Source organism: Hyaena hyaena, unplaced genomic scaffold, assembly GCF_003009895.1.
Source record: "Hyaena hyaena isolate Hyena2069 unplaced genomic scaffold, ASM300989v1 scaffold_319, whole genome shotgun sequence".
NCBI classification, from domain to species: Eukaryota; Metazoa; Chordata; class Mammalia; order Carnivora; family Hyaenidae; genus Hyaena; species Hyaena hyaena.
The window spans coordinates 701,045-772,437 of record NW_024080951.1 but is presented as its reverse complement, the minus strand read 5'-3'; the positions used below and the strand labels follow the sequence as shown (position 1 = coordinate 772,437).

Sequence of the window (71,393 nt, the reverse complement as noted above, 5' to 3'; positions counted from 1 at the left end):
CGTCTACTTCCAAGGTTACTGTAAGGAAGTTAATGAATCATTGATACGGAAATGACCTACCAACGTTAAAGCTCCGAGTGAAATGGGAAAAGAAAATGTGGAAAAAAGTAAAGGTAAAAGGTATTTAAAAGAAAAAAAAAAGAGTTCCGAAATTAAGTTACTGGCCATTCTAGAATGAAAACTTCTAGCACGCAACCTGCATTCAGGGAATAGTAGCAAAGATGGGGGTAAGGCTGGTGTTCTGTTTTACTGTGTCGTTATTTCTCAAGTGGAAGGTGCATCTCGGGAGCAGAGGGGAGGCGAGCAGAGGCAGAAGGCGTTGCGTGGTGGCCAGGCTGACTGCAAGCCAGGGCCAGTCTCAAGTTTCACCTCGCACCTCGCACCTGCACCCGCTTGGTACTGCAGTTCGCTTTGAAACCAGCTCCTTCTGCTCTGTTGTGTTTTTCCATCTTTTTGATCACTTTGCAAAATGTAGGCTCCTTTGTATATCCATGCTCTTTTTTGCGCTCTTCTGTAGTTTGTGGGCTTCCTCCCCTCTACCTGTGACCTCCGCTGCTCCTCTCCAGTGCAGTTTCCCTTTTACCCTTTGTGACCTTCACCAAACCCACTTCATCTACTTCTTTATTCCGATCGCAGAATTCCTTCTGCCTTCCTGAAGCTTGGTCCTTGTGGCATAGAGCCAGCAGCCCCCGGTAGATGCCACTCATTTTACTACGTGCCAGGGCTGGAGAAACGATTGGCATGGTACCCAAGTTCCTAAATCAATGACCAGTCAATCTTTGTCTTCAGTAAAAGGACCCTCACTGGGGGGGTCAGTCCTGAAAGCAGGACTTCTTCATCTGACCACCATCTTTGTTAGTTACTAATCTCCCACACACTCCTGAGACCCTGAGACCTGAGACCCTCTCAGGGTCTTGGGATTTCTGCTCGTGGGATGTACTCTTCTCTCTTTCTCTCTCTCTCTTTCCCAGTTCTGGCATTGTCTTGCATGTCTTCAATGTCAAAAGACATAATCCTGGACTCATAGCTCCTCCGGGGACTTTCTTCCCTCCATTTTGGCAATGGCTAAATCCTAGAAATTGTCATCACCGAGAACTCACTCCATGCTTCTAGAATGAATCTCCCCTCTTGTGGCTACCACTCGCTCTCTTTTCATTCCCTCATTGCTGGATTCTGACCATTCCTAGCCTCCTGCCTCATGGAGACCATTAGTTGCTCAATTCTTCATTTTCCTTCCAAGTTTTTAGCTCCTTACTCCCTTCATTTCTTTCTCTATGCTACTGTGCAGCCATCACAGTCCATCATTTTAACTCCTCTGCTTGCGAGGAAACATTTCAGTCCTCTTATTCTTTCACCCTTCCATATCCCTGGCAAAACTTTACTTCTCCCTCACTCGGAGGACTGAACACTGGCAGAGAATGCAAACTGAATGGGTTATGGCCATCACAAACATCGTCTCCAACCTCAGTGGTGCTCTCCATTTTGTCTCAGCATTCTCTGCTCCTTTTGTTACTTTTCTCTCCTGTTTTTCTTTCCTCAGACCCAGCCCTCATCATCCCTCTAATCACACTGAGCAGATGATCTCACCTCCTACTTTGCAGATAAAATAGAAGCCACAGAAACTCCCTCCTCTTCCCACTTGTTTTCCGTGGAAGGCAGCACGTGTTTTTGTTGCCTGACTTTCCCTACCCATCCTTCTCATGAGAGCACCTTGTAAGGGGCCAGGAGACAAAATGGTACCTTACAAGGTGGCAATCACAGTGCCAAATGAATGAGCTTTCAAGCTGCTCAGGTCAGAAATTTCAGACACTGATGGAAGACTTGTGGAGGGGCCGGTCTTAAACTGGGGGATTACAGAGAGGATGGTCATTTCAGGCAGAGAGAGAGATTGGAGCAAATAGAGACAGAGTGGCAATATGCATGACGTTCCTGAAGATAAACCATTTCTTTTTTTAAAAAAAGCTAATTAATTTATTAATATAGTGAGAGTGGAGGAGGGGCAGAGAGAGAGAGGAGAGAGAGAGAGAATCCCAAGCAGGCTCTGCACAGAGCCGGACACAGGGCTCGATCCTCCAAACCCTGAGATCACAACCTGAGCTGAAATCAAGAGTCGGACATTCAACCGAATGAGCCACGCAGGCGCCCCAAGAAACCATTTCTTCAAAGAGCTTGGCCAGGGGAAGAAAGATGGCCCCAGAGGGGAAGACAGAGCACAGCCACCACCACCCCCTCCCCACACTGAGCAATCCTCCCTGACCCCAAACCCAGTTCTTGCTTCCCTACTCTTGGCTTCCTCCCAGTTCTTCCATGCATTCATCTCACAAATATTTATTTTCCATCTACTCCACGACAGGCACCATAAAAGATTCTACAGCTTCCACGTGAGCAAAATAGATGCAGTCTGGCCCCTGTAGAATTTTACAAGTGGAAAGACTTATAGAGCATGTACTCTGTGTCCCATGTTGTACAAGCACTTTACATGCAAAGTCCTGTTTATCTTCCCAACCCTAAGTGGTTGGAACATTTGTTATTCCCATTTTTATAGAAAAAAGAAAAAAAAATCAAGGCTTAGAAAGGTTATATAATTCTATAAAACGTTTACATTAACAGTAGGTGGTGGTAGGGGCGCCTGGGCGGCTCATTTGGTTACACGTCTGACTCCAGCTTTCAGCTCAGGTCATGATCTCACGGCTCATTGGTTCGGGCCCCATGTTGGGCTCTGTGCTGACAACGTGGAGCCTGCTTCAGATTCTCTTCTTCCCTCTCTCTGTGCCCCTCTCCTGCTCGCACTCTCTCCCTCTCAAAAAATCAATGTTAAAAAAATATTTTAAAAAGCAGAAAACAAAAATAGTAGATGGTGGAAATGATACTTGGGGGCGCCTGAGTGGCTCAGTCAGTTAAGCATCCGGCTCTTGGTTTCCGCTCAGGTCATAATCTCAGGAATTGTGGGATCTAGCCCTGTGTTGGGCTCTGTGTTGACAATGCAGAGCCTGCTTGGGATTCTCTTTCTCCCTCTCTCTCTAACGTCCCCCCATCTGAAAATAAAGGAAATTATATTTGAACCTGGGTGATCTGCCAGAAGTCCAAGCTCTCATTCTTCATACCACGGTGTTGTAATTGTCTGTTTACCCTACAGCCTGTGTGTTGGTTGAGGATAGGAACTTTTAACATTTTTAAATACCCAGAATATTTACTTATTTCTGGAACAGAGTGGATAATTAATACATCTTTTTCTTTTTGCTTTCAAAAATCAATACTGTGGTATAATAACATATACTATTTACATATAACATAATGTAACATGTTTACATATAATAACATTCCTATACTTTAAGCATACACAATAACTTCTGCAAGTGTATACACCTGTGAGACCCCCACCTCAGACAACATGTAAATATTTCCTTCTCCCCAGAAAGTTCCTCTTTCCCCTTTGCAATCAATCTCTCTCCCACCCCAGGCAACTAGCAACCTGATAGCTACCACCACAGATTCCTTTCACCCGCTAGAGTTTCATATTTACAAAACCATATTGTACATTTTATTCTGTGCTGGCTTCTTCACACAATATATTGTCCTTAGATTCATGCACGCGGGGTGTGTCAAGAGTTCACTCCTTCATCGCTGGGGATGACTCCATTGTATGAACTCATATACTCTAAACAAATTGTATTATAAATAAAGCTACTGTAAACATTTGAAGACAGGCCTTTTGGTGAACTTTTTCTTCTTTGTTTTTAAGAGCTCTTCCTTACTTTTTTTCTGGTTTAGTTGAGGTATACATGACAAAATTGTAAGATTTAAAGCGTATAGAGTGATCATTTGATTTGTAAACGGCTTGCACCCGTCAAGTTAATGAACACATCCAGCATCCCGCATATTTCATATTTTTTGTTTTTGTGTCTGGTGGGAACACCCAGAGGTTTCCCCTCCTGGCAAATACCAATTATACAACACAGTGTTTTCAACTGTGGTCAATGACTGTTTTCATCTTTCTGGAATATATACTTAGCTATAGAATTGCTGGGCCACAGGATAATTTGCACAGTTAACAGTGAGAAAGTATCAGAATGGTTCCCAAACTGACTGCAACATTTCACCTTCCCACCAACAATGCAGTGAGGCTCCCAGTTTACTCTCCATCATTGCCAACACTTGGTATTGCTGGGCATTTTCCTCTTTTAACTTTCATCCCGAAAGAATGTTAGGCTTCCAGAAAAGGTGCAAAGTAGTACAGAGATTCCCTCTGTGTTCCTCACTCGGCTTCCCCTCATGTTAACAGCTTGTACAGACACCGTGCAATTCTTACAAATTTGGAAACTAACATTGGTACGATACCATTCACTAAGTTACAGACCCCGAGAGGAGGCTGGGAAGATGCAGAGTAGGGGGACCCTGAGCTCATCCCGCCCCACGGTTTCAACTAGATATTGTCCGCATCCACGTCAACGCAGCAGAGAGCGGTCAGAAGACTGGAAGAACCACCACCACAACTCAATGCAGAGACAAAGCTGCAGCTAAAAGGTCAGAAAGGTGGAGAGAGGCTGCCCGCAGGAGGAGGGACCTGCTCCCAGACAGAGAAGACAGAGAAGAAAAGCCCTTGCACCAGGGAGCTCACACTGGGAAAACGAATCCCCATACACCTGACTTTAAAAACCAGAGGGGCTGAATATCCTGAGTTGGGCTTGGGCTTGGACCCCCGGAGCTTTTAAAGTCAGCTGACTCAGCACTGGGCACCAGGGGGTGAGGGATAGCTCAGTTCTGCCCTTAAAGAGACAGCAGCCTATGTGGAAACACAACGTGAAAACGGTAGTTTACACAATGCCAGGGGCAAACAGGGGTCAGATCTGTTCATACTGATTTCAGAGCATGTTGGGGAGGTCTCTCAAAATGAGGGAGCTGCAGGGAGGTGCGTTTTTCCTCCCTCTGCCCCAGCATAAACATAGAGACACCTATAGGAGATGGTGTTGCACAGATAACTGCTACCTAACCCGCTGGCGGTGCACCACACCGAGTTCTCCTGAGGACTCGCCCACTCCAAGCCTGCTATCCCTGGCCTTGGGCTCACAGCAAATTCTGTTGACGCTGTGCAAGCGCCCCACCCAGCCAACCTGTACACAGCTGTCACCACCCGCTGCCCACTTCTGACAGGCCACACCCAGCCACCATCATGTGTGCTGCCCAGTCATCTGCTCCCAGCCGCAGTGGAGCACTGCACCAAGGCACCAAGCACACGGCTGCCACCATGCACCACACCCACCACCAAGCAAGGCCCAGCCACCACAGCACTTCAAGGGATGGAGCACAGGACTCGTGGCCTAGTGCAAATTTTGCCAGATTCGCTGCCCTGCTCCCAAGTTCCCCAAGGGGCATGTCCCCGGCCCTAAAGGTGCCCTACCTGGGTCCCCACTAACACCACAGAGAGCAAGCACAGCCCACAAGAGGCAGAGAGTCCGCGCGGATGACGGCGCTGAAAGGAAAACTGACTCAGACAAAACAGCAGGGTGTAAGAAACACACCTAAGATACTCTCCTGAAGGGCCAAGTTCTGGTGAACAGGGGTCACTGGACTCAGGCGACTCCAGGGCCTCTTCATAAAATCACTACTTTCAAGAGCAGAAGACACAGCTGACTTTCTTAACATGGAGAAACAGACACGGAAAGGCAGAAAAATTATGAGGAGACAGAGAAATGTATCCCAAATGAAAAACAGGACAAGGCCATGGCCAGAGAATCTAAGTGAAATAGATATAAGTAAAATGCCTAATAGAGAATCTAAAGTTATGATCATAAAGATACTCACTGGACTAGAGAGAAAAGTGGAAGACATGAGTGAGGCCCTTAACACAGTGATAAGGAGTAACGTAACAGAGATACAGGGCACAATCAATGAACGAGAAACACACTTGATGGAATGAACATCAGGAAGGAAGAAGCAGAGGAATGAATTAACGACCTAGAAGACAGAGTGATGGAAAGTAATTAAGCTGAACAAATGAGAGAGAACAAAATTATGCAAAACAAGAATAGACTTAGGGAACTCAATGATTCCATCAAACATAATAACATTCGTATTATAGGAGTCCTAGGAGAAGAAGAGAGAGAAGGGGGGGGCAGAAAATTTATTTAAATAAATAATAACTGAAAAATTCCCTAATCTGGGAAAGGAAACAGATATCAGATCCAGGAGGCACGGAGAACCCCCAACAGAATCAACTAAAGCAGACCAACACCAAAACACACTGTACTTAAATTTGCAAAATATAGTGATAAAGAGAAAATTTTTAAAGCAGCAAGACAAAAGATGTTATTAACTCAGAAGGGAAAACCTATAAGGCTAGCAGATTTTTCAACAGACTTTGCAAGCCAGAGGGAGTCACATGATATAATCGAAGTGCTGAATGGGAAAAATCCATAGCCCAAAATACTCTATCCAGCAAGGCTGTCATTCAGAATAGAAGGAAAGATAAAGAGTTTACCAGACAAACAAAAAACTAAAGAAGTTCTTGACCATGAAACCAGCTCTACAAGAAATATTAAAAGGGACTCTTTGAGTGGATAGGAGAGAGACAAGAGACAAAGAAGTACACTTTGTAATAATAAAGGGGAGAATCCAACAAGAATATCTAACAATTGTAAATGTTTGTGCACCCAAGATAGAAGAACCAAAATACATTAAACAGTTAATAAATGCAGCACCTGACTGGCTTAGTCAGTAGAGTGTCCAACTCTTGATTTTGGCTCATGTCATGATCCCAGTGTTTTGGGATGGAGCCCTGCATCAGGATCTGTGCTCAGTGTGAAGCCTGCTTAAGATTCTCTCTCTCTCCCTCCCTCTCTCTCTCTCTCTCTCTCCCTCTGTCTCCCTCTCTCTTATCTTTTCCCCTGCTCATGCTCACTCTCTTTCTCTCTCTCTCAAAAAATTTTTAATTAAAATAATTAAAAATTTATAAAAAAATTATTAAAAAAATTTATAAAAAACAGTTAATAACAAACATAGAGGAACTAATCTATAATAATGCAATAATCATAGGGGACTGTAACATCCTTCTATATCAATGAACTGATCTCTAGACAGAACTTCAACCAGGAAACAATGATTTTGAATGACACACTGGAACAGTTGGAGTTAACAAATATAATCAGAACATTCCTAAAACATCAGAATACACATTCTTTTCAAGTTCACATGGAACATTCTCCAGAATGGATCACATATTAGCCCACAAAACAAACCTCAACAAATTCAAGAATATTGAAATCAAAACATGCATATTTCCTAACCACAATGTTATGAAAGAAGTCAACCACAGGAAAAAAATCTGAGAAGACTGAAGATACACAGAGGTGAAATAACATGCTACTAAACAATAAATGGGTCAACCAGGAAATCAAAGAGGAAACAAAAAAAATGGAGACAAATGAAAATGAAAACACAGCAATCCAGGGGCACCTGCATGGTCAGTTGGTTAAGGATCTGACTCTTGATTTCGGCTCAGGTCATGATCTCACAGTGTATGAGATTGAGCCTTGTGTCAGGCTCTGTGCTGATAGTGTGGAGCCTAGTTGGGATTTTCTCTCTCCTCTCTCTCTTTCTGACCCTCTGCTGCTCTAAACAAACAAACAAATAAATAAATACACCTTTAAAAAAAAAAGTAAAGAAAACAAAAGGATCCAACACCTCTGGGATGCAGCAAAAGCAGTTCTAAGAGGGAAGTTTATAGCAATACAGGTCTACCTCAAGAAGTAAGAAAAATCTGAAATGAATAACCCAATATTGCACCTTTTTCTTCTCTTGCTTAAACCTGCTTCTCCACTGGCTACTTCCCTGCAATATACAATGATGCTCAGTTCTCTCCCATCTTAAGCATACAACGTGTCCACACCCACACCCACTCCCCGCTCTCATCCTATATCCCCAACAGTGGCTCCCTTTTCTCCATGGGCTAGCTGGATGTTCTGGGCTTATTGTCTCTACTTCTCCAACTTGCTCTTCTATTTTTTTTAAAATTATTTATTAAATGTTTATTTATTCTTGCGAGAGAGAGAAAGAGAGACTGAGCATGAGCGTGGGAGGGGCAGAGAGAGGGAGACACGGAATCAGAAGCAGGCTCCAGGCTCTATGCTGACAGCACAGAGCCCATTGTGGGGCTCAAACTCATGAACCAGAGGGATCACGACCTGAGCTGAAGTCAGACGCTTAACCAGCTGAGCCACCCAGGTGTCCTCCACCTTGATTTTCTTAACTACAGTAATTCCTGGGCCCTGTCCAACTGCACTGGATAAGGTTTCCAACAACTCCTGATGGTCACACTTCACCCCTTCTCCCTGACTGTCCTTCTACAGCATCCAAAACTCTTGGGACCAGCTTTGGTTCAGCACTATCCCTAGTCCAATCAGTCATTGGGTCATGGCCATAGTTCTGCTCCTTCTAGAATCTCTAAGAATGTGTGCTGTTCTGTTGTGCTTTGTTTCAAAGGTGGTGCTCAGAACAATCATAATCGAAGTCTAATAGATGGCCTTTGCCTTCCATTGAATAAAAAGAACCTGAGAAGTCTTCTTTATATATGGAAAATCCTAGAATCCCAGTAGAACAAAATTAGCCCTGAGAGAAGTCATTTCCTTGTCTAGGGCACCTCATGCAAGTCCTTGTGCTGAGAACCAGCTTCCTCACATTGAAAGCAATAACAATACTTATTGCATAAACATGGGCAGTTGACCACGGTTCTAAAAATATTTCTCACTCAACAAATTTTTCTTGCCTTGAGAAAGTGTAATCACTGCAATTATTTATTAATCAAACAATCAAAGGTATTTACGGTACAGATATCATGTGAAAAAACTGTGCTGAGCTCTATCAAGGAGACAAAAGAACTAAGAGACAGGGGTTCTGCCTAAGAGTGAACACCCTCATAGTAAGACAAAGAGTCTGTGGTTGACCTTGAACAATGCTGGGATAAGGGCATCAATCCCCTGTGCAGATGCAAATCCACAATTCTGATTCTCCCAAAACTTACCTACTAATGGCCGACTCCTGATCAGAAGCCTTACCAATAACATAAACAATCGATTAATACATATATTCTATGTCCTATGGGTTACATGCTGTATTCTTATCACGAAGTAAGCTAGACAAAAGAAAATGTTATTAAGAAAATCATAAGGGAGAGAAAACACATTTACAGGATTGTACCGTATAGAAAAAAATCTGTAAGTGGACCTACGAAGTTCAAGCCCACGTTGTTCAAGGGTCCACTGTACTCATAAAAATAATGATACTGGGAGGTATAGGACCTGGAGGCTTAAACAGATCACGCGTGTAGCATGGATTCGGAGAGAGGGGACATGGAGTTTTGCGGGTTTAGCCAGTTTAAAAAGGTGACCCGACGGGCAGCTTTGATGGGGTCTCGCAATACAGGAAAGTTTAAGCTGAAGCGGCGTGTGACAAGGAGGAAACTCAACTATTCTACAATCCAGGGAAGGTACTAATACAGCAAACTCAGAAGTGTGTGGAGTGAGCGTTTACAGACTTCCTTTGAAGTCCTGGCCCTAGTGTTCCAGGGGATTGAGGGGCGTGGTGGGAATCTCAGTGTGCCCAGATTTGGATTTTCTCTCTGAGTAGGTAGCTTCTTGAACAGGTAAACCACTGACCTTCAGCATAAAGCCACTCTCTGTTGGAAAGCTTCCCGGAGAACACTTGGGGTCCCTTGTGCAAACAGAATAGTTTCCGATGTGTGATGTGCTGAGCTATCAAAGAGCTTGCTGGCCAGGTCCTGTCACATGATTGGGGGGTGGGGGGCACTGACGATTGATGATAACCAGCACCCAGGCTGGACCACTCCAAGAGGCAGAAAAGATATTGTTCAACCTATCTCTCTCTCTCTCTTCTGGCATTAGGGCCATAACCTCCCACACTGTGGTCTGACACATGAAATAACCAAGCCTGGGGGAGCCCATCCCACTCTGCTCAGACACATGACCTGTTTTGGACAGTGATGAAGCCCTCAGTGAACAGTGCGGTGACCACAGCTCAGGTCAGCAGGACCTCAGAGGCAGGGGGTGGTGGGGGACAGTGGTGGAGGAAAGTACACAGCTCAGGGTGGGGACCACCATCCCAGTGTGCATGGCAGGGGCAGAGCAGTGGATGCCATTTCAATACTCTCTCTAGTGCCTGGGTGGCTCAGTAGGTTAAGCATCCAACTTTGGCTCAGGTCATGATCTCACGGTTCGTGGGTTTGAGCCCCGCGTCGGGCCCTGCACTAACAGCTCAGAGCCTGGAGCCTGCTTCAGGCTCTCTCGCTGCCCCTCCCCTGCTCGCACTCTGTCTCTCAAAAATAAATAAACATTAAAAAAAGAGAATACTCTCTAAAATTGCTCTTTTAATTAAAAATAATTTCTTTAAGCTTCAGCTTCTCCCTCTTCTATTTGATCTCTTTCTCTTGCTTTCAGGAGAGCCCCCATCTTCCTTTCCTTTCCCTCCTTATTTCCTGCACCCAGAGGGGGCATTTGAATAAGAGGTGAGCAGGGATCAATTGTTTTAACACCCACAGGTAAAGTGTGACTGGAGGCATGGTTAAGAGACAGAGATGAGAGCAGGGCAATTGTGAGCATCGCTCAGGCCAAGCAGCCTGTCACAGGCCGGCGTGGGCAGGAGGACCTGAAGGGGAGACATCTGTCGCTCGCGGCTCGAGTCAGGGCCTGGAGCTCACTGTTTCTAGAGGCAGCTCATTCCATTGGTGGTCAAGTCCGGATTAGAATGTTCTCTCTTACAGTGATTTCTAAGCCTACACTCCATATCTTCTACCCGTTAGTCCTAGCTCTGCCCTCTGAAGACACACAAAATAAATTCATATTTATTCATATTTTTTCTCTGCACACATGAGATCTATCAGATCTAGCAGATGATCTAGCAGATCATCCTAAATCTTCTTTCCTCAGGGCAAATGCCTGGATTCCTCCTGACACCTCTCCAGGCTGAGTTTCCAGATCCATCGCCAGTCACGTGTATCTCATCTGGGTAGGGGCCACGTCACTGAGGTTCCTTATACTAAGAAACTGTCCCAGATCCCTGGACTATCCCCACAGTGTCCCAACACTCTCTGGAGGTGAAGGATGTCTACTTCTTGAAGGACTCACATCAGGGATACAGCCGGAAGCTCATTGGCTGGTGGGATAGCTTCAGCCCCTCTTAAGACCATGTTCCTACTGTCAACCAAAATGCTAACATTTTCCAAAAAAATATTTATTTATTTGTTTTTCAGAGAGAGAGAACTCATAGGAGAAGGGCAGAGAGAAAGAGGGAGAGAGAATCCCAAGCAGGCTACACACGTCTGTGCAGAGACCAATGTGCAGTTCGATCTCACAGATCTTGAGATCAAGACCTGAGCTGAAATTAAGAGGAAGACACTTAAACGACAGAATCACCCAGGCGCCCCAATGCTAACATTTTTTAAAATTATGGTAGAAGATACATAACATAAAATTTACTATTTTAGCCAGTTTTTAAGTGTGCAGTTCAGTGGCATTAAGCACATTTCTATTACTGTGCATGCACCACTGTCCATCTCCAGTATATTTTCGCCTTGTAAAACTAAAACTCTGTTCCTACTAAACACTAACTCCCCGGGCCCCCTTCCCAGCCCCTGGCAAACACAAGTCCTACTTTCTGCCTCTGTGAATTTGACTACTCTAGGTATCTTACAGTGGAATCATACAGTTTTCATCCTTCTGTGATTGGCTTATTTCACTTAACGTTAGTGTTCTCAAGTTCATTTATACTGTAGCATGTATCAGAATTTCATTTTTTTTTTTTTTTTTTAAAGACTGAAACCTATTCCATTGTGAGTTTCTACTACATTTTGCTTATCCATTCATCTGTTGATGGACACTGGGGCACTTCCACCCCTTGACTGTTATGAATAATGTTGTGAACATGGGTGCACAAATGCCTCTTTGAGTTCCTGCTTTCAGTTGGTTTGGGTATAAACCCAGAAAAGGAATCACAAATGCAAACATTGTGTACTTGTTGCTGATTGGCTGGGTTTCCCTAATGCTGTGTTTGTGAATTTCACTTTTTGAAAGGGAAACACTTTCCTAGGGACTACCATGTCTTCAAATTGTTCTCACTGTGTCAGCCTGTTGAGAGAATAAAACCTACTTATAAGAACCGCTTGCCATTTATGCCTAATTATCATACAGCACAATGGTGACCATTTACATCGTTAGCTCCATGTCAGATTAACTTGCAAGACTCTGCCTCGCGCAAGTTTGTTTCTCACAAAGCTTGGTCACTTGTCTCCAAATTATGCTAATTAACGTGAACACCAATGCACAAAGTACCCCACTGCCTCTCTCGCCTGCTGCACCCCTGCACCCCCTTCCCATCCCATGCTTCTTCCCTCTTGTGAATCTCTACCCTTTCCTCTGAGTTTTCTTCCATATTCCTTTTTGTTTGTTTGTTTTCCTGAGAAATGTTTGGAATGTCCTCTGCCAGGGTGAGGTGGAGGTAGGGTGGCAGAAATGTCAGGTCCAGCTCCTACGGTCACAGGAGGGAAGTGGCTAATGGACAAAAGTCCTAGTCTTGATCAACATTGCTGAGATTGCTAGCGTCCCTGAAAACAGGTGAACAGTGCATCCAGAGCAGTGGGCCCAGAGCAGGAAGGAAGATGCCAACCTCTGTTCTCATGATTTGGGTCAACTCTGAGAGCCAAAACCATAGAACTACCCCAACTCCTCAGTCCACTGCCATCTCCAGGCTCCACTCCACACATCTTGCCCTGTGCAGCAAGACCTGGCCCCCACCAGACCGCTCACATGGTATTTCTGATCTCTATCGATAGTCTGAGGGTAAAATATGATTTGAAAGTATTTGGTATCCCTGGCCTAGTTGTAATATGGAGCTAGGGTAGAGACTAAGTCAGAGAAGTGAAATACGGGAGACATTGACAAGTTCATCTGAAGAAAACTTCTAACGATGATTTGTAAAGTTCCGCATAATCCAGATGCATGCTGTTCCAGGTATGTGTCAGGGCATAAGAAGTGATCTCCAAACTTAAAGGCTAAAAATAGCAACATGTTATTGTATCTCGTGAGTTAGGCCAGGTTCAGCTAGGAGAGTCTTAAATATATAAAATATATGTATTTTGTCTTGTAAAATAGAACTGCATCTGCCTAACAGATCAATTACATAGAAAAAAAACATTTCCAAGGGCGCCTGGGTGGCTGTCGGTTAAGTGTCCAACTTCGGCTCAGGTCATGATCTCACGGTTCATGGGTTCGAGCCCCGCATCGGGCACAGCTCATTCAGAGCCTGGAGGCTGCTTCGGATTCTGTGTCTCCCTCTCTCTCTGACCCTCCCCTGCTCACGCTCTCTCTCTCTCTCTCTCTCTCAGAAATGAATAAAACATTAAAAATTTTTTTAAAAACCTTTTCACAGAAAATCTGAAAACCATAAAAATGTACAAGAAATAAAAGTCACTTATGGACTCCACTATCACCCACAGATGTTGGGGGCTAGTTTACGTATTTGAGATTCTATACATAAGACTGTACATATTCAATACCTACAATTGCTGATGCTTTAGTAGTCTTCAAACACGTCTTTTTTAATGTTTATTTTGAGAGAGAGAGTAAACATGCACGCAAGAGAGTGGGGAAGGGGCAGAGAGAGAGAGAGAGAAAGAGAGAGAGAGAAAATCCCTAGCAGGCTCCACACTGTCAGCAGAGCCTGATGTGAACCTCCATCTCATGAACCATGAGATCATGACCTGAGCCGAAATCAAGAGTTGGAGGCTTAACCGATTGGGCCACCCAGGCACTCTGAAACACATCTTTAATAGCTATATGATAACAATGCTATAGAGATACCATAATTTATTTATTGCTCTATTTGGAACATTTCAGTTATTCTTGATTCTTAATTAGTTCATAATATATACACATGTATTGCATATATATAATATGCATATACACATATACATATATATTTATGAAAGCCTTGTCTTTAAATCTCTGCCTCTCTAATTATTTTTTCTTAGGACAGATCATGGAGTCAGAGTACACAAAATCTTCAAGGCTCTAGAAGCATTTACCGAATTGCCTTTCCAGAAGGGTGTGCCAATTTTTACTCTCACCCACTGTCACCTTAACAAAAAAGGGGCTCACTGACCCTGTCACCTTAAAAAGAGCACTCTAAGGCTCAGTTTCTTCTGCTTGTTGACATAATGGGATCTTTCTTCCCTCTTCATGTTTTAAAGAGCGAGAGTTCAGAAATGTGACTTTTCCAAAACTCTCTTCTATGCTCAGATTCTTTTGGGAGGAGGTGAGTGGGTGGAAAGAGACTTCTATGATCCAAGGTACCTTCCAACCCTGAGGTTGTGATATTTTCACCATCCGCATTGGCACCAGATGGCTGGAGCCTTGGGGCAAGAGGGCCGACGAAGGAAAGAATTCCAGCGCTCGCTATTTGGGAATGCAGCCTTTGATTAACAAAAACTTGGTGGCAAGCAAGAGGAGCTGGGGCCGGAGGCTTGGACCCGCAGCGCACTGCCGCACGCACCACGCGCACACGCTGTCACACCCCGCCCGCGGCCCCCTCGGGTTTGGCTACAGAAGGGGGGAGGACGCAGGGGGCGGCCACGGGTCCGCACGACAGCGCCCCCCTCCCCGCCAGCCGGAGCGCGCGAAGGGCGGGGGCTCCCGGGCCGCGCGCCCAGCCCGGGCGCTCCAGCCAAGTTTGCCTCGCGGTCCCGGCCGACTCGCGGGTTACCTGAGCCGCCAACCACGTCAGCGCCACATCATCGGGGCCTTTTACTTTGCGAGGGAACAGGTAAAGAAGGAAGAAAAACCTCCCCCGGGCGAGCCAATCGCAAGCAGACGGCTCTGCCTGGGAGCTCGGAGTTGCGCGCGTGCGGGAGTGGGCGGCGGGCCGGAGGCGGGGCCAGCGAGGTCCGGAGGCGGGGCCTGGGCTGTCCGGGGCGGGGCGTGGGCGGGGCCGCGCGGCGGCGGGGCGGCGGGCCGCGCTGGGGCCGGTCTGCGGCGTGGGCCTCGGCTGTGGCGGCTGTGGCGGCTGTGGCGGCGGCGGCGGCGGCGGGGGAAGATGCTGCAGTCCCTGGCCGGCAGCTCGTGCGTGCGCCTGGTGGAGCGGCACCGCTCGGCCTGGTGCTTCGGCTTCCTGGTGCTCGGCTACCTGCTCTACCTGGTCTTCGGCGCCGTGGTCTTCTCGTCGGTGGAGCTGCCCTACGAGGACCTGCTGCGCCAGGAGCTGCGCAAGCTGAAGCGGCGCTTCCTGGAGGAGCACGAGTGCCTTTCGGAGCAGCAGCTCGAGCAATTCCTGGGCCGCGTGCTGGAGGCCAGCAACTACGGCGTGTCGGTGCTCAGCAACGCCTCGGGCAACTGGAACTGGGACTTCACCTCCGCGCTCTTCTTCGCCAGCACCGTGCTCTCCACCACAGGTAGAGGCCGGCCGCCGCGGCCGCCGTGTCCCCACGCCCCCGCGCCCCCCTCCCCGGCCCGCCGCCCGCGCCCCGGCGCCCCGGCCCCTCCCCGGCCCCTCCCGTGGCGCGCACACCCGGCGGAGCCGGAAGCCGGCGCGGTGGCCGCGGAACACGCCTTGGGTGTTGCCTCCCCGTAACTCTTGGGAAGTGGTCCCCGAAGCCTTCGGCCCGGGTGGCTGCGGGGGGGGGGGGGGCTTCGCGGGCTGCGTTCTGCTTGTCGCGGTACCCTGCACCCGGCTGTCCGGTGGGAATCTGGAGCATCCCGGCAGCCGCGCGGGCAGGCGAGGGGATGCTGGAAACTGCCCGCTGCCTCAGTGCGCGCACCTTCCTCCTGACCCCGTCCCGCAGGGCCGAGGCCGCGCGCCAGGGTCACCTTCCAGACGGTGCCCTCTCTTTCGGTGATGCATACATTTCTCGGCCCTTTGCTCTTTGTGTGTGGGGGGGAGGCTGTGGGAGTAGCCGAGTGACATCACTCTGCTCTTCGCAGGTGACCTCCGAGCGGACAGGCGGATCCGGTTTCTTTTCAGAGTAGGAGGAGGGGTGAGGGAAGGGAGCGTCCGACCGCCTAGGATCCGGCAAAATGGGGGCACCTTGATTCAGCAGTTTTTTTCAACTTTAGGTGTGCGAGGCCACCCCTAAACTTCGCAGCGACTCTTCCCCTCCCCGCACTCCTCACCCAGCAGGACGCTCACGCATGGAGAAGCGTCCTCGGGTGGAAGCCGAGGCCGGCGAGTGCCCCAGGGCGCCCTTGCTGTGCCGGATTCGGTGAATGAAGGCGGCGTTTTCCCAGCGGCTAAGTGGGGCACACACACCGGGTTGGAGATATTTACACATTGATGTTGGAACCCTGGAAAGTCTCTCAAAGGATGTTCAGCGAAGTCCCCTTTTTATCCACGAGACCAAATCTTTGAACAGTCCATCTTGGCGCGCACAAGGTCACACACTTCCTAATTCCCCGTGTAGTCCTGGGACCTGGGCCTCCAGTGGGTCGGGGCCGGCAGTACTGGACACGCCCCCGCCCCCTCCTCCGTAGCAGGTGAATCAACTTCTCATTGCGACAACTGTTCCGTCACCCCACCCCCCTCGGACACCTCCCAGGGTTTGTTTATAATCCCCTTGGGGCTAAACCCATTTGATTGTTTTCATAATAAGTGATACCGAGTAATAATACACTTTCCACCTCGTTCCTGTAAAACAATGCTTTAGAAGACGGAGGTGAATTACTAAACTGTAGTAAACCGAATTCTAGCTTGTATTGTGATAATGTTAAAAACCGTGTTAAACTTAGCCCTAACCAAGATGAATCCTCTTCCTTTTCAACTTTGCCAACATCATTCTTCAGCTTTATTTCCCCAAGTGCCGCTTCCGTCGTCTTTAGCTGGGTCCCTTCCTGGGAACATTTAGAAGTCCCCGCGCTTTTCCTTTGAAGGACATTTTTTTGTTCTGAATTGAGACTCATTCATTCGCTGCAGAACTATTTCCACTGGGCTGCAGCAAGTCTACAGCTGGGTCACAGTGTTGAGTAAACATTCTGTAAAGTTTCTCTCTTTGAGTGCCTTCTAAGTAATGGTATTTTAAGAACGGAACAGGGAAAGAACAATGTTGTGAGGGAAAGAACGTGTTTGCTTTTACTGGGTAGGATTTTCTCAGACTGGCACAGCTCCTGTAGAATCTCATCATAAGCAGATAATTAAATCTCAAAAAGTATGAATTTACATCTCAAATAGTTATTTCCTAGATTTCGTCTCTTCCTCCCCCCTTTTTTTTAATTAGGAAAAATACAGTTCCTGTTTTTAAAAAAAGGTTCGGATAGATGTCTTATTATTGGTATTCAGATTATATTGTAGTTCCTAAGAAAGTCTGTTTTCACGCAAAACAAGAGTTCATTTAGGAAATCCGGTGCAAGGGGCGCTTAAGGATACACTAGATGAAAAAGGTGCCTCTCAAGTGTGTAAAATTAGCAAATCAATGAACTCTTGTCCTTGAGAGAATTGGCTTTATTAATGCAGATAGAGTTCCAGCAAACTTCAGAATTCCCTAAATCAAAGATAACTCTTCTGGTTTTGTGTTGACCCGGTATCTGACACACTTTGTTCCGTGTGGTAGCAAAACAGCGATCTCAGACAATGTGGAGTCAGGGTTTGTGCTTCTCCTTCGGGTAGATACGAGGCATGCTGTGGTTGTGGTCTGTGGGCTTAACTCTTCTCGCCCCTGTCGATGGCGAATCCCTGAGCTAACTGTCGCCTACCCAGTGAGGACAGTCAGTCCTGGCTTGTCTAGAATGGTACCGCGGGGGTTACAAAGTTTCCATTCTGGCTAGTCATCTCTGAAATACAGGACCCTGGATGTGCCTGCGGTAGAATCTTCGCATCTCACCAAGTCCAAGTTCAGTCAAGTCTTCATGGTTTCTTTGCAGGAAGACTTAGGTTGTAATTCAGGGGTGATCTTCAGTCTCTGCTCTGCCAAGGACTCTGGAAATTATTTCAAACCACTGAACGTCTCTTTACTTTTCCTTGATTAAAAAACCGTATAGCAACACCTGCGTAGGATCCGCAGTGAATGGAAGGGGAAAGTACACTTTTACCTTTTCAGAGGGAAAAGCGGTAGAAAAATAAAAGGAGGCGTTGTAGACTGAGGCATTTCCCATATAACTTTTATACTGTGATTTTTTTTTCTTTTTTCTTTTTTAATTTTAATGTTTATTTATTTTTGAGAGACAGAAACAGTGAGTGAGCAGGGGAGAGGGAGAGAGAGAGGGAGACACAGCATCTGAAGCAAGCTCCAGGCTCTCAGCTGTCAGCACAGAGTCTGTTGCTGGGTTCAAATTCAACGAACCATGGGATCATGACCGGAGCTGAAGTCGGACGCTTAACCTACTGAGCCACCCAGGTGCCCCTGTGATTTTTTTTGTCAAGGAGTAAGGAACACTTGGGAAGTTAGAAATAAGAATAATTAAGAACATGTCAGTTTACTGTAAGTTTCCTTCTTTATTCATCCGGCAAGGTTATATATCATGCTGACGTTTGGTAAAAATGCAGTTTGTGTGCATGAGCTGTAAGGCTGGTACTTTTTTATTTTGCTGTGTTGTAAATAGGGGTCTGAATGATAGCTCAGTCCCTGTTGCCGTCAGTCGTAAGCATGGTGCCTTGCATCGTGATGCTGCCTTATCCCCGTTTATGAAGCGAGGTTTTGAAACTTTTATTTAAAGTGCTCAGAAAAGGGGGGCACCTGGGTGGTAGCTCAGTCAGTTAAGCATCTAACTTTTGGTTTCGGCTCAGGTCATGATTTTGTGGTTCGTGGGTTCGAGCCCCACCTCTGGCTCTGCTCTGATAGCACAGAGCCTCCTTGGGATTCTCTCTCTCCCTCTCTTTCTGCCCCTCTCACACTTGCACTCTCTCTCTCAATATAAAAAAAGAAACTTTATTTAAAAAAGTTTTTTTAAGTTTATTTTTGAGAGAGGCAGAGTAAGCGAGTGGGGGAGGGGCAGAGAGAGAGAGGGAGGGAGAGAATCCCAAGCTGGCTCCACACTGTCAGCACAGGGCCCCATGTGGGGCACAAACCCACAAACCTCAGGATCATGACCTGAGCCGAAACCAAGACTCAGATGCTTAACTGTCTGAGCCACCCAGGTGCCCCTAAGTAAATAAACCTAAAAAAAATAAATAAAGGGGCGCCTGGGTGGCTCAGTCGGTAGAGCGTCCGACTTTGGCTCAGGTCATGATCTCGCAGTTTGTGGGTTCGAGCCCCGCATCAGGGTGTTGACAGCTCAGAGCCTGGAGCCTGCTTCAGGTTCTGTGTCTCCCTCCCTCTCTCTGTTCCTCCCCCACTCATGCTCTGTCTCTCTCTCAAAAATAAATAAAAACATGAAAAAAAATAAAAAAGAAAGTAATGTTGAAGTAAAAATCAAGTAAGAAATCAAGTAAAAACAAGTAATGTTTCCTGACACATTAAGGTTTTACAAGAACCACATTTCAGCATCCATAGAGACTTGGATTAGGTGTACAGTCATTTGTTTCTATGTCATTTAGGGCCGCTTTCCCGCTGCAATGACGGAGTTGAGTAGTGGTGACACGAACCATGTGGCCACAGAATCTGAACTATTTACAGCTTGGCCGTTTGCATAAAGAGTCCACCGAACTCTGCTTTGGAATAAGCCTTAAAAGGAACTCTAAGCCAGAGGAATGCTAAGGGTCGTACTTCCTTTTGGAAACCTTTCCAGAAGACAGTTTAGCATCCGAGACTTCTCTGCGTTGTGGTAGGCAGCCTTTAAATTAGCTGGCTAAATTTTTCAGGGGTATGCAGCATTTAAATTAGTAGCTACCATCCCCACCATTTCCAAAGCAAATGATTGTTTATTGTAGGATGTCACTAGATTTTGGTCAAATCTGTGACATGACTGTCCCCCCCCCTTTTTTTTTGTATTTGGAATGGTGACGAAGCCACCACTTATATTGGAATTGCCTTATCTAACATGCTTGGTCAATACTGTATTATTTCTGGAACAGAAATGCCAATGAGGAAAGGAATTCCACCAGAAACAAACAAGCAAACTACCAACCTGGAAGAGAGATCTGAAATCCCACGTACTGAAATCCGTGCTCTTTATGCACAGGAGAGCCTTTGGTCTTGATTTGGGGCCTTTATGTTTAATTCTAACAAATTTAACAAACTCCAACTGGCTTTGGAGCCCCTGGCAGATTAAAGAAGGAAACGCACGGCTGTAAGCAAGCCTAAGCCAAAGGTCACGAAAAGACAACCATTTTAAACATCGGAAAAATAAAGTGATACTATTAAAAACAAACTTTTATTGAACATTTTATGTGTACCCCTATCGCAAGGAGCTCATGAGGCGTAGGGTGCTTCATCCTCACTTTAAAAGAGGCTGAAACTAAAATTGAGGTCGAGGGACCTTACCTAGGTCACAAAACTAGTAGCGATGTGGCCTTGATTTGAGTCCAGATGTATCTGGGTTAAGAGCTTGATGTTTGCATAGTGTCTAGGCAGACAGGGTTGTTAAGGGCTGAATGTGTCTCCAGAATTCGAATGGTGAAGTCCTCACCCTTGTACTTCAAAATGTGACTATGTTTTTGGAAATAGAGCCTTTAAGGAACTGACTAATGGGGCACCTGGATGGCTCAGACCATTGAGCATCTGACTTCAGCCTGGGTCACGATTTCACAGTTCACGAGCTCGAGCCCCAGGTCGGGTTTGGCACTGACAGCACAGAGCCTGCTTTGGACCCTCTGTCTGTCTCCCTCTCTCTCTACCCCTCCTCTGGTCATACTCTCTCTTTCAAAAATAAATAACATTTTAAAGATATAAAAAAATAAGAAGTGATTTAAGTTAAAATGAGGACACAATGAGAAGGTGCCATCTGCAAGGCAAAGAGAGAGAGACCCTGGAAGGCACCGAGCCTGCCAGTACCTTGATCTTGAACTTCTAGCCCCCAGAACCATGAGAAAATGAATTTCTGTTACTGAACCCACCTGGTCTGTGGTACTTTTTTATGGGAGCTCTAGTAAGCTAATACTGAAGCACTGTTTTGGTTTTTGTGAGTGGTACGAAAACAAAGAAACAAAACAAATATAAGAACACGAGAAACAGAATCTTTATATCTTTGCCATGTATGCCAAGCCAACAGCTCCATCTGCATGAATAAGACGCCATTATTGTAGAACGCAGTGTAATAATCGATATCTCTGATCAAGAGTGATGCTTCAACATGCCTCTGTTTAAGAAGGCAGAGAAATGTGTAATAAATCCTAGAAACATTTCCACCCACTAATGGTCAAAAAGAGTATGTATTAATATTTACTAATACTCATGCGTAAGCCCATCCCTGTCTCTAAAACATCATTCTCTAGCATTTTGAAGGTTCCCCCCCCAACTATAAATTTGCTATTATCTATGCCTGTTTTATGGCACTTGGAACATACTGTTGCCATTATAAATGATAATCACTTGAAAGAGATTATGCGTTTGCTTTTATGACAGAACTGTAAGTCTTGTCAAGAATGTAATTTTCTCTTGTACCAGTAACCCAGTGGGAAATCTGGTGCCTTTCACGACAAGTCATTTTATGGCCCTGCTCCTTGGACTGCTGTGGGTGGGGAGACCATCTGTTGTCTCTTGCGCAGAAAAGTTGGAGCACGTGAACTTGCTAGTGCTTCTTTGTTTTGCCCCATACAGCGCGATTTCTTGTGGTTCGACTTCCCACAGAGCTGGTGTCCAGGACAGAGAGATCCTCTATGGCATTCCCTTTCTTTGGCATAGAATTGCACTGTGCTTGATTTTATTCTCAAGAAGCCTCATTCGATCCCAACTGTAGCCAAATCCATGAACTACTGAAGTCCTTCTCTTCTTTGCTGAGTGTGCTATGATCACCTTGTGTTTTACCGGTGGGAGCTAAGGATTGTCTTCTTCTCAAAAAGCAGGCAATGTTGGGGGGTGTCCTAGACTTCGTGATGCTTCTGTCTCCCAGACCCAGTTTGTGCTCTGACTTCTTTGTTCATTCCAGGTAGATTCCTGCCTGTGGAGTTGGTGGTCACGCCCCCTCAGTGCAGGGCTGTGTCCCTGACCCAAGGTCAAAGTGAAGAACAGGGTGGAGGGGGCTTTAGAGGCACAGAGGAAGTAGAATCGGAAGGGACCTAGATTCTCTCCCTTTGCGTGAAGCAGTCTTGTATTTTCTGGTTGTACTCATGTTTCCATTCTGTAATCTGTAATATAAGAACAGAATCGGTTCTTATATTAAAGAGATTAACTGGGCTGTGTTTGACATTGGCCGCGTTTCCTCATTGCCTACTATCTGCTTGATTCCCCTATCAGATTCTGACTGCATTGGGTGCTCTGGCTCAGGCTGACTTACTTTAGTTTGTGAGTCGAGAACCCGCACTTGTAAGCCTTTGTAGATTTAGTTATTGGTACCTGGTGATGAGGTTTAGGCAGAAAGCTCCCCAGGGACTCGGTGACCCAGGTAATGTAAAGTCAATATTAGCGTGGTTTGTGGGTGCCGAGCAGAGAAAACAAAAACACACAATTTAAAAAAAAATGCGAGTTTTTATTTCTCTGATCGTGGTCAGTGGATTGCATATTAGGAATAGGAATCGAGGGACACCTGGGTGGCTCCGTCTGTCTGACTTTGGCTCAGGTCATGATCTTGGGGTTCCTGAGTTTGACCCCTGCATGGGACTCTCTGCTGTCAGCACAAAGCCCACTTCGGATGCTCTGTCCCCACCCCCCCTGCCCTTTCCCTGCCTGTGTACTCTCAAAAATAAATAAAATAAAACATTTAAAAAATGAGAAATAAGAATTGAAATATAGACTTGTCGAATCACTGTGTTGTACCCCTGAAGGTAATGCGACATTGCGTGTTAATTATACTTCAGTTGGAAAAAAAAAAAAGCATTGGAGGAGGGCTAATTAGCTCATCCCCTGTTCATGCTTAGGCAGCATGGGGACCCACATTCAGCTATTTATTCAAGGTGGTGCCTTCACCCCCCACTCCACTCAGCTTCATGGAAGCCTCTTGAGGTTTATTCAAGCTCTGGTTTGCAGCACAGCCTTGAAGGAGACCTTTAGTCTAAGGTGCACTGAGGAGGGGAGGCAGAGAGGCGCCGTTGTCCCAGAGAAGAGATCTACCCTGGGGCATTCTGAGCTGGGCGCACACGGGGCATGCCGGGGGAGGGCGGGGAGCGTCGGATGGGCTGCACAGAAGCGGGCCACACTCCCTGTCTTCCCAGGTTCGTGTCCCACTTGTTCCCGCTCTTTCTCCTCCGCCCACTGGTTCTCCGCATCTTGTATACCGCCAGGTATGGGAATGCCCCATTCTTCTGGGACACATAGCACTTACCGCCCTGGACTGAAATTCCTTATTTTCACGTCTGTCTTCCTGCCAGGGTGGCCTTGAGAAGGAGCGCCATCTTGGCCTCATTCTGCTGCGTCCCTAGCGCTCAATAGGTCCTCATTAAATGCAAAGGAAGGCACGTCTCTTCCCGGGTCTGAGTCTTTTTCCTCTTCTGGAAAGAGAGGAGATTTCTAAAGATGTTACTCATTTTCAAGAGACCTCATGTATCATTTCGTTACCTTGATAAGGAAACAGAGGCCCAAGTTGCTTAAATGATCTCCTACAGTTACTTACATAAAAGGTGATATCCGCGTGCCTCGCGTATCCTCAGTGCACTGTGGAAGGCTCTAAGTGATCTAAAGCGACGAGAAAGGCATGCATTCTTGAGCAAATATTTATTGAGCACTTAAGTTCACCAGGTACTGCTCCAGCCACTGGGAGATCCTGCCTTCCTGGATGTCTGTCTGGTAGGAGGAAGGAGATCCTATAAATAAGATGATTAAGTGGGAGATAATGGAAAATATGTATTGGTCCCTGCCCCAGGTTCCGGGCACAGAGGCCCTTAAAGCTCGGTAAATTCCTGAGTAGAACACGAGGAGAATCTTCTCTTCCGTGTGCTCTCGGGTGGGGGCTGGTCAGCAGAAAGACCTAGCCATGATTAGGAGCTTGGGATTTTCAGCCCCACCCCCAACACCCAGAGAGGGGAGAAGCTAGAAATGGAGTTAACGATCTGCCATGCCACCGTGAGGAAGCCTCCATAAATATCCCAGTAGCACGGAATTCTGAGAGCTTCTAGGTTGGTGAACACGTGCACATCAGGAGGGGGGTGCGCCCCAAGTCCACAGGGACAGAAGCTCCTGCCTTGGGACCCTCCCAACTTGCCCAGTGCATCTCTCCGTCTGTCTGTTCCTGAGTCATATCCTTTTATGATGAGCCGGTGACCTAGTGAACGAACTGTGTTCCTGAGCTCTGTGAGCCCTTCTAGCAAATTAATGGACCCTGAGGAAGGGATCGTGGGAACTCTTATTTATAGCCAATAAGACAGAAGTAGAACTGACAGCCTGGACTTGACTTTGTAAGTGAGGACAGCCTTGCAGGGCTGAGCCCTTCACCTGTAGGGATCTGATGCCGTCTCCAAGTAGATAGTGTCACAGTTGGGCCGACTTGCAGGAAGCCAGCTGCCATCACAGAAAATCGCTGTCGTGGAGAAAAAAAAACGTCCACGCATATGGCGACCAGAGGTGTCAGATGTGTTACGTTTTGTGTGAAGAGGCACAGGAGACACACTGAGAGGTGTAAACACACAGCACCCTGTGTGGGGATAGACTGCTAAGGAGCTGCATCCTAGAGCAGTGGGAAGCCAAGGAGATAGGGAGACTTGGGGGGGGAGGGCTGGAGGGGGAGGGGTCCAGGACTGTGGTCTCTGGTAAGGAAGTCACAAAAGGCCTCACTGAGTAAATGGCATTTGATACAAGAATCAGAGGAGGTGGGAGTGCATCATTCAGCTATCTGGGGATGTTCTAGAACAAAGTCCCGGTATCGGAGGTGCTTCGAGAAAGGCATCATGGCTGGCGGGAGACAGCGGGGGACCGGGTCAAGGAGAAGGAAAGCAGGCAAGTGGCCTTGAGAAATAGCATGACCGTAGGTAGAGAAGAGAAAGGAGGTATTACAGGTGGAGCATGTGAATTCTCTCAGCCAAGTTGCCATTTGATACATTCATTGAACAATAGTTTAAATACTTCAACTCCCCGGCTAAGAAACAGTCTCTAAGCTGTAATATTATTTTCTAATTTAATAGTATATAAGGCCGTATGGAAAACTGGGGGGTGGCGCAGGAAGATTCGCTTCATATTTTCTTAAAAAGTTAACAGCAGGATATTTAGTATTTGACATAATTGTTCAATTTAAAATTTGCAATCTGTATAGTCCAGAGAACAACAATAAATCTATCTCTTCTTCAGTGCCATTATTAGGAGCAGCTAACATTCAATAAGTTGCCAAGAAATCAGTGTAGGTCTTTCCTGTTTTTCAAAAGCAAATAAGAAAAACATACAATTTTTTTTTTCCCACGAGGGATCGATCTCAGAACTTTAGGAGGTCGATCACCTTCAAATAAGGGTGTTTACAGTTTGTGACAGATGGTGAAATTATCATGTGACTCGGAAAGCTGAGTAATTTTCATTTCTTCTGCTTGTTTTTAAGTTTGCCATAATTACCATTTGAAATGATGCCATTTGAATAACACGGCTCCCAGCTACTCGTGGATGATCTAAGGTGCGCCTTTCTGTCTCCAAATACGAATTCTCGGTGTCCCCCTGAGCCTGTGACTTAACAGGAGCCACAGTGGAATGTTTGAAACTAGAACTTAAAGGTTAAAGCACTCTTGGAGCTAAAATTCTTTAAATGTTTGAACACTGGTTACCAAGGCACTGAATTATTTAAAGGCTGTGGTTAGGGGATTAAGTTAATTAAAGGCGCCCTGGAGGCTGTCCCCACCCTGGCCTCCCCATCCCAGAGCCTCACTGAGTTCCGAGCTGGGAGAGGAGACCCCACGTCACGACCTATCGGCCACCCAGGGGTCGGGACAGGAGCTCGCCCACGCCCACGGGCAGGCTGCACAGATGCACCGCTCAGGAGGGGGTGCGGATGAGGCCCACGCTTTCACACCCCCAAACAGCAGGGAAGAGCACCAGCATGCCGGCTTGCAAGCTGTCATCCGCTGGGCTGGGCCCATCCTCCCCTCCCCCGCCTCTGCTCCTCTCCAGCCCCTCTCCGGTTTAAAACATTGAACCAACAAAGTGGAAAGAAAGCAAAACTAAAATTACAAAAAAAAAAAAAAAAAAAAAAAAAAAAAAAAAACCGCCATTGGTAGTTTCTGGAACATGACCTAAATCTACATCTGTTCTTCCAGCCGCTCTGGCCGAACNCAGGGAAGAGCACCAGCATGCCGGCTTGCAAGCTGTCATCCGCTGGGCTGGGCCCATCCTCCCCTCCCCCGCCTCTGCTCCTCTCCAGCCCCTCTCAAAAAAAAAAAAAAAAAAAAAAAAAAAAAAAAAAAAAAAAAAAAAAAAAAAAAAAAAAAAAAAAAAAAAAAAAAAAAAGGCAGCACACCGCCATTGGTAGTTTCTGGAACATGACCTAAATCTACATCTGTTCTTCCAGCCGCTCTGGCCGAACACGTATTATTTGCGGAGGTAATCTGGGTGAGGCTGAAATGACACGCTGGCACCTGGTTCCGTGTGTCGGCTTGTGCTGGCAGTCACCTCCTGCCTGCTGAGGCTGAGTCCCGTTCCCCTGGGCTGGCGAGGATTGGGGGCGGCGGGCGTCTGGAGCGTTTCTTCGGCCATCCTGCTCTGTCCATCCTCAGTGACCCAGCCTCCACACACCGCCAGCCAGTGTCCCCTCATAGCTGGGGTTCAAGGGATGGATTGTTCCGCAGAAGCCAGGGAATGGAGTTGTCGAGTTCGACTGTCATGACATCAGACTGAATTCATATTAGAAAAGTACAGCCTTGGGGTGCTTGGGGGGCTCAAGTCGGTTAAGCATCCAACTCTTGATTTCGGCTCAGGTCACGATCTCACGGTTCGTGGGTTCGACCCCCGTGTCAGGCTCTAAGCTGACAGCGCGGAGTCTGTTTGGGATTCTCTCTCTGCAACCCCTCTCCCCTCAGTAAACAAATTTTAAAAGAGACAAAGGAAAAGTACGGCCTGATTGAGTGAAAAGTGAGAATCATGAATCTGTTTTAGGGGGAGTTTTTTCTTCCTGATATGCTAAACAACCCTCCATAAAGGAAGTAAATGTTGGTTCAAGGTATATTTTAGGCTTAAGTGAAGGATGGCAGAGAGAAGAGGCACAAAAGCATTGATCTGTGGACTGGGTGGGGGGCTGCTGGGGTCTCTTCTGTGCAGTCACTGGCAACAACAGTCCCTGATGATTGATTTCTCCAGAGCTCAGTCGTTTCCTCTCTATACAGTGAAGGGCTGATAAAGACCCTCCTCGCAGCTCTAAGCTTCTGGGGTTCTAGGGCTCTGGAGGGTCGGCTGAGAACTTGTCTACCCTGTGCCCCACACGTGAGGACACAGAAAAAAATACCTGAAGGGATAATCCCTGACCTTAAAAAACAAACAAACAAACAAACAAACAAACAAAAAAGAACAAAGGCCTGCCGTCTAGCGGGAGGCTAACATGTGAGACTGGTGGAGAGCTGATCACTGGATCGTGTGGGGCCCTGGTCACAGCTACAGGGTTTGAGGGGGTGGCCGGTGTGGGCTGACATGGGCAGAGGACGAGGGGACTCGAGGTGACCAAGCGGCATTGGCCAGTGGCAGACAAGGGGCATAAAGGTGGAGACTTTGGGAAGGGGAGTTTGCACGTAACTCCACGGGCAGGAGGGAGCCTCGAAGGTTCCTGAATGCACCATGACAGTCAGGCCCGCAGGCCGGCCCTGAGGCTTGGCGGTCCCGCAAACACCAGGTCCCTTGCACTGCAGGAGAGCCAGAACTGCTCCAGGGACCCCCAGGATATGAAGACAGTTGCAGGGATGGGGTGGAGGAGAGCCATGGCAGGACCCCACACAGATCCCCTGCGTGGACATAAATGGGAATTTCTAGGCTCATAAACAGGGTCAGGGGGATTACCCTGGGCTGGCCTCCCATGGATGTCACAGCCCAAACCCCGAACCCTACCTTGAGGCCTGAGGGAGAAGCCAAGGGGCTGCCGTATATGGGAGCATGGGTATGTGAGTTCTTTCCAGGCGTGTATGGGTCAGGGAACACTCAAGGCAACAAGCCCTCATTCTGTGCTCCTTCACCTCCTCACACATGTGTGGTTAGCCGGACCCCAGATGTTGGGTGTGTTTTGGAGGGGACAAGCGATTCGGCCATAAGATGATGAATAAACGAGGCTGTGGCTGTAAATGGTATTTGTGATGAGTATTTCAGTTAGTTACGAACGGGCATTTCTCAATAGGTCGAGGAAGTCTTAAGTAAAATAGCCATTCCCTGTATCATGGTCTTGCTGGTAATCTGCTCTAAGGAAATTCTTTTTTGGCGTGCCAGAATCCCCATGTTAGCCCCATTTCTGAGTGACCAGGCTGTTGTGACTTGTTAAAAGATGCACAGGTATTGTAAATACAGTTCTTTGCATTTTGCATCACCTCTCAAGGTGGTTTCTCAGTGCACAGGACTCAGAATAAAGATGTCCGGCTTCTCTTTAATCGTCTAGTATGTTCATTTTTTGCCTCAGGGTGTCCGGAATCCCAAGTCTGTTCTCTCTTCACAGGGAAAGGTGGGTTGACTGAGCAGCTGTAAGGAGACTCATCAATGCTTCAAGGAAAAGGCACCACTTAGTGCAAATCTTTACATTTGTGATTTAAAAGCATTTTTTTAAGTTTTTATTTATTTTGAGAGGGGGCGCAGAGAGGGGGCAGACAGGGAGGGAGAGAGAGAGAGAGAGAGAGAGAGAGAGAGAGAGAGAGACAAGCAGGCTCCACACTGTCCACTCAGAGCCCGACATGGGACTCCTTCTCACAAACTGTGAGATCATGACCTGAACTGAAATCAAGAGTCATATGCTTAAGCAACTGAGCCATGCAGGCACCCCCAATGTGATTTTTATTTTATTTTTTTTAATGTTTATATATGTTTTGAAAGTGAGAGAGATTGTAAGCAGGGAAGGGGCAGAGAGAGAAGGAGACACAGAATCCGAAGCAGTCTCCAGGCTTGGAGCTGTCAGCACAGAGCCCAACGTGGGGCTTGAACTCATGCACCACGAGATCATGACCTGAGCTGAAGTCAGATGCTCAAATGACTGAGCCACCCAGGCGCCCCTGATTTTTATCTTTTTAAACTGCACACATGATCACACATGCAGAGTCTCCTTCCCTCCTTGCTACCTTATTTGAAAGGTGTGGACTCAAGAACCGAGTTCTCCGGGGCGCCTGGGTGGCTTAGTCGGTTAAGCGTCCAACTTTCGCTTAGGTCATGATCTCGCGGTTCGTGGGTTTGGGCCCCGTGTCGGCTCTGTGCTGACTGCCAGCTCAGAGCCTGGAGCCTGTTTCAGTCTGTGACTCCCTCTCTCTGACCCTCCCCTGCTCATGCTCTCTCTCTCTCTCTCTCTCCTAGAAATAAATAAAGCATTAAAAAAATTTTTTTTTTTTAAATAAAAAAATAAAAAAAAAGAACCGAGTTCTCCGTTGAACCCACATGTGCACGCAGAGCAGACAGACGAGGGTGGGTGACTTTATCAGAAGGGAGAGTGGTCTTTTAGCCACGGTATTGCCATAGCTCACCGGCAAGTCCAAGAGATAGATCAGTTCGTGGACATGTTTGAAAAGCAAAGCAAAATTGATCAGATTTTTTAATCACCATCTCAGCTCTGAGCATGGGCTCTGGTAGATCTCAGGGTCAGACACACCGCACCCTGGGGCCCCCTGGGTCATCTGCACCCGCAGAGCAGTTAAGCACCAGAGAAGACTGGTTCGTAGCTGCTTGTAGCATATGAGCTCTGTGTTTCCAAAGGATGTACTTGAAACAATTAGACCGGGTTGAATATTATTCCTCTAGTAACATCACCCTTACCTCCATTCTAACATGCTTTCTTGAAAAGGAAGAAACCTGGCCCAGAGAATCATTCATCGTCCACAGCCTGCCTTACTTGTAACTCTGTCGGTAATTAGTAATTCTAGGGGCGCCTTGGTGGCTCAGTCAGTGAAGCGCCCGACTTCGGCTCAGGTCATGATCTCACGGTTCGTGGGTTCGAGCCCCACATCAGGCTCTGTGCTGGCAGCTCAGAGCCGGGAGCCTGCTTCGGATTCTGTGTCTCCCTCTCTCTCTGACCCTCCCCTGCACATGCTCTGTCTCTGTCTCAAAAAGAAATAAATATTAAAAAAAAAAAAAAACAATTCTAATAGGCGTGAGAGTTATTGACTATCTGAATGATTCCTGTTGCCACTGGATGGTAGGCTTCTGACCACATCGGGGCATGCCCACGGGAGTGAGCCCCTCACTGGATAGCTAACATTTGTGTAGCTATTGGAGGGAAAGCTGAGAACCAGGGCCCGGTCTAGTTGGGCCTGCCTCATTATGTTTCCCCTTAGAAGCAAAAAAAAATCTGGTTGTGCCCTAACACCTGAAGGAGGTATGTGAGCTCACCCTGAATTTAATTGAATTCAGGGCTTGTATGGAGGGTGGTTTGGAAAGCCACTCTCCCTTCTGTCTAAGAGCGGGATAAAGTCACCCACTCTTATCTGTCTGCTCTGCGTGTTTTAGGAGGTGGCGTGTATTGGGGTACACGGTGAGACCATTCATCTGTTTCAAGTTTTTCCAGCCCCTGCTCGCTTCCTCATCTGCGAAATGGGCCCGAGCTGGAATCTAGGTGTGTGTCCCTAAAGAAACATCCTTGGTGTGCTCACACGTGGAGCTCACTCCTATGCTCCGTCTCATTAAATGCCTACAGGGTCTGCCTTTTCCCCGACACTTTGCTCCCCATTTCCCATTAAATGTCTAGGCAGAGAGAGCTTTGCCTTCCAGAAACTTTGGCAACTGGAGCAGTCTTCTAGTTTGGCCTCCTTTGATTCGGGGCTAGAAGCACTGCTGTCCCAGTCACTCCAGGGACCCTGTTCCTAAAAGCCAACTGTGGCCCCCAGCACCACAGACCAGACAGTGTCTGCCCAGGACGCCATGACAGACTGTGCCCGCCTCGTTCTCTGCTTGTACGTGTGTGCCGCTGGCTTGTTCCAGAAGGAAAGCACTGCTAACCCAAGGCAAAATGACAGTTGTCTGAAGAGCTTCTCGGCGTGGGTCAACATGTGCCCTGCCCACTCGACTCAGGGAATGTTCTCTTTATTCCCCCAAAGGCTGCCGCCTAAGGTGATACTTCCTTTCGTGATGTGTTTTGCACAAATTCACTTTTACATGGATGGAGTTGCCTGGTTTTCTTCTTTTTTCTCCTCCCCAAAAATATCAGCTCTAATTCGAACCTAGTGAGATTTGACATGCAAACAGCCAAATTACCTGATGAAATCACAGAGAAGGTTTTATTAGTCATTTTGGCCACGTGGGATGGTTAAGACCAGAAGGACTAGAGGCTTCCAGGCTGCGTCTTTTTCATGATCCCACCAATACTGGGTTTTATCATGGTTTTTTTTTTTTTAATGTTTTTTAGGTTTTTAAATTTTTTTTTAACGTTTGTGTTTTTGAGAGACAGAGCATAAGCAGGGTAGGGGCAGAGAGAGAGGGAGACACAGAATCCGAAGCAGGCTCCAGGCTCTGAGCTGTCAGTGCAGACCCCAACGTGGGGCTCGAACCCACGAACCGTGAGATCACGACCCGAGCCGAAGTTGGACGCTTAACTGACTGAGCCACCCAGGCACCCCTCTCTTTGTTTTTGAGATCAGTGCAGATGCTGGCGCTCGCTCTCCCCGCAGTGGTTTGTTCCTGGCTTGCTGCCTGGACTTCATGAGGGGTCTGGTCCTCCAATTCCAGCAATTACGACCACTTGCTGACCACCTGCTGCGGGCTGGCTACTGGGCACGCTGCCTGCTCCTTAATTGGGGGCCTCTGTTGATCTGGAGGTCACGGCCACTGTTTCCTGATTTCCCTGGGTCTGGGCCTCTTCCCAGAAGGCGCCCCGGATGCACTTCCTGGCCCGCATCTCTGCTTCCTTGTGAGATTCCCTTGCAGCCCAGCTCTCGGAACTTCGTTGGGGGGAGGGGGGCTCTCATCTCGTAACCTGTCCTCTAAAGGGAGGAGTCGGGAAACTGTACGTCTGTTCCAGAAATGTCATGCCACCTGTCCTCCACAGCTTCTAGCAGGCACCTGCTGTGGCAGAGAGCTTCCTCGCTGGCCCCTACAAAGGCGCAGTGATCCATTGATAACTTCAGTTTGGTTCCCTCTGTCGTCTCATTGCCAGTGAGCGTGTTGTATGAAAACAGCAGTGAGATCCTCGAGAAGCAGGGCCGGAGGAGAGGTGACAGCCCATCCTGGGTGGTTTTGTGACCCTTAGGAATCTGCCTTATATTAGACTAACCTGTCCTAATGATGGGAATGAAATAGTGGAAGTATGTTTTTTAAAAACCTGATATTTTGGGGGTGCCTGGGTGGCTCGGTCAGTTAAATGTCCAGCTCTTGGTTTCAGCTCAGGTCATGATCTCACGGTTTGGTTCGTGAGTTCGAGCCCGGCATTGGGCTCTGCGCTGACAGTGTGGAGGTTGCTTGGGATTCTCTCCCTCTCTCTCTGCCCCTCCCCTGTTCTCTCTCTCTCTCTCAAATAAATATTTTTTTTAAGAAAATACGTCTGACATTTTGAGAAGAAAACTTCATTAGTGTATGTATTTTAAGACTCTTCCCCATGTCATTTCCCTCTAGGTCAATACATTAAAAAAGCCAGGTTGACATAATATACTTGGGAAATGTTGATAGGCCCATTAAACCTCCTGTTTGTTTTTCTGAGGAATTCGAGAAATAATTCTTGAGTCCAAGAATATTTGGCTTTATCACACCTTTAAACCACCAATTTTGTCAGACAGAATTTGGAGTCCCATTTGATCTTTATAGAAAAATCAAATTTTGGCACTAGTTTGTCTAAAATCTTGAATATTCTCTTATAAATTAGTAAATTTGCTTAGTGTTTTTTTAGAAGCAGTCTGCCAAGGAGACTAGTTTTGACAGTTTCCAGTGTCTAAAATCCCATGTTTTGTTTTTGGCGGAGATATTTTGTTTGTTTTTGAGTTTTGGGGAGATGATGTGAAGGGAGGTGATTTGGTTTAAAGAAGCGTATGATTTAATCATTAATGGCAGGTGCCAAGAAAACACCCATCATGGATTTTAGGAGGGGCTGGTGGGCTGGGATGTTAGGGTACCCATCTGTCCACAGCAAAACGGTAGTTCTGTTTATTCACTTACGAGTATTTTCTGGGTATACAAAATTGTGACAACAGGTGCTTGGCAATGACAGTGAACAAGATGAAGGAGGGAACAATAAGAAATACTTCCTAAGAATGTTTCCATTTTGATATTGCTTTAAAATTTTTCACACTGCTCTCACTGACATTATTTTCTTTGACTGTTAACAAACATTTGTGGGTGGAGGGGCACCTGGGTGGCTCAGTCGGCTAAGCGTCAGACTCTTGGTTTTGGCTCACGTCAGGATCTCATGGTTTGTGGGTTCGAGCCCCGCATCAGGCTCTGCGTTGATGGTGCGGAGCCTGCTTAGGATTCTGCCTCCCTCTCTCTGTGCCCCTCCCCTGCTCTCTCTCTCTCAAAAATAAATAATAATAATAATAATAATAATAATAATAATAATAATAAAGTTCATGTGTGGATAGCAGAGCAGACTGTAACCAGCCCGGTCTTACCAAAGTGAAATTGAGGCCAGAGAATGTACGTGTCTTGTGTAACCAAATGCAGGTAGGAAGTGGCAGGATGGGGACTCAAGTCTGAGTGCTCCGATGGCCCCCAGAGGACTCTGAGAGATCCTGACAGATTCTGAGGGGTTGACGAGGTTTGGCAGCAGGGTGTTAAGTACAAGCAGGGCTCACAGGCTTGTGGGGGCCAGTGCTGCCCGGCATACGGTGACCCTCGGTCTTTGAAGTGCCCGGGGTTCCTCTTTGGGAGGAACATCACCAGACATCTCTACTGTGGCTCATCATCCTGTACTTCTGCTTCCTTCAGATCCATTAATGAAAAGCTGAAGGAAAAATCCAGACCCTCCTCTTCTGGGAGTAGACAGATGCCACTTTACATTTTTCAGCTTGCCAGGGTGCCCCATTTGGGCGTGTGAAAATGAAGTGATCATTTGATCCAGATAGAACCCTTTAAATAGAAAGAAACAATTATTGGGGTGCCTGGGTGGCTCAGTCGGTTAAGCGTCCGACTCTTGATTTTGGCTCAGGTCACAATCTCACGGTTTGTGAGCTCAAGCCCCACATCAGGCTCTGTGCTGACAGCACGTAGCCTGCTTGAGATTCTCCCTGTCTCTGCCCCTCCCCTGCTCTCACTCTGTCTTTCTCAAAGATACATAATAAATAGTTAATTTGGAAAAAAAAAACTTAAAAAAAAAGAAACAATTGTTTCCTTCCAAAGTTAGGTTGACCTATTATAACCCTCATGGCTACTCCAGGCTTCCACTCCTTGGCCCAACTCCAAAAGAAGGTTTAAATGTAACTTATCCTCTTGGGTCGCCTGGGGGGCTCAGTCAGTTGGGCATCCAACTTTGGCTCAGGTCATGATCTCATGGTTCGTGAGTTCGAGCCCCGCGTCGGGCTCTGTGCTGACAGCTCAGAGCCTGGAGCCTGCTTTGGATTCTGTGTCTCCCTCTCTCTCTAACCCTCCCCACTCGTACTCTGTCTCTTTCTCTCAAAAATAAATAAAAACATTAAATTTTTTAAAATGTAAGTTATCCTCTGGTCCAACCTGTCCATTGTATAGATCAATTCTTTAAGACGGAATTTTCTTGAGGCAGGAGGAGGGATAAAAAGGCAGAGAGCACAGACACTGAGGTTACTGTGTATGATCCTGTAACGATGCACGCACGGGACTGATCGTTTGTCCAAACCCATAGATCGTGTAGCACCACGAGTGAACTCTTACAGGGATACGGACTCTGCTTGACAATGATGTGACAGCGTAGGTCCTTTCAGTCATAACAGGTCCCACAGTGGAGGGTGGTGTCGAGAGGGAGGGAGGCTGTGGATGAGTGTGGGGAATTCTCTGTACCTTCTGTTCACTTTTGCTATGAACCTGAAACCACGCTAAAGTACAAAGCCTTTTTCAGCAACGTAATTCTCATGATCCCTGACAGAGGTAAATACCCATTTTTTTTTGTTGTTGTTGTTTTGTTTTTTTCCTATTTCGGGAACCGCTTTAACGTTGCTAATAGCTGTGCTCAGCCTTTGAATGGAAAGATAATCATCATTTCCATAGAAATGTTTTACGTGTACACTTGCATAGGAGGAAAGGGCCCTGAGCACCCCTGAGGGTATAGTCACCCAGCATACTCAATAGCAAATGACATCTCACCAAAATAAAAGTCACATTTAGGGTTCATTCAAGCCATAAATAAATATCTTCTGGGTTCCCACTGTGAGCTGGCCTCTGCTAGGCTTGAAATATGAGAATAAATGGAGCAAATACGCTCCTTGCCCAAAGGGAACCTGTCTTCAAGACCATCACATTTTTATTGTTTTTCGTACGTTTAAATGGTTGAATAAAATGGTAAGCTTTAGCCACTATAACATCACAGCTGTATATTTTTGTTGGAAATTTTGGTACTTCGTCCCATGTGATCGCTTAATAATATGCTAATGAGGTACCAACCCCAGTAACTTGGGTTTTTGTTAAAGATTAAGCTACAGATTTGATTCTGCCAAGGGAAATTCATTTACTCTCTCATTCGTTGGTGCATTCATTAATACTTGCATAAAATACCTGTTGGGCAGCAGTTTTGTGCCAGGCACATTTTTACGTGCTGAGGAACATCAGGAACCAACGTAGACCAAAATTCCCACCATGGAATATACATTCTAGAAGAGAAGAATGACAATATTATCAATCTAAGTAAATAAAATGCATGCTAAGGAAAAAAAGGCAGGGAAGGGTGAGGTAAAGTTTGAATTGAGGAGATCATTGATATTTTACATTAAGTTGGCTTGCGCAGGCTTCTCTGAGTTAGTCAGCTTTTGAATAAAGACGTGAAGTCATTGAGTAAGCCAGCCAAATGGATAATTGAAGAAAGACCATTCTAGGCAGCAGGGGCAGCCTGTGCAAAGGCCCTGAGTCAGGAGGATGCCTGTCATGGAGCTCGGAGCCCAGTGGGACTGGAGCTCGTCAACAGCAGGATGTAGCAGCAGGTGATGTTAGATGTGATGTGGGGTCCCATCCTGTAGGACCATAATGAGAACCTTGGCTCTCATTGTTAGTGACTGAGCACTGCTGGAGGATTTGAAGCAGAAGAGTGACAAAATCTGACTATTTCCCAAGGTCACTGTGCTGCTGTTCGGGGGACAGAGTATAGGAGGCTACACAGATCAGGGAGACCCACCAGTGGGTCAGGCCTGTGGTCATTGGAGAGATTTCTGTGGCTGGATCATGAGCGTAGAGCAGGGGATGGTGACATTGGTCAGGTTCCAGACACCCTTTGGTGGTAGAGCCAATAGCCTCTGCTGATGCATTGGACATAGGTGGAAGAGAGGAAGCAAGAAGAGAGCACAGCATGACTGTTGGGTTGTTGGCATGAGCCACAGCGAGATGGAGGAGCCACCGGCTGAGATAGATGAACCCAGGCAAGCAGGTCGGGAGGTGGCGAAGGAGACGCAGAGCTCAGCTGGTGACACAGTAATTTTAGATGCCCATGTGCCCGCCAAGTGGAGATTCCGAGGAGGTGGGTGGACCTGTGGGTCTGGGTTATCCGACATCAGAGGTCAGAAAGAGGAGGGAGCAGATGAAAAGCCTGAGGGGTGATTGGTGAGGTCATGGGAAAGCCAGGTGACTGCCATGACCTGGAGGCCGAGACATCAAAGATGGAGACGTTGCGAGGAGGCGTGAGTGGTGGTCTCAGCTGCCGCTGACGGGTCCATAGGTGGAGGCTGAGATTGCCATTAGCTTTAGCAATGGCAGGGGCATGGGTTGGTGGGGGGGGGTGGGTAAGAGCCCAGTCTGAGTTAGAATCCAAAGAAAATGAGTGTGTCCTTAGGGAGGTGGGTGAGTACATAAACTGTGGTCCATCCAGAATGAAATATTCTTCACCACTAAAAAGCAATGCATGACGGAGGCATGCAAAGACTTGGGAGGACCTTGAGTGCATGGTGCCAAGAAGGAAGACAGCATGCACTATATGATTCCAGCTATATGGCATTCTAGAAAAAGCAAAGCTATGGAGACGGTGAAAAGATCAGCATTTGCCAGGGGTTGGGTGGCAGGGTGGGAATGAGCACGGAGGAGTTTTAGGGCCACGAAACTATTCTTCATGACCCCGTAGTGATGGATACAAGCCATTATACACTTGTCTACACCCAGAGACCGTCTGCACCCAGAGTGAACCCCGCTGTATACTGTGGACGCTCTGGGAGATGAAAATGTGTCCGTGTGAGCTCATCCATCGTGTCAAATGTTCTGCGGCTGCGGATGCTGATACCGGGGAGACCACGCACCTGTGGGCAGGAAGTGTGTGAGAACTCTGTACCTTCTGCACAGTTTTGCTGTGAACCTAAAAACTGCTCTAAAAAGTCTATTAGAGAAAAGAGAGAGAGGTGATGACCTAGAGGCAGGGGGTTGATAGTGGTTTCTGAGAGTCCGTGACACAGAGGGACAGGAAAATGCGTGGTAGCTGGGGGGGAAGCAGTGGGTTGAAGGAGGGTCACTGTGTTCACGTGAGACAGGAGAGTTGACTGCATTTATGGAAAGAAGGCAGACTTGCTGGCCCGTGTCCTTAGGTGGGTGAGTGGGTCTGGGCAGAGAGCTGGCCTCAGAATCCCAAAAGAAAGGCAAAGGGGTCATTGTCACGGGTGGGTAGATGTGCCAGTGAGTTCTTGTGGGAGCTCTTTTCTGTTGGTGCCTGTGTTCTCAGTAAGAGGAGAATGTAAGGAGCATTGGAAACAAAAGGATTTGTAAAAGTTCACCAATATAAGGGCACCTGGGCAGCTCAGTCATTTAAGCGTTGGACTCTTGATTTCGGCTCAGGTCATGATCTCGCAGTTCCTGAGATCAAGTCCTGCATCAGGCTCTGCGCTGACAGTGCAGATTCTTGGGATTCTCTCTCTTCGTCTCTCTCTCTGCCCCTCCCTTGCTCAGTCACTCTTGCTCTCTCTCTCTCTCTCAAAATAAATAAACTTTAAAAAATTCACTGACATAATTCACCAATTGTTCTGCCCATCTCTCAATTTTCATCATAATTAATTTCAGGCTAGCCTCTGAGCTCGCTCAAATCAAAATTTCCATTTAGCAATGGATATCTTTTCTTCAACACAGAATTACCATGTGGGTAATTCCCCCCATTCAGTAGGACTTTTTTTTTTTTAATGTTTATTTATTTTTGAGGGAGAGAGAGAGAGAGTGAGACAGAGTGTGAGATGGGGAAGGAGTAGAGAGGGAGACACAGAATCTGAAGCAGGCTCCAGGCTCCTAGCTGTCAGCACAGAGCCCGACACGGGGCTTGAACTCACAAGCTGTGAGATCATGACCTGAGCCGAAGTCAGAAGCTCAGCCTACTGAGGCACCCAGTTGCCCCGAGATTTTCATTTGTAGAAACTAGCACCACAGGAATTCTGCTTTCTCGTCCACTGTGATGGGCAGAATGTAATGTCCTTTTGGGAGCCCCTGGCTTAAAAGTAAATTCAATTCAGTCACTTGAAGCACCAGAAAATCCTTTTACATGTTAAATGGCTCTATTTATTGGGCTGGTGAGACTCCACATTTAAGGCCTCTGTGGAGCAGAGACTCAACAGCTATGGGGAAGGGGAGGGATGTGTAGTGTGGTACTAAGTATTATATTTTATGTTTATTTTTGATGCCAATTAGAGAAATTAATGCTTGATGGAATGTGCAGGGCTGTGGAAAAACAGAAAACATTAAAGGTTATCTCCCACCCCTGCCCCTGCCCAGAGAAGCCAGACTCTCTCCTAAGATGGTTATACTTTTCCTTGTGCTGTTTATCCAAAGGGAACATTGGTTGTTGCTGTTTAAAAATTTTTTTCAGAGTTCATTTATTTTTGAGAGAGAGACAGAGCATGAGCAGGAGAGGGACAGAGAGAGAGGGAGACACAGAATCCAATGCAGGCTCCAGGCTCTGAGCTGTCAGCACAGAGCTGGACACAGGGCTCGAACTCACAAACCGTGAGATCGTGACCTGAGCCAAAGTCGGATGCTCAACCACCTGACCCACCCAGGCGCCCCATAGGGAGCATAGATTTTAAAAGTTAGTAAAGTATTGGTTTGGTTAGTTCCCCCTTATGTGTCTTAAGGAGTAAAACAAAGTCCATGGAGTGTCCAGTGAGGTGCTTCAAAGTGAGGAGACCCCGTGGAGCTCACCTCAGCGGTTCCTTATGTCACACTGAGCCATGGGGTAGGAAAAGAAGATGTGACTCTTCTCTTCCTGGTGCGTGTTTGATGATCAACTTCCAACAAGAAAGAAAAAGAAAAGGGAAAGGAAGGAAGGAGAAAAAAAAGAGAAAGGGAGATAGAGAAGAAAGAAAGAAAGAAGGAAGAAAAGAAAAGGAAAGAAAATTGACCAATTCCTACAGTTACGGTTTAGCACACGTGAGCATGTTTCCCTTCCCTTAGATGGGACGAAAGCCCTGCGGGAAAGCTCTGTTGTGTAGCATCTTTGTGAACATTCCAGAGGCTGCCAGCCTCCCAGCCTCCTCTAAGGAGGGTCAGTCTCCTGGATGAGCTGCCCAGTGGCGCAGGTGTGGGGCTGTGGGACCCAGCCGGTGCAGTGTACGATGTGATACACCTGCCAGCGCTGCAGCCGCGGGCTCTGCGACTGACTTGAGCCATGCGCTGTCGTGTTTAATGCCAGAAAGTCATATTTTTAGAAAGGGAGGAATTCACGTGATTCCTCCAAGCAGCTTGCTCTTCCTACGTTTGGCTCTAAGGGGGAGAGTGTGTACCCACAGAAGTGGCAGATGGGTTTTTCCTGCTAGCCCAGGGCACTTGCCCACAAAACAAATGATACATCTCACTCTTTGGGTGAGTAACCTGTAAGCCTAATGATAATTAGTTGCCTCCGACCAAAAGTCTTCAGAAGTCTTCTCCCAGCAGTTTCGCACCCGTGTGCATCTTTACCCACGGCTTCTGGCCCTATCTATAGTTGGGCTCAGGTCCTGATGCACCAAAAGAAGAGAGGAATATACAGGATTGGAGTTTTTCATTCACGTGATCCTGAATCTGGACCAAACAAAGGGCTACCACTGACCTCATGTAGTGCTTCCTGCCTCTCTCTGTATTATGTAGTACGTTTTTCACCACTCAGTGGACCTCTAATCATTCACTGTTTTGGAGTAAGAAAACAATTTCAATGTTTATTTTTGAGAGAGAGCAAGAGAGAAAGAGAAAGAGAGAGAGAGAGAGCATGCAGGCAGGGGAGGGGCAGAGAGAGAGGGAGCCACAGACTCTGAAACAGGCTCAAGGCTCTGAGCTGGCAGTCAGCACAGAGCCTGATGCGGGGCTCGAACCCACGAACCGTGAAATCATGACCTGAGCCAAAGTCAGATGCTTAACGGACTGAGACATCCAGGCGCCCCACTATTTTGCATTTTTTAAGATGTTCTTTTTCTGTTTCCACATCTTTTAAATTTTTTTTTAATTTTTTATTTATTTCTAGGAGAGAGAGAGAGAGAGACAGCGTGAGGAGGGGAGGGTCAGAGAGAGAGAGAGTCACAGACTCTGAAACAGGCTCCAGGCTCTGAGCTGGCAGTCAGCACAGAGCCTGACGCGGGGCTCGAACCCACGAACCGCGAGATCATGACCTAAGCGAAAGTTGGACGCTTAACCGACTAAGCTACCCAGGCGCCCCTCTGTTTCTACATCTTTATCTTTCATAAGATAAGAGGGGACATGCCTCTGGTCCTGCTTCTTCCAAGAACCTTCAGCTTCTAAAGTATCTAAAAGTGTTTGGAACACTGTCGTTGTGTCATAGAGATCTGACCATCACAACCAACACAGCTCTATTCCTGCTTTCCGGGGCTAGATACGAGAGGGATTGGTCTGCCAACTTTATGTTACCTGATGGAATCTCTCCAATGAGTGGTACCCCCTCCTTTTCACCGGCAGACTTCCTGGTCACTCCCCTGCCGAGAGCATTTAAAGTCAGCATTGAAAAGCATTGAACATTGTATGTGTTGAATACTTGATTTCCCCCCATTAATATACTGGGGAAAGGAATCCGTGCTCTTTAAGCTGTCCATTATTTTAAAAACAACAGGTCATCAGTAGTCCCATGAATTTGACATGGTGGCTTGTTCATGTTTGCTTGGTTGAGTTCTCAGTTTTCATTTTGGACTCCCGAATTTTGTCCTGGACACTCCTTTCTGCAAAGCGGTACTGAATGCTGATTCCTTGTTACACGTGTGCAGGTTGGAGCCCCTCAGGGGGCTCTTCCTGTCTCATTCTTGCTTGGTGCAGTTCCTAACCTGGAGCTTTGGAGATAAATGGAAAAGAGACTGATGAAAATTAAGCATTTGTTGGGGTGGGGCTACTGTGTTACTTCAGTATTCTCCGTTTTCCAGTGAGGATCTGCAAAGGATACTTTGCAAATGTATCCAGAGAGAGATCAAAGATGAGAATTCTCTTCTCCAAACAGAAAGACCGCCAGCGCACGCCAAGAGTGTGGGGAGCAGCAGTTGAGAGAAAGCCTTATGATACTGGTTTGAGGCTTTAAGCATCTTTGGTAACATTTAAGTAAATGGGAAAATAATCCTCTGATAAAATGTAACTTTTAAAAAATGGGTAGATTTGAAAAGGCGTGGAAACACTTATAAGAAATAACAGTTGCACAGTGTTGGTGTCGGTGCGGGCTTGACTCTGATTGGTTTCTTGCAAGCTGGCCAGGTGAGGAATAAAGAGGTAACTGGCATTCTTATTGCTGAACTCTTCTCTGGACTTTGGGGAAGCCCAGCCTTGCTTTTGACCTAGTGATTAGCTTGCATTCAGCAGACTCATGATATTGCTAATTTCATCTCCATTGGAGGATAAAACAGACACGGAAGTAATTAACTATAGTTAGACGTTAACGGTAAAATGGATTGGCCTCGAAAGTTATTTTTTGATCATGTGAACTAATTTCCCCATGATGGAAATTTGGTTACATTTTACATTTGTATTTAAAATTTTTTTAATGTTTATTTTTTTGGAGAGAGAGATAGAGTGTGAGTAGGGGATGGGCAGAGAGAGGGAGATGCAGAATCCGAAGCAGGCTCCAGGCTCTGAGCTGTCAGCACAGAGCCCGATGCGGGGCTTGAACCTACAAACCGTGAGATCATGACCTGAGCCGAAGTCGGACGCTTAACCAGTTGAGCCCCCCAGGCGCCCCACATGTATTTGTCTTCTCTTGGGCACGGACTCCTGTAAATTGCTCCAAAAGAGGTGGGTTTCTGGACGAACATTGAGAATATAGAGGTCAGGTCCACCTCATGTCTGCCTGTAGCAGCCTGTGGGACTGCTTTCCTCCTGGGCGAGGATGCTCAGAACTTTTGTCCGAGTGGAGCCCTCCACACCAGAGCCTCTGCTGGTTCCAGAGTTGGAGGGTGAAAGAAGACAGAGCCCCAGGGCTCAGGCATGTCTTAAAGAACGCTGTAAACTGATCATTATAATAGGAGTAACTGTAACAGCGAAAGATTGCTTTCAACCGCAGGAAACAAAAACTCCAGCTTGTGGTGGCTTAAACTGATGGGCGTGGGGGTGGCTTTTGTCCCATAATCAGGTCTGGCCCTGAGCAGTAGCTGGAATAGGTCGAGCCGCTCCACCTGGCTGGTCCCTTCATCCCAGGCTGCTTCCATCCTCCTGCGAGCCCCTTGAGTCACGAGATGGGCATTGAACTCCACACGCGCTGCTTGCTGGGAGTCAAAGCAGAAGAAACAAAGGTTTGCCTCCAGGTTCCCACTCAGGTCTCCTTAGTCAGAGCTGTGGCATGGTTCTAGGGTTCACTCTTGGCTTTGAGGGTGGCAACGAAAGGAAATGTGCAGTTTGGCCGGACCTCTGGGTCCCGGATGCCCTGTGGCTGTCACAACAACGCAAATCAACTGCTGAGGGAGTCTCTGCAGGGACCAGTGCCCCAGGGGCTTGGGGACAGGTCAGAAAGAGAAAGGGAGCAGCGTGTGCAAAACCAGGTACGTGTGGAGGGCAGAGCTGTCCTGAGAAGTCTCCGGGTTCTCTTTGATCTGGCCGTGAGCAAGCAGTGAAGCGGACACATGGGCACCAAGCGTTCCCCGGAGGGACCTGGATTTGAACCTTTCGTGGTGAGAAATGGCAGTGGGGGGATGGGCAGAGTAGGAGAAAAGCAGGGGCGCCTCCTACGGGGGACGGATGTTAAAGGCCTCAGCTGAGATATCAGCGTGGGGGGTCGAGAAAAAGGAATAAATTAGAGAAAATCCTTCCCAAGTCAGTGGCTTTCGGTGTCCACTTGAATGTTATAAAGAGTCGGGGATTATTCTAAGGCACCTGGCAGTGTGTTGGGTTGGAGGTAGCTGTGGAGCGTGGCTGGCTGGGTGGGAATGGAGGGCTGGGTTGGGGCTTGCAGTGTATACAGGTTAGGGACTTTGTGTAGGGGGCATAAGTACCAGCTGAAATCAAATGGCTGGATGGGAGTTCGGGGGTGAGATACCGGCCCACCCACTGTCCGCTGACTGGAATTCACGTCCAAGTGAATTCAGTTTTACTTTTCCTTCCCTCATATGCTGTTTTTCTGTGACGAGCTCCTATTTTTAGTACCGGACTTTTCCCGGAGTGACTTCCCTTTAAACTCCGTGCTCCGTCGCTTACTGTGCTTCTCTTTCCTTATCTCATCCTCAGACCAGTTGTTACCTGTTTATAGAAGTCAGAAGACAGTGGATGGAGCCCGGGTGTGGGCTGGCCGTGACTCTTAGAGCAGGTGGGCAGGAGCAGCTAAAATTGCCCCCCCCCCCCTTGGTACCTACACCGCAACTATAACATCATCTCCAGACAGGGCGTGGTTTAAGTTCGCCTGCCCCGCCCCCCCCCCCATCCCCACCAGTGACGCTCAGGGTAGGATATTTAGAATGTGGAGGATGTGCTCCCTACTGGCTTAAAGACTCTTCTGGGAGCTTAAGCCTGCAGCCATAAACAAGACAGACAGGACCCCTGCCTCCATTTCTGTTAGGGAAGCAGTCAGCATGTAATGGGGTTTAAGGTGCTACAGGAAACTCAACGGGGTGGTGGGCGTCAGTGTCTAGAAGGGGATGGAGCTACTTTAGAGAGGGTGACCTGAAAACCTTCGCTTGAGGCAGTGATATTGAAGCTGAGACCAGCATGAGGACGTACCGGTCCTGGAAGACTGGGGAACAGCACGTGCAAAGGCTCTGAGGTCGGCGCTTGAACTCTCTGAAGAGTGGACACAAGGCCGGGGTGTCCACAGGGCAGTCGGTGAGGGAGATCGTAGTAGGAAATTTGGTTACAGATAGGAACCAAATCCTGTAGAGGATCACACTAGCAAAGAATTTAGGATTTCATTCTCTGTCTGGTACTTGCCGTGAAAAGGCGTTGAGCGTTTTAATCTAATGAGGTGATGTGGTATAATTTGCACTATTCAAAGACATAATGTTGTATTGGTTGATGGTGCCCCCACCCCAAATGTATGGCCGTGTCCTGACCCCTGTAATCTGTAACCATGGCCTTATTTGGAAAAGGGTCCTGTGGATGTAATTAAGAATCTAGAGATGAGATCATCTGAATTATTTGGATGGGCCCCGATATGGTGATATGTGTCCTTAAAAGACAGAAAATGACAAGGTATGGAGCTGGAGGCAGAGACTGGAGAGCCAAGGAAGCCACCTTCCTTGACACCTGGAGCCACCAGAAGCTGGAAGAGGCCCTGCCTGCACCTTGGCTTCAGACTTTTGGCCCACAGAGCAGTGACACAACACATTTCTGCTGTTCTAAGCCACCATATGGTGGCTGGTGGGACTTTGTGACGCCAGCCACGGGAAGCTAACACACGTGTCTCTGATACATGAGAGGCGGGGGTGGGAGGGCTCATGGGGAAGAGGCTGTGAAAGTCATGCAGGAAAAAAAACTCACATGGCTTGGGTCAACAGGTATGGGGGTGATAAAAAGTGCTCTGATTTAGAACATATTTTGGAAGTAGACCCAATAGGATTTGCTGGGGATGGGGAGAGAAAAAAAAATTTTTTTTTTTTTAAATCTAGCTGGTATTTGGCCTGAAGAACTAAACAGATACTAGTGCAGTTGCTTGAAATGAGAACCACCGGGGCAGGTGTGGGCTGCGGTTTCATGGTGAGAGGTGATGGCGGGGGCCGGGGGCCCTTAGCATGTCGTAATCAAGGCATCTTTTGCGGACATGGTAATTTTGAGGTGCCTGTGTCACATCCCGGATGGGATCTTGGTTTTGTTTTTAATGTTAATTTGTTTTTGAGAGAGAGAGAGACAGAGCACGAGCAGGGGAGGGGCAGAGAGAGAGAGGGAGCCACAGAATCTGAAGCAGGCTCCAGGCTCTGAGCTAGCTGTCAGCACAGAGCCTGACGCGGGGCTCGAACCCACGAACTGTGAGATCATGACCTGAGCTGAAACCAAGAGGGAGACACTTAACTGATTGAGCCACGCAGATGCCCCAGTCTTAGGATCTTTCAAACCACTGGTGCCCTTGAGAAGGTGGAGCTGACTCACCATCGAGCCAGTTGAAGGGAAGTGCACTTTGAGCCTGCAGATCTTCCCCTCAAACCTGAAGCAGCAGGTGAGGCGGCGGTGCTTCTGCTTTCCCCACCCAAACTCAAGCATCGCCGTGAGCTAGACTTCATTCAAAACGACTCTGTTGAACCAAATATTGAATCTTGTGGAATGTGGCACCTGAATCCCCTTATTAACCTGTCAGTTCTGTAAACCATATGTCATCTGTACCTCAGTTCCTTTCATTTAAATCTTTCTCGTTGAAATAGCACTTTGCTCTGGGTGAAATCGTCTTGGTGTTTCCCGGGGTACCGTGACTGTTGGGCTTCTGCGGGTCCTTTCCCCGGAGCGAGGTGGTTCTAGCTTCATGAATCAGAGCTGCTGCGTTTGCTAGTGGAAACAGACTGTGCCTGGTGCACAGTGAGGGCTCAGCCAACATTCAGTTGAAGTTTAGGCCTAAAGCGAGCCCGTGGCAGACCACATAGCCCAGTGCAGAGCACAGTGAGTGCTGTGAGGTCCCTGGGGAGGAGGGTGTCTGTGCCAGGGCGGATGGGGGAGTGTCTGCTGCCCTCCCCACCCCGCTCCCCCTTAGTGATCCCATAAACACCAGTGCCAGAGGCTGATGAGGAGGGTGGCTTTGCCTTTAACATGCTGGCTGCCGGATCTCCATTCCACTCTGGTGCTGTGCGCACCATGCTTGTTTCATGGGATGACGAGCATCCGGCTGAGCCCGTGTGTTGTAGCTGACTGCACTTCCTCCAGCCTTAGGGAAATAGCATCTTCTGGAACACTGCACATCAGTGACAGGTCGGCCAGATCAGGAGGCGCTCCCCGGGCAGCGCCCCGCCAGCCTGGCAGATGGACCTGGATTCCTCCAAGAATTCTGCCCCCCATGCAGGAGCAGACAGCTGACTTGCTTTAAACCCCAGAATGCAGGGCGCCTGGATGGCTTAGATTGAGCATCCACCTTGGGCTCAGGTCAGGATCTCACGACGGTGGGTTCAAGCCCCGCGTCAGCCTCTGTACTGGCAGTTCACAGCCTGGAGCCTGCTTCGGATTCTGTGTTTCTGCCTCTTTCTGCCCCTCCCCCCTTCCTCTTTCACTCTCAAAAATAAACATTAAACAATTTTTTACAAATAAGGGGATTATGGAATCATTACAGGTTTAGGGCATGAGATTAAGAAATCACATTTGGCTGGACCGTAGTGTTTGTTACGTGCCACACTTCCGGTTCTAATTCATCTTCTGTTATGTCTGTAGTGTTGTCTGCAAGAAGCAAGATTTTAAGGCGTAAAGAAAGTCTAGAACTCTCTCAGAGGTTGTCTAGATGGAAAGCTATCCTTACATCCACATTTCAGAGCCTCAAATGTTTTACTTTTTGTGATAGGTTATTGCGAAATTCATACAAAATGAGAGAACTGTGTAACTCTGTGTAACTCCATGCACCCACAGGCCAGCTGTCCACACTCGCAATTCTGCCATCTGTGCTTCATCCGTCCCACATGCCTCCCCGCCTACGTTTTATTTTTTCCTGGCGTATTAGTAAATTTTGGCAAGGCGATGCTGTGGTGACGCGGCCCCCCAGTCTCGTGGCTTATGGTAACAAAGGTCCGTGTCCTGGGCCAGTGCACGTGGCCCTGCTCCCCACCTTCTTGACTCTGGGGCTAAGGCAGGAAGCTGAGGCTCTACCTGTGAAAGTCTGCGAAGAGAAAATGGCTGTTTGGAGTCGCTGCCCAGGCATTCGACACTATGATGACCCTGCTCACACCCAGAGTCTGGACGCTTAAATAAGGACCTGAGCTGAGGCGTCCGGCCCCACGTTCCCACGTTGCTTTCCCTGGGGCATCTTTGAAAATAACCACTTAAGAGTCGAGCCCGTAAAATGTTAGGAACCTCCTCCCCAACCATTGAATAAGCAACAGGTGCTTGCTGGCCTGCTCTCTATCCCATGCTCCCCCAAGACCTAGAACCAAGGACTGCCCTCCCACTACCTGTTTCTGGGATCTGTAAGCCCTAAGTCTCGTGACTTAACCTCCTTTTGTGTAAGTGGATTGAAACTGCGCCTTCAAAATGACCCTGTATGTTTTCACTTCCCCCAAGTAAGATCTCGGATGCTGAGGGAGCTACCTCATATGCGTGGCTTGTGCCTCCCCAATCAGCAAATCATAATCCATGTAGTCTTAAGTTAACACACCAGCTACAGGCCTCCCAGCACAAAGGCTCTGCTCACAGTTGTTCCTGAAGGGGAACCTGCACTGATCGGGCCATAACCCAGCACCAGAGCAAGAAGATTCCCTAGCAGGAAAAGCCTGTCCGCTGTCAGACACTTAGAAGGGAAAAATATTATATATTAATCCTAGAGAACATGATAGCGCCCTCTTCAATGAAATTGCACTCCATCGGCAGGAAGTTAGCGTGCGAAGTTGCTCGTTGGAATTACTGGAGGGAAAGTTATCCCCCGAAAGACTCTGACTAGAAGTCTGTCTCCTCAAGTACCGCCATAGCTAGACCAGAGGGTCTGTGAATTAGCCTAAGGAGGACTAGAGGTATTTTTCATGGTGCGAGAGGGGGTGGTCAGCTTACCTAGATTAACTAGAGATGTTCATCTCCCCGTGCCTGAAACGAGCATACAATCTCCGTGCACCCAGCACATGGGTGTCCCTGACAATGGTAGTCAAGGCGTAGGACTGTGTTCTCTTCTGTGCTCTGCCACTTAAGGAAGGAGCTGAGGATTTTGTCACCTGATTTGACCAGAAAGTGGTTGAATTGGCTTCAGGAAGAGCATTCCATCTGATTCCAGCAAACTTTCTTTTTTTATTAATTTTTTTCTTAATGTTTATTTAACTTTGAAGGAAAGAGAAAGATAGAGCATGAGCAGGGGAGGGCGGAGAGAGAGGGAGACAGAATCCAAAGTAAGCTCCAGGCAGGCTCTGTGCTGTCAGCACAGAGCCCCGATGCAAGGGCTCGAACTCACAAACTGGGAGATCATGACCTGAGTGGAAGTCCAGTGCTTCACCGACTGAGCCACCCTGGCGCCCCGTCCAGCAAACCTTTCAATGAACAACTTGTTCGAGTTTGAAGTTCCCTGAGTCTACAACCTGTGGTTTGGCTCTTGTGTGCCTCTTTTCGTTGTGATGCACCACACTTTGTAGAGGATTTTTGTGGGAGGGGACTTTAAGCTTTCACTTACCTTTGATTATTGGGGTCTACCGGTAGCTCCCCATGAAAATGTGACTGTGGTTAATGGCCACCATATTGGGTCCATTTAAAATGGAGGGAATGAGAACCTGAAAGGAAGTCTTTGGATTTTTCTGTTGGGGGGGAGGGAGAGTTATTAGTAGCCTCCCAGAATACAGAGCGGCCACAAAGTTCCAATATCAAATTGTCCCTTAAGTGCTGTTGTTAGGTCTTCAGTCCTTATCAGGGACTTCTTCAACCATCACAGTGGAAGAAGATGTCTAGAAGGATGCCAGGAGAATTGAAATGTGTACAGAGAACAGAGGTGAGAATACAGACAACTTCTAACTAGTGTGCCTAGGAACAGTATGGCCATCGCAAGAGCGTACATATTGTTGAGATAATTCCATTAGCTATTTCTTTCAGTGTCAGAAGAGGAGTTTAACTCTGCCGGACTTCATATGCACCAGCATCTGTGCTAATTGCTCTATGTGGGTTATGTCATCCTCCTAACCCCTCCATGAGGGGAGGAAGTATTACTCGTATTTGACAGATGAGGAAATTAAGGCATAAAGTTTCTCAGGGTCACATAGCTCGTTAGCAGCAGAGCCAGGATGTAGTTTAGGAAATCCGATTCCTCCGCTGGTTCCCCTAAGCACCACTTAGTTTACAAGTGTGGTGTTGCAAAAGACTTGTTTTGTTTGCACCTTCCTCCCTGTGTTCTCAAAGTTCAAGAGCCTTAAAGTCTTCACAGTCTGATGAAAAAAGAAAAAAAAGGTTCACTTTATTCCGGGAACCTCTCCCTCCAAAAGCTGTAGAGATTTTCCCATCAAGGCCAGGTGGACACCTGTTTTTGTCCTAGAAACCTTGGGACATCGCTGTTTTGAGTCTCTGTAAAGGGAGGAGTGGAAATGTGGTTTGATTCAGCAGGTGTCTGGGGCTCCCCCCACCCTTCACGCCACATGAGAGTTGAGGACAACTTTGGCTGCTTGTAGTCTGGAGCTGAGCTTTGGGCCAGGTTAGGATCTACATCCATTATGTGAGGGGTGGGGAGCGGAATTTCAGCACCAAGTAAATGGCGTGTCTCCTTGTCACCCAGCACGTTTTCTATTACCTTTTGAGCCAGTCTTCCACAGGGCAAGGTGCCCAACTGTTAGGGGGGCAGGAGGGGAAGAAATTGAAACCCTGAGTTGCCTACACAGCGTACCTGGAGGGAAAATGCTGACGGCATGAATCGTGAAAGCTTGTTGTCAAAGTGCATCACTGGGAAGCCTTTCCAATATAGTCACTTTTTTTTTTAACGTAACGTAATGTAATTTAATTATTTTATTTTATTTTAATGTTTATACATTTTTGAGAGAGACAGACAGAGTGCTAGTGGGGAAGGGGCAGAGAGACAGAGACACAGAATCCGAAGCAGGCTCCAGGCTGAGCTGTCAGCACAGAACCTGACGCGATGCTCGAACCCACCAACCGTGAGATCATGACCTGAGCCGAAGGCAGACACTTAACCAACTGAGCCACCTCTAGTGTAGTCACTTTTAAACCTCATGGTGGTCATGGCTACAGGATAATCCTGTCCAACCTGAAGGCAAACCTGAGGGAAGTGGCCAGGGGTGGGGGTGGGGGGTACTGCTTCGGTTTCTAGATCAGGAAGCCTCGTCTAAAATATTGGGTCTTTAGTTAAAACTAGACCTGCTGTTCCTTTGTTTTCTTCAGCGTCACTTTGTTGCCCTGCTGACAGAAATTCCTAAGAAATGGTCGGGAATGAGTGAGAGGGGAAATAAAAATAAATCATAAACAACCACCAAGAGTATATAATGTGTATATGTACTTCAGCTGTGCCGTTTTCCGCAATGATCAGAACTTTGAGTCAGTTGTAATGCTTTCTCCAAATGTCCCAGCGGCGGAAGGTTGGGGCTGCGGGTGACAGACAGGCGGGTGGGGGGATCCTGGGCACGTGCAGATGTGCTGACCCCCCCCCACAAGGGAGGGGGGAGGAGGACAAATAGGTGCTAATGTCTGCCAGCGATTATGTGAGGATCGGAGAAGCCCTGTTACTCCTGTTCTCATGGAATTGGGACGGGGTCCATCAGAAATGACCTTGACATCTCATTTAGGTGAACAAAGGTGGAAAGAAATCTTGGGAGTAACCCCAAGGCAAAGGCAACAAATTAGAATTAGAAAACAGAAGGCTGAGGTCAAGCGTTCAGATCCATGATTGGAGGATGGGGCAAATCAGTGTTCTTCCCTGGTAGCCTGGGGCCACTGGGTTACCCCGGCGGGAGAGTTTCTGGAAGCCCAGGGTGGGTTAGCCAAGCCCTGCTTGTGTCAGGCCTATCTCCGAGTGTTCTTTGGAAATATCCGGGGATTTCTCCAGCTTTTATTTCCCATGTAATCGCCTGTCACCCTTTCTATTTTCCCTTGCTCCTCTTCACCACAGCTCCGAGGGCCAGATTGAAAAGATCCATAAACACAGCGTTCAGATCTGCCTTCCTCACAGGCTTGCAGTTAGAACTTTGGTAAACTAATTGCGCCCTCTCTTTTCTGTGGAAGAGGGACTTGCATGCTTATCTCAAAGGGCTGGTATGAAGATTAAAGGAGCCGGTGTTCATAAAGCGCCCAGCGCGGCGCCTGGGGCATCACACACCTAGCACCTTACGGCACTTTTCTCTCTGGAACTCCCTCTGCCCAGGTGTGCAAGAGAAAACTGGAGTCAACAAGTAACAAACATGGGGAGAATTTAAAGCTTCTAGTTCAGAGCATGGAAGTTATATTCTTCTCCATGGACCACGTTCTCTGACTTTTTTCCAAGATGCTTGCTAGCACATCTCTCTCTTCCTGTACCCAGTTCACTGCATCTTCCTGGTTTGGTTACTGGAACAGAACCCTCAGCTTGGTACTGCTTCTGGGCATGCCTTTCCAGAACCGGGCCCCTGCTTTGCTCTCCTGTATTAAGTGTTTCTCTTCGTTTTGATGCTTTGATCTCCTGGGTGCTGATCCAGAAAGAACCACTCTTCCCAGGGTTAGCCAATCCTAGATAATAAAGGGCTTCCCTGTGAGCACACCTTTCTTTCTTTCTTTTTTAAAAAAAATTTAAAATTTTTGACAGAGAGAGAGAGCGCACGTATGTGTACGCATGGGCAAGGGAGGGGCAGAAAGAGGGAGACAGAATCTGAAGCAGCCTCCAGGTACCAAGGTACCAGGTACCAAGCTGTCAGGACAGAGCCTGAACTTACGAACCATGAGATCATGGCCTGGGTCGAAGTTGGACGCTCAACCGACTGAGCCACCCAGGCGCCCCTGAGCACACCTTTCCTACACAACCCAGCCAGTCCAGAGCCCACACCCCCAAGCACCTCCTTTCTGGAGCTCTCACCCCCGAGCTATATCCTGCTGCCCTAGTGACCCCGAGGCCAGATGCCAGAGCACTGGGGACAGTCTCTGTGCACCCCATCCACTGACATTATTCAAACCAGCAATTCCTAAGCCTGCTTACCCTGCCTTTCCTATTCCTTCCTGGGGAAAACTCAATAAATGTGACTGCTTGGAATCCTAGGAAAGCTGTACTAAAAAGGTGAAGTCGTTTGGTTATACTCTCATAGTGGGTAGTGGGTCATGTGACCTAACAAAGCCCTTCAAACACAGCGCTCAACAGATGGTACAGTTGAACAAGCTGGAGTTTGGGGAGGTAGAGATTATTACCTGATATTTTTTCCCCCCTAGGGAGCAGGTGTAATTATGATTAGCAAGCAATGCCCTTGGCTGACTGTTCCCTGTGCCTCTACTACCATAACATACAGCATCTTCCTGCAGGGGTCACCACATTATAACCCAGCATTGTGACTGGACCTGTTAGCATCCTGACAAAGTTGGGCTCACAGGGGAAGACAGGGTGGATCGGAAGCCAGGCTGTTAGCCGGATGCTCATCTGCTTATCAGCAGTGGCAGAAAGGAGGATGGATTGTTTGAAAAAGTTATGGAGCACACTCACTTCTCTCCTAACTGCAATTTTATGAACCAGGATTGTGCAAAGTATGCAGAGGCTAGTGTGAGAGAGGATGTTACAGGGATATAGGTCTTTAAAAAAAGATGGATTGGGGCACCTGGGTGGCTTAGTCGGTTAAGCGCCCGGCTTTCGCTTAGGTCATGATCTCGCGGTTCGTGGGTTCGAGCCCCGCGTCGGGCTCTGTGCTGACTGCCAGCTCAGAGCCTGGAGCCTGTTTCAGTCTGTGACTCCCTCTCTCTCTGACCCTCCCCTGCTCACGCTGTCTCTCTCTCTCCCTCTCTCCTAGAAATAAATAAAAAAAAAAAACATTAAAAAAAGATGGAGAGGGGCGCCTGGGTGGCTCAGTCGGTTAAGCGTCCGACTTTGGCTCAGGTCATGATCTCATGGTTCGTGAGTTTGAGCCCCACATCAGGCTCTGTGCTGACAGCTCAGAGCCTGGAGCCTGCTTCAGATTCTGTGTCTCATTCTCTCTCTGCCCCTCCCCTGCTTGTGCTCTGTCCCTGTCTCTCAAAATTAATAAACATAAAAAAATAAAAGCAAAAAGATGGAGAAACGGTTCTGGAAATAGGATAAAAGAAACACATAAAAGAATCATTATAATTTGAAATCTAGGGCTAAAAAAAAAGGTTATTCAAATAGTACAAGAGCGCTATAGGGAAAATGTACAGAGATGAAACAGTAAGGATCAAGGAGAGTCAGGAATTAGGATTATTAATTTGATGGGGGTAAAACGTTTTAGAGTTCTAGGAAACTGGGAATGTTTCAGAAAGAAAGCTTCCATGACAAGAATTCCTAAGTTGGCTGAACTACTCGAAGTTTAAAATGAGAAAATTAATGGGGCGCCTGGGTGGCTCAGTCAGTTAAGCATCTGACTTTGGCTCAGGTCATGATCTCATGGTCTGTGAGTTCAAACCCTGCACCGGGGTCTGTGCTGACAGCTCGGAGCCTGGAGCCATATTCTCTGTCTCTCTCTCTCTCTGCCCGTCCCCAACTCATGCTCTGTCTTTCTCCCTCTCAAAAATGAATAAACATTAAAGAAGCTAAAATTAAGTAAAATGAGAAATTTAACTATTTGAGGGTGGGCAATAACAGGTAGAAAAACTCTGAAAAACCGTGTATTGAATCAGAATCCTCGAAAACCAAACGGAGTTGTTCTATATGAGCAGACTCTGTGTTGGCTCTAGTCTAGCCAAGAGGGAAAAAATGGCAGGATTGTCAGCAAAGTAAACAAAGAACCAGACACATATAAAAGGGAGCCCAGCACCCTCCTACACTGTTGGTGGGAATGTAAACTGGTTCAGCCCCTCTTGAAAACAGTGTGGAAGTTCCTCAAAAAATTAACAACAGAACTCCCCTGTGACCCAGCAATAGCACTGCTAGGAATTGACCCAAGGGATACAGGAGTGCTGATGCATAGGGGCACATGTACCCCAACGTTCATAGCAGCACTCTCAACACTAGCCAAATCATGGAAAGAGCCTAAGTATCCAACAACGGGCGAATGGATCAAGTAGATGTGATTTATCTATACCATGGAATACTACATGGCAATGAGAAAGAATGAAATCTGGCCCTGTGTAGCAACATGGATGGACCTTGAGGGTGTTATGCTGAGCGAAATAAGTCAGGCAGAGAAGGACAAATATCATATGTTTGCACGTATAGGAGGATTAGGAGGAACTTAACGGAGGACCATGGGGGAGAAGAAGGGGGAAAATAGTGGGGGAGAGGGTGAGGGGCAAACCATGAGAGACTCTTGAATGCTGAGAACAAACTGAGGGCTGATGGGGGTGGGGGAGAGGGGAAGAGGGATGATGGGCACGGAGGAGGGCACCTGTGGGGATGAGCACTGGGTGTTATATGGAAACCAACTTGACAATAAACTATTTGTACAAAAAAAAAAAAAAAAGGAGCCCAGGTGAAAGGGCCCGAGGGAGGCCGGCTCTCACCTGGGAGTCCTAGTCCCCGCACACTCCCTACCAAAAAAGGGATTCTCTTGTGCAGGCACCGCCCAGGAACTGGGTGTGTGAGCCCCGGGAATGGCCTCTGCTGGTAGCTGGTAGATTGATCGTGCAATCGAGAATTTATCCTTAGGTTTCTGCTTAATCAGCTTCCTTCTGAGCTGGAAATTTTTGTGGCACCCAAGGCAGGAAGGGAATGTCAGTGATCACAAGCCCTGCTGTGTGTTGCTCTTACCAGGGACCTGAGTACCCTGACCAAGCTGCCTTTGCCCTGGAGCTTTGGCTGTGGACACATCCCCTTCACTGTCATTCTTTGAAAGTTACACAGCGAACATGTACTTAGGCATTGAGTGATGGATCATTTTTACTTAAACTTTTACCTGGTATGTATACTATACATTCCCTCTCTATGTATATTACACATTCTTGGGAATATACCCAATCCTCTGGGCCACTGGACAGCCTATGTTATTTAGCCCATGTCTCTGCAGGTATATGTTTACAGACAGGGATTCCCCACGGAGCTGTCAACATGTAAGCTTACCAGCTGAACAGGAAGGTAAGAATTTTATTGGACCCTTTTCTGTGCTTCTATCCTGGATAATAGTTATTTGCTGCAGAAACTCTGCTTTCCAAGGTCACCTCTTACTTATTAGGACTTTGTGTTTTTCTCTCATTTTCTCAGTCCTCTCCTTTTCTCCACTGATGACCCTGCCATTTTCCATGGCGATCCACTGGAATTGGAGAACATGGGGGTCACCTGGCTTGTGCCCACACCCCTGGCCCTTCTAGGTTTTGTGCTGACCTGGCCCGGATGCCTGCGGCATTACCCAGGCTCTGCGTCTCCGGGTGAGAGCTGTGCTGTCCTCTGTCCATGCTGAGCATTGTGGCTCTCTCCTGAGGCTCATTATCTCATCGGCAGCCCAATGGGGCCACAGGCCAGACATGGCGCCTTCCTGCGGTGATGGCCAACACTGCCACTTGGCCACCACAAGCTCCTGAGAAACAGTGTGAAGAGTTGAGTTGACTTCAGAGGAATCACTGACCTTTGTTTCACAATGGATGATACAAATGGAAAGATTGTGGGCTCTACTTGCTTTTGTGACTTGGAGCAAGTTGTCTAAGCTCTCCGAAACTCAAGTGTTCTCCTTTGTAATGTATATATAATAACTCTTGGATTTGAATCTTGTCCCGCAATTTGCAATTCTGCACACACACACTCACACACACACACACACACACACACACACACGTGCCCGCGCACGGCAGGTGGTGCCTGGGGCTACTTTTGTTGGGGATTTTGAGCTCACCTACATCCTTTCCAGCGCCTCAGTCTCCGCAGGCTGACGAATGTGTGGCAGGGGCCCAAGTTACCATTTCTAACTATTCTTTCACGATGTTGCCATTTTCGGTCAAAACTCACACTGCAAACCGTGTAGGGTGCTCCCACCTATGACATTCAGGCCGTTTGCGAGGCGCCGGTAGTTTTTAAATGTAGTGTGTTCATATGTCCCATCTCTCAGAATGGCCACTCCAAGGTCAAGAATCAGAGCAGTGTCCTAACTGGGAACGCCACTGCCTCTCTCTCAGGACCTTAGCAAGAAACCAGCCATGATTGAGTAGGAGCAATAAGAAGCGTCTGAAAGATACTTTACTGCGACAGTAAACATATACAAGAAAAGCATAGCCATTTGCGCTTGCTGTGACTTCTCACTTCTGTTCCCTCTTAGCATCCGTGCCTCCTTCATCACATGTAGTGAATGTCACCCACTGTCAGGTTTTTCCAATGTTTCCATCCAGTCTGTTCAGACTCCCCTGGAGTCTTCTCTCCCTTGTAAGCAACTTTGGTTACAAGCAAAGTAATGGAAGCTGTGCGTTCCCTGTCCCGTAGATGACATGGATGGAAGGGGTGAGCAGAGTTTATCCCTGTGCGAGTCTTTGGAAAGCATTGCTGTAAAGCAAGGAGGTATGAAGACCTACTGTGTGCAGGATATCTAGAAGCCCACCATTCCCTGACACTGTGGAGCAAAAACTTCCTTCAAGCAAAGTCAACGTGACCAGAAGCCTGTTCGTTGCCACGTAGTGGGTTTCCGGCCCTCCCAAATTTGAAGTCCCTTACAACCCTAGTGTTAACTGTTCTCTGTGGATTGGGGCACCCGGAGAGCTTCAGAGTAGAAAAAGACATGGCTTTCCCATCAGGGGCTCCGGTCTACTGGGAAAGAGATAACCAATAAGCGAAAGCCCAAGACTATAAATTAATACCCCTTTTAGAGGAGAGGAAACATTGTAATTTATTTCAGTATCTCTACTGTGGTGGATTTCAGAAGTTGAGATTTTTCTTTTGTAGATTTCTTTAAAGCAGGTATGAAACTAACTTAATGGAAAATGTGTGTGTCGTTCTACATCATACTAAAGAATGTTAGTAAATGACAATATTTCTTCTTTGTGCAGGGTCACTGGAGGTAGCAGTAAGCTGCACTTCTCCCAAACACATCAGATAGGTGGGTGGAAGTTGCCTCTCAGTGACTTGCTCTATTGAACTGAACAGGAGCCTGCAAAGGTCCTCTGTCTCAGACTTTATTCAGGAGGACTTACATATGAGAAAAACCAGAAGGCCCAGATCCAGCATGGCATAGCCCCAGACTGGATGTTAGCTAGCATAGTGTCATGGCTGCCATTGTAAGAGTAGCCAGATGGGAAGCCATATTTACCCGGACACTCTCATGAATATTACTCCCCCACCCCATGAAACATACACTTCTACAGTGCCCAAAAGCACCTGAATAGCCTTAAAAAATTTAAAGAACACCAAATACGTAAGGTTTATTAAAATTTTGCTACATTCTTCATAGTTTATCACGGGGGATTTTAATATGATTATAGGATTTTTAAATATGAGCTTTGCCTTATGATTTATCTGGGGGTTCCATTGACTGAACTTGAGTAAATTATCCACCACTTCATTAAAATTCAATAGTACTAAAGGTTTCCATGTGATGCATTAAGCTGTTTATTGCCAGAGAATTGCCGTGCAATGGTTTCCCCAATATGGCAATGGTTTCCCCAATATGGCCTGTACTGAAAGTGTCGAGAATACCAATGAAATGTAATTTTCACATTTCATTTTCCATTAACAAAAAATTATTTCTGTAAACACCAGGAGAAGAAACAGGCTTTCAGTAAGTCATCTACATGCTGGTGATTTTCAGTCTCTTAGCAGAAACAGATCGCTGGCATAAACACGCATGTACTACACAGAAATTCAGAGTCTCGTAATGATGATGTCCATTGCATGGAGATAACGTTTTAGTAAATGGGAGAATCAGTTAACGTTTTAATGAGAAGAGCTGTTGCCCTTTAAAACTAAAAATCACACCCTAACATATTTTAGAACTAGACATTTGTTTACTTTTGTTCCCTACTAGAAGCTAGATCACGTCATGCGTTAGAACAGACCGCACGGGAGAGGTGGGCTGCAGGAAACTGGTATGTGCTACTTGTAGAACAGGTAATTTTTTCAAATACTACCACGACTCATAATAAAGTCATGGACTTCAGGGCTTTGGGCAAGTCCAGCTGATTTGACCCGTCTTCCTTCTCCTCTACAAAATTCCTGCCACGGTGGACACCCTCCCTTGCGTTGCCGTTGAGCCCTGTGGTTTCCTAGCACTTAAACGGACACAGAACCAAATCTGCGATCGCTTCCCGGTGGCTTTGTTATGGTTGAGTAAGATGGCATTTCCAGGGCTCTCTGACCACGGAACACCCCTCCTGATGCCTCGCTTCTCTCCTGGCTGATGTTGGCCCCGGTCTCCTGCCATGTGGCTGCTTTGCTCAGACCTCAGAATAGAAAGTCCACTGCCTCCCGCTTCCTCCTGTGGCGTGAACATCATTCTGCGTGCTGTCCTCCTCTTTCCTGCTCTTCCCCGGGTGTTCCCACCTGTCCCCTTCCCCCTCCACCGCGCCCCCACCCGGCACGCCATGCCGGGAGCAGTCGGCTGCACGAAGGCCGCAGGGATCTAGGCCCTGAGGCTCCAAACAACTGTTCCTACCCCTTTTGAGAATCTAAGACTCTGGAATCTCGTCACAGAAAAATGGACGTGTGGATGGACACACTGCAAACAATTTCCGCAGGTTTCTGGGGCTCCCCATAGCACCTTCCTGACCTGAGCGCCTTCGGGGCCGGCACGCAGCCTCCTGACTGTTGTGCTGACAGTGTGCACTGGCAGAAGCGGGGAGCTTCCGTCGCCCCCCCCACGCCTGGGCCCTGCCCCATCAGCTGCCGCGGAGCAGGGAATCGGGGCATCTGAACCCGAAGGGTTTTCAGACTTGTTTATTTTTAAGGAGGATATGCTTTATTTATTTTTATTTAAAAAATTTTGTTATGTTTTTATTTATTTTTGAGAGAGAGAGGGACAGAGCGTGAGCAAGGGAGGGGCAGAGAGAGAGGGAGACACAGAATCCGAAGCAGGATCCAGGCTCTGAGCCTGATGCGGGGCTTGAACTCATGAACCACAAGATCATGACCTGAGCCGAAGTTGGACGCCTAACCGACTGAGTCACCCAGATGCCCGGGGTGGGGGGCGAGCGGGATATGTTTTAGAAATAACTTTGAAATAACTTTTCAGTCATAATCACGTATATGAACTTTCTTCAGAATCCAGCTCCACAAACAAATACATTTCGCTGGGTTTTTTTCCTGAACTGACTTGTTTGGGTCTGCTAGGCCTTTCAGGATGAAGTGCTACTGAAATTTTAAAAGCAATACACAGAGGGGTGCCTGGGTGGCTCAGTCAGTTGGGTGTCCGACTTCAAATCAGGTCATGATCTCACGGTTCATGGTTTTGAGCCCCACATTGGGCTCTGTGCTGACAGCTCAGAGCCTGGAGCCTGCTTCAGATTCTGTGGCTCCCTCTCTCTCCGCCCTTCCCCTGCTCACGCTCTGTCTCTCTCAAAAATAAACATTAAAAAATTAAAAAAAGAAAACAGTATGCAGAGCCTCAGCTCCCTGGGTTCTCCCCTGCCGGCATTTGTTAGATGAAAAGTCTCGTGAATGGGTTAATTTGGGCATGACTCAAACCTAGTGGAAGGCCAAACAGACCTCTGTTTTGACCATCGGCCCTAATGTGTTTTTTTCTTTAATGTTTGCTTATGGGAACTTATGGCATCTTGGAACCTTCAGAAATAACGGGAAAAAAGCTTAAAAAAGGTTATAGTTGGGGGGCCTGAATGGCTCAGTCACTTAAGCATCCAACTCTTGGTTTCAGCTCAGGTCATGATCTCACGGTTTGTGGGTTTGAGCCCCACATCAGGCACTGTGCTGACGGTATGGAGCCTGCTTTGGATTCTGTCTCCCTCTCTCTCTCTCTCTGCCCCTCCCCTCCTCCCTCCCTCCCTCTCTCTCCCTCCCTCTCTCTCTCTCTCTCTCTCTCTCTCTCTCTCGTTTGCTCTCTGTCTCGCTCTCAAAAATAAATAAACATTTAAAAAATTGTTAAGGTTACAGTTTCTGACTATGCTATTTAGCCAGATAATAGAGCAAAATATTTTAAAAGGAATGCTGAGTCCTGTTGCTTGATGTGCTTAAATCTTAATTTTTCTTCTCTTGTGATGTTTCTGTCTTCATGGAGTCTTCTTTGCCTGCCCACAGTTCAGCCATCTCTGTTAGAACGTTCTGTGAGTGGTCTGTTTTGGACACAAGTGTAGACTGGTGTTTGGATAGTAATGAGTGAGGATCCTAGGGAGGCGGGGAGGGAGGGTGTATATCACCCTGAGTAAGCAGGTTCCTCTGGTGTGTTTTTCCTGCTTGTCTAGGACGGTGGGCATTGGCCCCTTCGCACAAAGAACCTGTATCTATTCCAGCCTGACAGTAAACTCAAAACCAGGCTCAGACGTGTTGGAAAGAGCTGGTCAGATTTTACCAAGGGCAGTGGCATCCTCTGTTGAATTTTACTGCAGTAAAGATTCTGATGGAGCCTTTATTTTTTTTTATTTTTTTTTTAATGTTTTATTTATTTCTAGGAGAGAGAGTGTGAGCAGGGGAGGGTCAGAGAGAGAGGGAATCACAGACTCCGAAACAGGCTCCAGGCTCTGAGCTGGCAGTCAGCACAGAGCCCGACGCGGGGCTTGAACCCACGAACCACGAGATCATGACCTAAGCGAAAGTCGGACGCTTAACCGACTAAGCCACCCAGGCGCCCCTCTGATGGAGCCTTTAAAGTATCAGACCCTTTGGGGTGCCTGGGCGGCTCAGTCGGTTAAGTGTCCAACTTTAGCTCAGGTCATGACCTCATGGTTTGTGGGACAAGTTCTGCATCAGGCTCTGTGCTGATGGCTCAGAGCCTGGAGCCTGCTCCAGGTTTTGTGTTTCCCTCTCTCTCTGCCCCTCCCCTGCTCATGCTGTGTGTGTGTCTCTCTCTTACTTAAAAATAATAAAACATTAAAAAAAAAATCAAGTAATAGACCCGAAGACTGACTCTTTGTCTAGGTTTGAGGGGGGCAGGGGCGGGTGGCAGACACTTGTTTGCAGATGCGTTTTCTGGCCCCCTCTTCCTCCTCACCTCAGTTCACCTCCTCCTCCTTGCAGGTTATGGCCACACCGTGCCCTTGTCAGACGGAGGAAAGGCCTTCTGCATCATCTACTCGGTCATTGGCATCCCGTTCACCCTCCTGTTCCTGACGGCGGTGGTCCAGCGTGTCACCATCCACGTCACCCGCAGGCCTGTCCTCTACTTCCACGTCCGCTGGGGCTTCTCCAAGCAGGTGGTGGCCATCGTCCACGCCGTTCTCCTAGGGTTTGTCACCGTGTCCTGCTTCTTCTTCATCCCTGCGGCCGTGTTCTCCATCCTGGAGGATGACTGGAACTTTCTGGAGTCGTTTTATTTTTGTTTTATTTCCCTGAGCACCATTGGCCTGGGGGATTACGTTCCTGGGGAAGGCTACAATCAGAAATTCAGAGAGCTCTATAAGATCGGGATCACGTGTGAGTATCCAGGCTCCCAGACCCCACTTCCTCGGCCTCTTTTGCTATTCTACCCCCCATCTCGCCTTCGTCAGTCATAAAAGCCCTCATCTCTTTTCACGATACATTTCGCAAACTCTTTATGCAAGAATCGTACTTCTGAGACTTACTTTTTCCAGGTACCTTAAAACTGATTAGTTTCTTACTAAAACATGACTGATCAATTCCTTACTAATAACATTAATAAATTACAGCATAAAAATGCACCACACAGAGTATACTGGATTACCAACTTTTAATTTAAAATAAAGTTGCTCTTTTTATCAAATATTTTAAGTTCCAGGAAACTAGAGTTACGATGTGGCCCATTACTATGAATCACATTCTCCAGTGTACCAGGAAAATCTTAAAACAGTTGCCTATCTGGTTCTTTTTCAAAGAAGTTAGAATAGACGTGAACTGTTTTCACAATTTTGTGTGTCGAAGGTAGGCATTCAAATACGGATGACCAGTGGCTTATCATTTTTAAACTTTTTCAAAAAAAATTCGGTATGAGGGGCGCCTGGGTGGCTTAGTCGGTTAAGTGTCCGACTTTCGCTTAGGTCATGATCTCGCGGTTCGTGGTTTCGAGCCCCGCGTCGAGCTCTGTGCTGACTGCCAGCTCAGAGCCTGGAGCCTGTTTCGGAGTCTGTGACTCTCTCTCTCTCTGACCCTCCCCTCCTCACGCTGTCTCTCTCTCTCTCTCTCTCCTAGAAATTAAAAAAAAAAAAAAAAACATTCGGTATGATACAGAGGGGCGCCTGGGTAGCTCAGTCGGATAAGCGTCTGACTTCAGCTCAGGTCTTGATCACAAGGTTCTTGAGTTCGAGCCCTGCACCAGGCTGTCTGCTGTCAGCACAAAGCCTGCTTCGGATCCTCTGTCCCCCTGTCTCTGCCCTCCCCATTCTCCACATCCTCTTTCTTTCTCTCTCTCCCTTTCTCTCCCTCAAAATAAATGAATAAGAACTTAAAATTCAGTAGGGTATGGAGAACTTAGAAAGTCTTAATTATTCTGTAGCCCTCTCCTGTCTTTTGCATCATAATGTACATACACTTTGCATTTTTGCTGTCTTGAGATTTTTTTCAAGACTCGACTCATGTCACGACTCCTGACAGTAGATGCTCTCTCCTAGCCCTGTCTTGTCATCTTAACCTGACAGTGTGCTTCGTCGAATTATGTATATTTTAACATTTCCATCAAACTGTGGGCTCCCCCAGGACAGAGACCTCACTCACACACCCCAATGCTTCGCACAATGCCTGGCCACCGTACCTGTTCCATAAATATTCACCAAATGGTTACAAGGATAATTTCATATTTCTTCCGTTACCATAACTATTTTTAATGTCCATGTAATATTTCATCAGTCGCTATAGCATAATCTAACCAGGCCTCTACTGTTTAGATTGCTCCCAATTGGGGGGCATTATAAATAACACTATGGTAAATATTTTTCAACTTTGCTGTTTTTCCAAGAAATGGATTGATAGCCTGGAGCAAATATGCCTTTTCTTTGACTCACGGAACACACTGACCCCATGCTTTCCAAATGGTATTATGAGCTCACACTGTCCCCAGAATATCTGAGCATAACGGGGTGTTGTGGACCAGTAGCATTAGGGGTGGTTTTTTGTTTTGTTAAACGTATAGTAGTGTACATATCCGATAAACATGATCTTAACTCTTTTTTTCAGGTATTGGGTAAAATATTACCTTCTTGTTTTAATTTAGTTTGTTTATGACTCCAAAAAGTTGAATGTTTCTGATTGTGTTTGCTAGCTCTACTTCTCTCTTGTATTTATAGTCTTCTCATAAATTCTGCCCAACTGTTGAACCCCCTCAATTTTTCACTTAACGCAAAATCCTTTCAGATCGTCTTCACACTTGTAACAATGTGAACCAGGTTTTCTGGGGCTGTCTGCAGAGCATATGTGCTGCACCAAGCAAAAAGGAAGATTCTAGAGGTATATTGGGATGTGGACAGGGTAAAAATCCCACAGCTTTTGCCTGAAACCCCATGAGCATTTTTGCCAGTGCTTGATCAAGGTTTGACTAAACACAGGATAAAGGAAAAGGAGGGGAATTATCAACTAGTCCAACAGTATCATTGCTATTTCTAAAATACACCATGCTGTCATCAAAACTTAATAGCCAATTTCTAAAGACTCTAGAACCACATCTCTTTGCTTTCTGGTGATAATCAGCCTCCATGTTCCCATTATGCCACTGATTCGAGCCCAGTCATTTGTTTTTTTGACAGTCCTCAACCATTTTACCACGAGGCCATGAAATTGGAATTTTTGTTATTTTTAGTTTTCATTTCCACTTTCCTGTTCCTTTCCATGATCAAAATTTTTTTTTCAAGGAATTCCACTCGACCTGAATCAACAGGTTATCTTTTATTTCAGAGTAAAAAGCTGGTAGAGACAACCCATGGATGTGGTCCATGTGGACCCCAAAATGACTGTCCCATAACGGACAGCACAGTGGGCAGTTGGATCCCGGTCAAGTGCGAATTGCCACACACCGAGACCTGTACCACTTTTGCATCCTTTTCTAGAGGGGTTTTCAGTTAGCTTCCACCAATCATTTCTCTTGTTGCACTTCTTATTCGATAGTGGAAATACTGATACAAGTTCTGAGTGCTCAAGAAAGTGTCAAGCTCTGTTCTGGGCACTCATGACAATTAAAAACTCCTCGGACACGTCTCACTGGCTTTTTGAGAGCTGCTGATTAGGAAGCAGCAATGGAGAACCCTCTCCCGGCATGGTGCCCTTGGGGGGTGGCCAAGTGCAGGGGGTACTTCTCTTCAATGATGCCAGGTCAGCTCCAACTTCTTTCTGTTTCCTCACAAATTACGCCTTTTGGGATTCTGAGTATCCCAAGTTTGTAGAAGGGGAAGTCATTCTTCATTTTTCTCTGGGTAGCCCATCTTGGAGCCATGGACCTCAGAACCTTCCTAGAAATTCGGAAAGTGGCAATGGATTGATTTCACCTGCATGTTCTGTGGCGCCCCTTGATTCATCTGTGACTCGATCCCACTGAGACACTGTCTTTTTCTTCCTCACTCAGGTTACCTCCTGCTTGGCCTCATTGCCATGCTGGTAGTTCTGGAAACCTTCTGTGAACTCCACGAGCTGAAAAAATTCAGGAAAATGTTCTACGTGAAGAAGGACAAGGACGAGGATCGAGTACACATCATAGAACACGACCAGCTGTCCTTCTCGTCCATCGCAGACCAGGCGGCTGGCCCGAAGGAGGACCGGAAGCAGCATGAGCCTTTCGTGGGCCCTCAGTCCTCTGTGCACCCCGACAGCCCTGCAGGCAACTAAGGGCTTTGCCGGGTTGTCTGGGAGCAGCCAAGTGAGGGCAGTGAGCGAGAGCCTTTGTCTTATTTGTTTGTATGAGAATGTAGACACCAAGGTGGTATTTTAACAAATACCTACTGTTTGAAATATTTACAAAAAACAAAAACACTCACAAAAACACCAAAAAAACCAAAAAACCCCACATACAAAAAACACCCAAAATAACAGAACAAAGGAAGCTTTTACTCTGGACGACTGTCTGATATCTGAGGAAATGGGATGTGTACCTATAATTCACATGGGACAAAATTACCGAGACTTTACTAATGGGTGAAGAGTACTTGAAGAAGTGTGCTGCTGTGGAGAGATGCGGATTTTATACTTTTAATTGGGGATTATGGGATTTGCATTTAAATCATTTTAGCTGATGGCTAAATAGCAGCATTTATATTTAAAAGCAAAAAAAAAAAAAGAGAGAGAAGCATAGAGATGTGTTTTATAAATAAGTTTATGTGTACCAGTCTGCATGTGCCCATCTAAGATCATTATTTTTGTAGAATCTAACTTAAACTTACTATTTATAATGAATAGGCAACCATTAACTGTGTACATACAAGTCTAAATATGTTTATATCTTGTACATATATGGTTTAGGTCGCCAGATCTCAGCATACTTCTTAACCCAAGATTGTAGATACTTTTCCTTTTGATTTCTCTTTATACTAAAGAATCAAGAGTTGCTACAATAAAATAAGGAAAACAATACACTTAAGAGTGAGTTACTATAATATTCTACGGTAAATGTTTCTACCCTTTTCAGTAGAAATGAGACCAGATGTCTCCAGAGGTGGACAAATAATGAAGAATACGATTTGTAAAAGAAGTTGTTTTGTTTTGAAAGTGCGTGGTGATTTATAGTCACTTAGTGCTAAAGCCCAGAACACGAACACAGAAGCCCCAGATGAACAGATTCTGTCAAATTAATCAGAGAGGGTTTTTTTTTTTTAATTTACAAGCTGAAATCAATAAAAATCCTAGCTGGTTGCAGTCTTTCTGCTTTAATATATCAAGGAACTCTCTCCTCTGTGCAGATAATATGCATGGACTCCTTTATAGAAACCATTAAGGCAACATGTAAGTGATGCACATGGGACACAATTAAGAATTCTAGAAGAGAGCGACTCCTGGGTGGCTCCATTGGTTAAGCGTCCCAACTTCAGCTCAGGTCATGATCTCATTCCTGGTCGACAAGTTCAAGCCCTGTGTTGGGCTCTGTGCTCACAGCTCAGAGCCTGGAGCCTAGTTTGGATTCTGTGTCTCCCTCTCTCTGCCCCTCCCCTGCTCATTCTCTGTGTCTCTCTCTGTCTCAAAAATAAATAAACATTAAAAAATTTTAAAAATTTTTCTAGAAGAGAGGGGTGCCTGGGTAGCTCAGTCGGTTAAGCATCCCACTTTAGCTCAGGTCCTGATCTCACAGTTCATGACTTTGAGCCCTGCATCAGGCTCTGTGCTGACAGCTGAGAACTTGGAACCCGTTTCAGATTCTGTGTCTTCCCTTCTCTCTGCCCCTCCCTCTTTTGTGCTCTCTCTCTCAAAAATAAATAAACATTAAAAAATGTTTTTAACAAGTAATTCTAGAAGAGAAAAAGATACTGCATGATAACTGATGCCCAATGACCCAATACCCTGAGTCTCCTCTCCCGTGGGTACCTGCCTGGGAGATGGTGCTCAAGATGTTAATAGAAATCTGTGCCCTGCTGATGAGCCGGCTGAGCAGAGTGTCCTCACCTTGGGGACGTGACTCAGAAACCTCTCCATGATGTGCCACCCTGAGTACACAGCTACCAGCCTTGCCCTGCTGGCTGCTGGCCTTACATAAGCAGGGCCCATCCTCATTGTAGCCAATCCCATCTGGCCTCAGAGCAACACAACTGTAAGCAGGATGTACCTCGACTCCAGAGCTATGGTCATGCCACCAGTAGACCCCCCTTTCCAGTGTTCAGTTCCAGCCGTGTTGTTCTCTTTCGGATCCGGGCGATGTTGGGCGATCCAATAACACATTCCTCTCTGCACTCCGTGCTCACCGTGTCCCCGCAGTGGAGACCACTCTTAGGCAGGGTGGGTGATCAGTTAAGGAGTGAGATCAAGACTCTAGAACAAGGACATGATTGAGTCTGGAAAGTTCGCAGTGACCACAGTGCTTGGAACGGTGTAGGGGTGTTGAAGGATAAAAATCATAGAACCGAGGGGCACCTGGGTGGCTTAGTCGGTTAAGCGTCCGACTTTCGCTTAGGTCATGATCTCGCGGTTCGTGGGTTCGAGCCCCACGTCGGGCTCTGTGCTGACTGCCAGCTCGGAGCCTGGAGCCTATTTCAGAGTCTGTATCTCCCTCTCTCTGACCCTCCCCTGCTCACGCTGTCTCTCTCTCTCTCCTAGAAATAAATAAAAAAATATTTTAAAAAAATCATAGAACCGAATTTTACACAGGGAGAGTGTCTTTATATTCAAGGAAGGAAAAAAGATAACTCTAGTGCCACCACCACTTGACTAATCTGAGCGGGGAGTGCAAACTATGGAGAACGAGAAAGAGCAGGAAGGGAAATTTGGAATCAGGATGTTGTCAAGTAATGAAGTGTCAAGTTCATTTTCAAAGTTCCCGTGAATCTGCAGAGAAGACGCTAACCCTGAATGCACTTCAAATTGCTTTTGTTGTTTTTAATGTGAAGGGGGAGGTCCAAAAATGGGAGCAAGCTTTGTCTCCCGCACTCTGTTGGATACCAACGAGAAGGCAGAGTATCTTTTGTATGCTTGTGTTTTGTCCGCGGCCAGCGGGCGGGTGCTGCCCTGTGGTCCTGAGGGAGGAGCTGTTGGTCAGAGAACAGAAGCTGGACCTGCTGGGGCAGGGCAAGCAGTGAGCAGCAGGCCAGTGGTGACCTTGGAACCCACTAGTTGGAGGTGAGCGAGGGAGAAGCTGGAGGTGAGCGAGGGTGAAGTTGGAGGTGGAAGTGAATACTAGCAAAGACGATTGGGAGTGATGAGTAGAGAATTAGCACGAGGAACCGACTCTTGGGCAAGAGTGTTCTAAACTGAGTTCTTAAGAATCTTGGGGGACGCCTGGGTGGCTCAGTCGGTTGAGCCTCCAACTTCGACGCAGGTCATGATCTCACGGTTCGTGGGTTCGAGCCCCGCGTCAGGCTCTGTGCTGACAGCTAGTTCAGAGCCTGGAGCCTCCTTCAGATTCTGTGTCTCCCTCTCTCTCTGACCCTCCTCTGCTCACGCTGCCTCTCTCCCTCTCAAAAATAAATAAAACATTTAAAAAAAAAAAAAAGAATCTTGGGGCACTTGGGTGGCTCAGTTAAGCGACCGACTCTGGTTTTGGCTCAGGTCACGATCTCACGGTCCTGGAGTTCGAGCCCTGCTTTGGGCTCTGTGCTGACAGTGTTGAGCCTGGTTGGGATTCTTTGTCTCCCTCTCTTTGCCCCTACCCTACTCTCTCTCTCTCAAAATAAATAAACTTAAAAAAAAAAAAGAAAGAAAAAGAATCCTGTAGAAGGCCCTCAGGATAGAGAAGGAGACCCCTGCCTGGAAGGAGAGCGAGCACTCCTGCGTGTAAATGTTAAGTTACACGTGTCCAGTAGGTAGGTTGACTTTGGTGCAGCAGAAACGAAATGCTCAGTATGAGCAGAGAACAGTGTTGGAAGAAGCGTTCTCAACCTCCCAGGAAGAGGCATCATAGAGCAAGAGCTAAGAGCCGTCTCCAAAAGGAGGTAATAAAGCAAATACACAGAACAGATGAAGTTTGACCCAGATGACTCCATTTATGAGACTACAGTCTCTGCCGTCATCACGCCCCCAGGAGACTTAAAACTCCATTTGTTCAAAAGTCAAACAGGAAGACACGTGGGTGGTAAAAGGGAATACTTTCCCAACACATAAATACGATGTGACTTAAGGAAAGAATGGGTGGGAATTAATTACTAGATTACTAAGACATGGGGTCACTTTTTGCACCTGACAAAGTCACACCCACACTCTACAAACCAGCCTTCTGTGCCCTTTGGAAAATGGATGGGGAGATATTTACAAATCTGGAGACGTCGAAGTAGCTGAAAGATGCAATGCAAAACCTTTTAAAGCCCTTTCAAGTCATCAGTTGTACACTGTCTTCTTTAAAGCGGCAGATGTTTGCTTGCGATAAGAGTTCATTTTCAGGTTGGCCCAAGTATGCCCCACAAGGTGTCCATAAGATTATCTCTTACTCAGATGCAGTGAGCAGACCTTCCTGATTGTGTGAGGTACGATACAGCCACCCCATGCCGAGGAGAGCTGTGATAAATACTGATATTCTCGAGTAAGAGAAGCAGTCCTCTGGGATCCAGTCTCCAAAATGCGTACGTGGTCAACCAGATCATGCCTTGGCAAATGAAGAAACAAAACGTTGTAATGCTGAGCCCGAAATCATAGAGCTTAACCATGTATTTGACGCTGCCCAGAACAATTTTCCATCTCTTTAATAATTTTAAAGCTTTCCCCGGAGTGATGTATTATTTTCCAAGAGTTCTACTTTATGAAAATTGGGTACATCCGAGCCTTTTGTGTGAAGGGAAACCATGAAATTGTTTGCTGAAGACAACTTCCCAAACATTTATCTAATAGGTGCTGTCAGGCCAACTCAGCTTTCTAAACTACAGTAAGAACGCAGCGTGGGGGTGGCTCAGTCAGATAAGCATCTGACTCTGGGTTTTGGCTCAGGTCCTGATCTCATAGTTCATGGGATCAAGTCCCACATCAGGCTGTGAGCTCAGAGTGGAACCTGCTTGGATTCTCTCTCTCCCTCTCTCTGCAGCGCCCCCCCCCCCCGCACCTTGGAGGTGCCACTTGTATACTCAGAAGAAAAAATGGACTCCAGGAACACGATTGCTTCCCTCTACAGCAAGTTCTATGCATTCTGAGCCAAATGGCGGGACACGCCCAGGCTGTATGATTGTAACACTATGATTACTTACTTGCAAAAATGGATTTCCCACGGTGGGAACTTTGCCCAGCCACCTGTGTGTGGTTTGTGGAGCCCAGGGCCCTGTGCCACCTCTTTGAAAAGAACCACGTGTTAAGGCTAGTAAGTGCAGTGAGAAGGGCTGTTGAGAGCCGAACATGAAAGGCAGACTATGAGAAGGCGGGGACAGACAGCTTCCAGAATAGCTAGCAAATGTTTTTCTTTATGTTATTTCAATATTGTGATTTTCATAACAATGTTCAGCTACGCTTACTATACTCTGTTTAAGGATAGAGTAGACTGAAATGTGTTTTCATTTGAAATGATTACAATTAATTTTTTTAAAGATATTTTTAACTAATCCTTAGACAACGTGGGGCTCGAACTCACAACCCTGAGATCAAGAGTCATACACTCCACTGACTGAGCCAGCCAGGCATCTCAGTAAGAGGCTTGTTTTTTCTTTTTCTTTTTTTTTTAATGTTTATTTATTTTTGAGAGAAGGAGAGGTAGAATGTGAGCAGGGGAGGGGCAGAGAGAGAGGGAGACACAGAATCCGAAGCAGGCTCCAGGCTCTGAGCTGTCAGCACAGAGCCCGACGGAAGGCACAAACCCACAAGCCGTGAGACCATGACCTGAGCTGAAGTCAGACGCTTAACTGACTGCACCACCCAGGTGCCCCAAGAGGCTTGCTTCTTAAGTATAACTTCCATTGATTAAAAAATTCATTTAGGCTGAATATCTCATTTTCAGCATGAGATAGCAAGGTTGTGAATATATAGGCTTGCTGTCATTTACCTGACCACTAAAATCTTCTATAAATAAATTAGATGTTATTTATTTTTGGCTGGAGAAATTGCGTTTTGAGGGCTTTTTTCATCCTCTTCCATTATTTATATAAATTATAATCATTATATATGTATGGTCATGTGTATACCTCAGCACTTCCTTTCCATTTCTTTTTTTTTTTTACTTTAAAAAATGTTTATTTATTTATTTTGAGAGAGAGAGAGAGAAATAGAGTGTGTGCATGAATGGGGAGGGGCAAAGAGGAGAGAGAGAATCCCAAGCAGGCGCAGAGTCAGACAGACACAGGGCTCAAACTCATGAACCATGAGACCACGACCTGAGCAGATGGACTGAGCCACACATTCCCCTTCATTTTCATTTCTAAGCGGGGCATCTGGAAATCCAGAGCCCATGGATGGTGCGATATTTAATTTCCCAATGAGTCTGTGGGTGCTTAAAGACATCAACAT

General features: G+C 47.0%; 1 protein-coding gene across 1 annotated transcript; it reads left to right on the top strand.

Annotated features, from left to right (window-relative positions):
• The first annotated feature begins 15,033 nt into the window (after nt 1-15,033).
• KCNK1 (potassium two pore domain channel subfamily K member 1) lies at nt 15,034-65,906 on the top strand. Its single transcript, XM_039248834.1, has 3 exons — nt 15,034-15,451; nt 61,419-61,814; nt 64,906-65,906. The coding sequence occupies exons 1-3, from the start codon at nt 15,097-15,099 to the stop codon at nt 65,163-65,165; spliced, it is 1,011 nt and encodes a 336-aa protein (XP_039104765.1). The 5' UTR covers nt 15,034-15,096; the 3' UTR covers nt 65,166-65,906.
• The last annotated feature ends 5,487 nt before the right edge of the window (nt 65,907-71,393 follow it).

What these genes read in the sequence shown, in the direction of transcription:
- KCNK1 (XM_039248834.1), top strand. Translation starts at nt 15,097, where the DNA reads ATGCTGCAGTCCCTGGCCGGCAGCTCGTGCGTGCGCCTGGTGGAGCGG. An exon ending in CACCGTGCTCTCCACCACAG is followed by an intron (nt 15,452 to 61,418) that starts GTAGAGGCCGGC and finishes TCCTCCTTGCAG; the next exon opens with GTTATGGCCACACCGTGCCC. An exon ending in CTATAAGATCGGGATCACGT is followed by an intron (nt 61,815 to 64,905) that starts GTGAGTATCCAG and finishes TTCCTCACTCAG; the next exon opens with GTTACCTCCTGCTTGGCCTC.